General features: G+C 44.7%; 1 protein-coding gene across 1 annotated transcript; it reads left to right on the forward strand.

Moving 5' to 3' along the window:
* Positions 1-25318: 25318 nt before the first annotated feature.
* On the forward strand, positions 25319-54409 carry SEPSECS (Sep (O-phosphoserine) tRNA:Sec (selenocysteine) tRNA synthase). Its single transcript, XM_080917215.1, has 11 exons — positions 25319-25440; positions 25962-26116; positions 29373-29491; positions 30078-30236; positions 31254-31407; positions 34808-34910; positions 39038-39167; positions 39270-39361; positions 45788-45881; positions 47674-47764; positions 50425-54409. The coding sequence occupies exons 1-11, from the start codon at positions 25327-25329 to the stop codon at positions 50723-50725; spliced, it is 1512 nt and encodes a 503-aa protein (XP_080773341.1). The 5' UTR covers positions 25319-25326; the 3' UTR covers positions 50726-54409.
* The last annotated feature ends 17680 nt before the right edge of the window (positions 54410-72089 follow it).

Consider the following 72089-nt stretch of genomic DNA (forward strand, 5'->3'; position numbering starts at 1 on the left):
ACTTCCTGCTCTGACCGGCCTGGCTAGATCCTGGGGCGAGTGCTCCTGTGTTCTAGAGCTGCTAAAACTGACTCGCCTCATGGATTGTTATGGGCTGAATTCTTCACTCCCAGAATATGATTCTATTTGGAGATAGATATTTATGTTTATTTGTGTGTGTGTGTGTGTGCGTGTGTGTGTTAAGGCAGCTATAAACTGCCTAATGTCTCTTCTATAGCACCAGATGCTCTTTTTTTTTTAATTTTTGAGCATTTGTTTTTGTTTTTGTTTTTTAGCATTTTGAGCAAATATTTTCGTTTGTTTTTGAAATAGGATTTCTTTGTGTAAACCAGGGCAGTTTTAAACTCAGGGGTCACTTGTCTCTGCCTGCCCCACCCTGTCTGGCACTCCACCATACCTGATTAGCAGATACTCTTAACTGTGAGCTATCTCTCCTGCTCAGGAGACAGCCTTCGGCATCATCATCATCATCATCACCATCATCACCATCCTCATCATCATCATCTAGACAGGCTTTCTCTGTGTCAATCTACTCTGTGGACCAGCCTGGCCTATAACTCAGAGATGCTCTTTCTCTGGCTTCCAAGCGCTGGGATTTAAGCCGTGCTTCACCACACCCACTGAGAGACTTTGAAGAGGTGTTAATTCATTAGAACAATCTCTCATCCAATCTGACAGGTCCTTTTTTAAATATAACTTTGGATATACAAAAAGACCCAGTGTCTCCATACAGAACAAAAGCCACTGGAGACCACGAGGCTAGGACAGCCATCTCCTAGCCAAGAGAGAGGACGTCCAACAGGCCAGGACAACTGAAGGAAGTATATATCCCTTGGTAAAGCCACCCGGCCTGTGATATCTTGTTAGAGTTGATGTAGGACACAAGACACAAGTACAAAGGTATTCACTATCTTCGAAGTTTGTCTGTTGAAGTGTGGAAATATTTCAGCCAAGTAATCGTCACAAATGGTGTCTCTTCTCCAGTCCAAATACCTTTCTCCAACAAGTATCTTCAGGGCTGAGTGGTTTCAGAGCACTGGCTGCTGTTCCAGAGAATCTGGGCTCATTCCTGGCACCCACATGGCAGCACACAACTGTCTTTAACTCCGGTTCCAGGGGATCTAACATCCTCATACCAGATTATTTTATATTTATTATATTATATTATTAAAATTAAATATAAAAATAAATAAATTGTTATGAAAACAAGTATCTTCTGGGCGAAACTGTCTCTGTTTATGATTTCGTGTAATTATATGCCTCCTCCATTTCATTTCAGAACATAAATTTGTTCAATAGAAAAATAGGGGCTTAAGTCAAATGATTCAATGATTCAACCTTGAAGCTGCTATAGGCAGTACCATGATGCTGCCATTATATGCACCAGTTGTAGAATTTGTTCTGTATTTCCTGTACCTATATTGGGCAAGCCTGGGCTTATTTCTTCTGTTTTAATTTTTGGGTGATACCTTGAGATTTTAGGTAATCACCGTATCCCTGCGCACTACCACCAGGGTGCATCTTGTTTTCCCGTTTACACGTCATGTTTGATTAGCTCTTCTGGCAGTTTGTCTGCTGAGACACTGTTAGGAAAAGGTGTCGGTTCTGTTACTTGTCAGGAAAATGACAATTCCGACTCATATTATCACTACACAGTAATGGACAAGTCGTGAAGACTGGCACTTGTAAACGCTGACAAGGATACGGTACAACGGACATCGGCCACACGCTGCTGAGGTGACATCACTCACACACAAACGGCAGTGACTAGTAAACTGGATGACATCAGTTTGGTTTGTTGGTTTTGGCCTGGGGATTGAACACAGAGCCTCATTGGTAAGCTAAAGCACTGAGCTACATCCCCTGCCCTGACATTATCTTTACAAATTAGGTTTGTTGCTAGGCAGTCCCCAAATTCTACCTCCAGGTACCTACACACAGGAGATGAAAACAACCCCAAACAGGCATGCACGCATAGAACTTTCTCAGTAACAGCCCCACGTGGAAACGACTAAATGTCTCTGTTGAATAGGTGAACCAAGTGTAATAAATCCACACCGTGGAGAACCACCCATCCGAAGCAGAGAGCAGCTCAGTGGCTGAGCAGGTGCCGAGCTAATTCACAGCCAGGCTCCAAGGCCAGAACTGCAACAAACTTCTCAGATGGCAAGAAGCCATTCCAGCAATCAGTCAATCAACCATTCAAAGCTGTATTGACACAGATAAAACCAATATGCTTCAAAAGTATGACTTTAAGAGAAAATTCAATCACACACAAGAAAACTCTATACAGTGTAAGTGTTTATATGTAAAACTACTGTAGCTGGATGTGGTCATACATTGGAGACAGAGGCAGGAGAATTAGGGGTTCAAGGTTATCTTTAGTGACTTTGAGAGCTGCCGGGGCTACGTAGATCCTGTCTCAAAATTAAATTAAGCCCTCAAACAAAAAGCAACAAATGAAAAACCTATAGCAGATTACTGGTTGCCCACAGCCAAAATGGAGGGACTGAATTTCCTCTGGTCAGCTTTTTGTCACCGTAACAGGTACTGGGAATAAATTATCAAGAGCAAACGTATGAGGCTCACAGTATTGGAGGGTCCAGTCTATGGCCAGCTATTGCACATGGCTGGGAGCAAGAAAACAAAGATGAAGGGATGATATCACACAATTCCTTCTGAGAGCATTTCCCCAGTGACGTAAAAGCTCTTACCAGGTTTTATTTTTTTAAGGATTCTGAAGAAAATAAAAGGCCAAAGATAAGAAACAAACCCTCCACTCTTTGGTAATCTGACCGTGACTGGGCCTGACCCAGTGACTCGAGATGCTTTATATGATGAATTAAAAACCTAACTTCCACTCCTTCCTAGTGCCTCACCCCAAAGGGCCAGTCTCAGGACAGACAAATGGTGCCCACTACCTGACAGGAGATGCTGCCGACTTCTCTATTCAAGTATAAAGCCTGGGACTCAATGACAGGCAACTTCATTTAGCTGCTCTAAAAATGACTCCATTCCCCAAGCATTTGATACATGGACCGTTGAGGGACTGTCTAGATCCATATATATACACATAAACATATATACATACGCATTGTACATATATATTATACAATACAGACATACACATTCACATATATGTAATCATATACATATACATCATATACATGTACACATACATACACACACATATATACACATACATACACACACATATATACACACATACATACACATATACATCATATACATATACACACATATACATACACATCATATACACCTACATGTACATGAACGCATATACATATACACATATATGTGTGTGTGAGCAAAATTTCTTTAATTTTGATTTTTTGCTGAAGTATTAATTTAAAAGTGTGTGTTTGAAAATGTGTGGAGGTCAGAAAATTAGGTTCTCTTATTCCACTACTTGGGTTTTGGAGACTAAACTCAGGTGATCAGTCTTGGTGGCAAGTGACCTTACCTGTTTGAGCCACCTTGCTGGCCCTGAAATATATTTTTGTATCAACATCAGCACTGTCACAATGTTTTTGATACAGTTATTCTGCGTATGTATAAAAATATTTACAACTTTCGGCAAGTACAGTTTGGGGTAGCTAAAATTACGATTTTTGACAGGATGTACTTAGGTTTGTACCACATTTAATTGCAGACCTATCTTTTTAGTAAAAACACCTCATTTTTTCAAAATTTGTATTTGTATTGGAACCACAAACCCCCCTCATTTTCTTTGATCTTGAATTCGTTTATTTAACCTTCAAGAAGACAAATTTCAAAAAAAAAAATCCTTTGATTTTGTGGACTAGATGGGAAAAATGCAAACAGTAATTAAGGCGAGCTGACTTTCTTTCTGGGGCAAAGGACAGTGACACACATCTAACACCACTGACTTATGTGGATTTTGCTGTCCTTACGGTTTTTAGACAGGATCTTGCCATGTAGACTAGGTTGGCTTTGAACTCATGATCCTCCTGCTCCCAAGTGCTGGCATGTGCCATTATGCCCTGGAAAATGATGCAAAATCATCCTCCTGCCCATTTTCCTCATGTTCCAACTATTAGGCAAGACCACCAGTTATTATTAATACAAATCCTCAAGCTGCCCTCTGAGTACCAGAATGTACACACTTCCCTGGCTCTCGGAAGCAGCACGGTCTGTATTGTTAAGATGAAGCTTTATTAGAGTATAGGACCAATGTGCCCAAAGGGGTGGCCAGCAGGTGCTGAGATTTGGGTGGTTAGACAGGGTTTGCCACTCACAACCTTTCCTAACTTCACAGTTGGACTTGACATTTACCCAGAACTTTTGAAGTCCTTTGAATGTGCCATGACCCGTGCCTCTCTCTACCTGGATAGTGATGCTCCGTTGGTGAGCTCCTCAGTCACATCATCACTGTCCCCCTTTCTCTCCATTAGTGGTTCACACCTAGTGAAGTACAGTCCTTCAGGGGCATTTGGAAATGCATGGGTGGAGAGGTACAGTTTATACCAACTCGTACTAGTTTGGCAAGACTCAATGAGAGAGAGAGAGAGAGAGAGAGAGAGAGAGAGAGAGAGAGAGAGAGAGAGGGATGGAGGGAGGGAGAGAGAGAGAGAGAGAGAGAGAGAGAGAGAGAGAGAGAGAGAGAGAGAGAGAGATGGAGGGAGGGAGGGAGGGAGAGAGAGAGGGAGGGAGGGAGGGAGGGAGGGAGGGAGGGAAGGAAGGAAAGAAAGAAAGAAAGAAAGAAAGAAAGAAAGAAAGAAAGAAAGAAAGAAAAGAAAGAAAGAAAGAAACCATGCAGGACCCTTAGAATAAATCTTCCATCTCTGGGTGCCAAGAGTTCTCCCTCCAAAATGTTGACTGAATCCTGATTATCTTTTTTTGTTTTTTAATTATATACACTGTAGCTGTCTTCAGACACACCAGAAGAGGCATCAGATCTCATTACAGATGGTTGTGAGCCACCATGTGGTTGCTGGGAGTTGAACTTAGGACCTCTGGAAGAGCAGTCAGTGCTCTTAACCGCTGAGCCATCTCTCCAGCCCCCCTGATTATCTTTAGACCCATTTCAACTTACCTCCTCCACTAGACTTTGTGGGGTTGAAAAGCCATTAGACTTGGGGAGTCAGTCTGGAGCAAGAATGAGGTTCAGACATGTCCAATCCCAGAAAATCCCAGAAAAGCAAGAGTAGGGCTGCTTCCTCCTTGTTCTGGGCCTGCATGACCCAGTGCACTTATGCCTGATGACCTCATCTTTGCCACCATTGAGGTGGTCACATAGGCCAGTGACCAAATTACAGACTAAACTTCCTCTTTCCTGTGGATTGATGTTAGGGTGATATATGATTGGACATCGGAGAAGTAGGCAGCGAAAGGTAGGAAAACAGAAGAGGAAGAGACTGAGAAGAAAAATCAAGTTGGAGCTGGAGAAGGATGGGCTGGATCCAGGAGGACTTAATTGGCGTTATGTAGATAGGAATATTTTAAGGGATTCTATAGGTCTTTTATCTCATATAGAAGGGCAGTTTGTATCTTTGTCCATTGGATATAATCTTATTGTATAGAAGGTTTGTGGATTGAGAATTTAACATATAAACCTACTATGAAAAGCAATTGGGCTTTGGAGTTATGTTTGTGCTGGATAAAGAAACACGCCAAGGCAGTCACATCCACCTGGGACAGAAGCAGCAGGGCAGGCAGAGTGAACAGCCAGGGAAGGGAATCTCATGGGGACTTGTCTTAGGGTTTTATTGCTGTGAACAGACACCATGACCAAAGCAAGTCTTATAAGGACAACATTTGATTGGAGCTGGCTTACAGGTTTAGAAGTTCAGTCCATTGTCATCAAGGTAAGAGCATGGCAGCATCCAGGCAGTCATGGTGCAGGAGAAGCTGAGAGTTCTACAGCTTCATCCAAAGGAAGCCAGGAACAGACTAAGCAACCTCAGGCAGCTAGGAAGAGTGTCTCCAAGTCGACCCCCAGAGTGACACACTTCCTCCAATAAGGCCACACCTTCTAATAGTGGCACTCCCTGGGCTAAGCATATGTGAACCATCACAAGAGTGTATGTAGCTCATGGATTGAGTGACAAAGTCTATGCATTCGGCTCCACACTAGAGCTGCATCCTCAGAGTGAGACCGCAGGGGCCGATAAAGAGATAAGTCGTCATATTTAATACTTACTGCAACACTTTCCCTATAAGGACATGTCCAACAAAAACTCAGAATTTCTCTTCATGCAAATAAAGCATTCCAGGACGCCCCAGCCCTACGCACTCCCCTGGGTTTGTATAGTTCTTGTTCACCCCCAATAAGAGAAGTGTTTCACTGAAAACCATCCTCAGAGAAGGCTGTTTCTTCTATACTTACACAGACTGAGTTCCTATCTCACCACCTGCCCAGCTAAGCATCATTCCTTTGAGTCCAGCCTAGTGCGCAATGGTACCTGGACATCCCGGGTCGACAAGACTCAGGGTGCCCCAGCCTCAAGTCACCTCTCTGTAGAAGGCACCCCTGTTTTCCTGTCTTTCTTCTCTTCTTGGTAAGAAAGCCTGTCAAGAAACACTGGAGGCATGGGAAGTAAGTCTGCAGGTGAACTCTACCCAACATCCATCATTCCCAGAGCACACTGCTACATTTGCTGAGCCACCCAGTCCAAAAAAAAAAAAAAAAAAAAAAAAAAAAAGTGTAAAAAGGCTTCAGTTAATTGAGCTTTAGAGGTTATATTGAGAGAGAAATGAACAGTGGTTTTTCTGTAAGACTGAATATGTGTGTGTGTGTGTGTGTATGTATGTGTGTGTATATATGTAGGTATGCATATATGTATGCTACCAATGTCTGAGAGAGCAGACATATGTGCACTGGGTCATGCAGGCCTAGAACAAGGAAGCAGTCCTATTCCTGCTTTTCTGGGATTTTCTGGGATTGGACATGTCTGAACCTCATTCTTGCTCCAGACTGATTCCCCCAGTCTAATGTTTTTTTAATCCCACAAAGTCAAGAGGAGGAGGTAAGTTGAAATGGGTGTAAAGATAATCAGGATTCATTTTGGAGGGAGAACTCTTGGCACCCAGAGATGAAAGTTTTATCCTAAGGGTCTTGCGTGGCTTCTTTCTTCTCTCTCTCTCTCTCTCTCTCTCTCTCTCTCTCTCTCTCTCTCTCTCTCTCCCTTCCTTCCTTTCTTTCTTTTTTTTCTTTTCCTCATTGAGTCTTGCCCAATCAGTACCAGTTGAGTAGGGAAGGTGGTATTTGCAGTTTCACAACACAGCCAGGAGAGAGCAAAAAATCAAACCTCTGTTCTGACAGTCAGTGTGATTCACATACCAGGCCATTAATCCAGTAAGAAGCCACTAAACGAGCAGATGAACAAACTCCGGAATGCCCTGTGAGAGCTGTAGGTCAACCTGCCTAGCACCTTTATGTACTTGAAAGTGAAGGGTATTCCAGGAGTCTGTGGAAAGTACCCAGAACTCTGGTCTCCAACAGCAACCTGAGAAATTTGATTCAACTGTTAATAAATCGAGGGCTTATTTTATACAAGTGGCTAGGCTGGCACAGGGATAGATGGAAAGACTGGGGTTGATCACTTTGAAGTTCAAAACTGAAGAGAAGTCTCGAGTTCAGCTTTTCCTTGCTTTGTTCTCAGCTATCCCTGAAAAGCAACTCTTAATGAATCCTCCAGACCTCCTCTTCAGCACCAGGCTGAGGCTTCTTTTCTGATACCTGGACTAGTCCGTTCAGCCTCATTTACTGTGTATTTAGCACTGGGGATTGAATTAGGGTCAGGCATATATACTACAGCTGAGCTGCACTCCAGGTCTTCCTGTTCTGTTCTTATCTAGAAGTGAACACAAGCAGATTTTCTTTCCTAAAGGCAATATGATCCTGTCATGTTAACCTTTATTTAGGAGGACTTTCCCTCTGGTTTTAGGAAACTCCAGCTCCTTACTAAGGCCCTTCACCTTCATTATCCTGCTGACTGCCCCAGCCTACCAATAGTGGAACTCTCTAATCCAGATATCTTCTTCCTGGTTTCTAGATGAATCAGTGCCTTTCTCTGTTGCCATGGTAAAATATCCTGACAAAAAACAACTTAAGGGAGAGTGAGCCTCTTCTGGCTCACAGTTCAATGTCACAGTCCACCATAGTCAGGAGCTCCAGGCAGTTACTCACGTCAAGAAGCAGAGCGCAATGAATGCTTGTGCTCAGATTACTTTCTGATTTCTATGCAGCCTAGGGAATGGCACCACCTGGGGTGGCAGTGAGCAATTCCAGATCTCATTTAGTTGACAATGGAAACTAATGATCACACTGGGTCCTTTATGTTCCAAGCAGCAGTTCCCCCTATAACACACCCCCAACCCTCATCCTGCTAGATAAGAAAGACTTCAAGGCACACACCCCAGCCCCATCTTCTCTTACTGCATCCTGGGTGAAAGTGTCTCCTACTTGTACTTTCTATCACATGCCTGAGTCCCACTTGCCTCGGCAAACTGGACTACAAGAACTTGGATACCTCTTTGCCCACTCAGCACCTGGTGGAATCCCAGGCACCAGCTACATGCGCAGTGTTTGCTGACTGGACTTGAATGAGTGCTCCTGCAAGGTCATAATAAATAAGACAAGAATGGCCTATTCAGGGACAGCTATAATGTGCATTTATCTCTATGTAATCCCTGCACTGCTTCTAATACTGCACTTAGAAAAATTGTCATGGGCAATTGAACACCTCATTGTTCCTGACTGATGTTTGGGAGTGCTGCCTTCTCAGGAAGGAGACAAGGTTGATTATCTGTGAGGAAATCAAAATACAAGTCTTTGGGGGTAATGCTGCCTCTCAGTGACATGATCACTGATGTTCACGTAGCACATGTATAGAAGGTCTATGTCCTAGCAGAGTGAATATTTACCTAGTACTTGAGTTTAAAACTTCGTGATGTCATTAAACACTTTGCCTCATTTTGACACAATTTTGCTTAACAGGAAAAAATCAGTTCCTATGGGCTGCTAAAGAAAGAATGCCACACGTTTGGTAGTCAAAGTTCTACTCCTTGGGGCTGCAGAGATGGCTCAAGAATGCTTTGATAATCTTCCAGAGGACCTGAGTTCAATTCCCAACATCCCTGTGGAGCGTCTTACAATTGGCTGCAACTCCAATACCCTATTCTGACCTCTGAAGGGCCACTACCCACGTGTGGCAGATACACACATGTACACTCAAGCAAGCAAGCAAGCAAACTGTCTTTTCACAATCCTGGAGGCCAGAGACACAAAATCAAGGATCCAAGGAAGTTCCACGGCTTCTTCAAGCTTTGGTGACTTCAGACAGCCTCTGGATCATGACTGCATCACTCCAGTATCTGTTTTACAGGACTTTCTCCTCTTCTTGCTCCAAATAAGGTTATACTGACTAGAACTACAGCATAAACATATTTCGAGAGCCACAATCCACCCCCCTAGCAATGGTAGTCATTTGTTTGTTTGAGACTTGTTTCATAACCCAGGCTGATCCTGTGATCACTCCCTGTGTATCTAAGGATAACTCAAGCCCCCGTCTCTCCTTTCTCCAGCATTCAGGTGCTGGAATTACAGGTATATGCCACCGCACTTGGCAAACCATTCATTCTGAATATTCTCATTCTACCAAGGCCACCAGGATGATATCAGCCTGCCTCATTATTTTATCTTGATTGCGAAGGGCTACCTGGCTTACTTGAGAGTGGTGGTCTTCCGTTTGGAAGGGGACACAAGTTGGGAAGCTTAGAGCATCAATGGTGAATAAGGACGCCACCTACTGGTTGCTAATATTCTCACATGGCAGTGCTTAGAGGTGACTCTGAATGCAGAAAAAGAGCAGCACAAATAAGAAGCGGGAGCTGTGGCCCCTGTCAGCACATTCAACAACGCACATGGCTGTTCAGATGTGGCTCCCTTTCAGCCTCCGGTGGTAGGTCACTGACCTGTCAAGGCGGGGACTCGCAGATGCCTCCATTTCTTGAAACACTGCCATTTGTTACTTCTCCAGTTGACAGCCGCTGGAAGTACAGTGGTGACCCAGCAGGGTCGTGGTCCCTTTCAGCTATTAATTCCCTTGTGTTGGCTCTTTGCACAGGTAAGAGGCAGTCGTTCAAGCACAGGGTCTCGTGCAGCAGATGTGGCTTCACTGCCAGCCTTAAACCCTGTGAGATGTCTGGTTACGGCCAGCTGACCGGCGCTTGGTCTTATTTGAAGATCTCTGGCTTTGAGGTGGCCGTGGGGACTTCTGGGTCTCGTTCCGTCACTTCTTCTGTCCTCGTCCAGCTCAGGAAACTCTTACCTCAACAGTGATCAAGTCCCTGGATTTCCAAAGCAAAAAGAAGGGAGGGAAAAATTCTGAATTCCGATTCTAAAAATGGCCCAGACAGACCTCAGACTTCCTTGGAAGAAAGCTGTTCTTTCCCATGGTGTTGGGGAACCATTGTTTAAGCCTCAAGATCTTTTTCTAAGTATGTTAACTTTGTGTGTATGCGTGTTTTACCTGTATGCCCAAGAGTGTGCCACCTGCCTGCCTGTGGAGATCAGAAAATAAATGGTGTCGACCCTCTGAAACTAGAGTCTTGAATGGCTGTAAGCCTCCATGTGAATCCTGGAGTTGCACTTTCTGGTCCTTGGCAGGAACAGCAGGTGGTCTTAACTGCTGAGCCATCTCTTTAGCCCCAGGTTTTAGGATTGTTAAATGGGAACAGGATTATTTCTTTCCCTTTGGGCTAAGATCAAGCATCCTTCCTGCTCCTTCTCTGTCCAAGGGCAGTAGATTTGAAGCACTAGAAAGGTTTACCCCATACACACGTTATTATAATGTCTTCTGAATACACAGTGCCTATAAATGTGCACCATTCTGATGTGTGCAGTTTTTAAGAACCCAAATGCAACACAGTTTCACAGGGCCTGGGATTTTCTTTGATGGTTTTATCACCTGCCAGGGAGCCTTTTGCCTGCATCCACGCTGGTACTTCAACCCCACTCCCCGACATCATGAGAAGATGTTCCTAAGCTCTAAAGAACTTCGCATGTATTTTTCAAAAGTACATTTCCCAACATTCGAGAAGTCTCGTGAAGCTCGCCGTTTGCCTGGGGGCAGATGGTTTCAAGCCCTCCCCTGTGATAAGTGGGTAACTGGAGAAAGCTGATGTGGGAGTCCCCGACATCGCTATTCCACGGTGCTGCTTCGGAGGAGGAAGCTCGTTAGGGGAATATTTTCCTTCTAACATCTTATGCCTGCTGAAATAAGCCGAAACGCCCAATGCTCTTTGTATTTGAAGGTGACACCAGTACCAGCTCAGCTGTCAGATGCTGTCAGTCCCCAGCTTTGGAAGCAATGTCATCATGCTTTTAGTTTGCTCAGCATGTCTTTGAAGCATGGCTGGGCTGTCTCTTCCACAGTTCAGCCAAATTGCGCCAGTACGGCAGGAAGTCAGCGAACTACTTAAAAGCCAGTGGGACAGTCTTTTCCTTGTCGAAGATTTAAGCCTTCTGTGCTTTCCAAAGCAGTTCTCACAGAAATGGCATCGACATCCCCTGGGGGTCTCCGTGCAGAGTACACTCCTTTCTGTACCTCATCTGCAGACCAATAGACTCTGAAACTCTGGGAACAGACTCAGGTGAGCGGCACTTTAAAAAGGTCCCATGGTGACCCCTATACCCTGATGTGTTTGATGCCTGAGTTGAGGGGTTCCGCACTCAGCACCCCTGCTTGGCTGACTTGTCTGTCTCTCCTTACACGTGGGCCATCAATTTTCAGATACCAGTCGCCAGAGTGTCTCCACAGGGAAAGCACATCCGTCTGATGTAAGCCTTCCTTCCAACACCTTTTCCCCTTAAAGAAAATCTTGTACCGTCAAATAATGTCTTCCTAAATGACTAGGTAGGTCCTGAACAAAGGAAACAACCATATTCAAAATTTAAATGTATTCTGAAAGAAGACAAGTTTGACTACCGGAAGGTAAATTATGTGTAGTGTTCAGCAGCAAGAGAAAAAAAATAAGCCTTTAATTTGGGGAATAGATAGAACCCATTCTGGTGTATGTTTAAAAAAACACAAACAATGACCTGCTGGGATCATCCTTCAGAGATAAGTGGACCCCGGGTCCAGCCAGGACATGTTGCTCTGCTCTCTGGTTCCTTAGATACCATCTGCCCCCCCAGCTCAGAACTTTTCTTCCAACCACAGCCACAAGTTTGTTCAACCTCTCTGTGTGTGTGTGTGTGTGTGTGTGTGTGTGTGTGTGTGTGTGTAAGAGAGAGAGAGAGAGAAAGAGAGAGGCAGACAGACAGACAGACAGAGTTGGTTTGGGTTTTTTTTTGTTTTTTTGTTTTTTTTTTTTAGTTTGAGTTTGATTTGGTTTGTGTTTGTGTCTGTTTTGTGTTTTTGTAGACAGGGCCTCTTGGCTGCCTAGTAAATCCTACAAATTCACATGCCCCTGGCTCCCCAGTGCCGGAGCTATAAGCCTGTGCAGCCACAACTGGCTCTTTATATAAGTTCACAGGGACGGGGCTAGTTCTCACACTTGCGGGGCAAGCACTGGAGTGTCCTCCTGCTGTCCTTGGACGCTTCTTTCAATCTTCTGATTTTGTGTAATTACAGATTTGCAGGGAATTTACAAACAACAGAATCCACAGTGTGTAGAGAGATCTCATATATCCATCTTCCTCAGTAGAAATTGGTGTGACTATGGCATCGTGTAAAAGTCAGGAGACACTTATCAGTCATTAGAATAATCCACAGGGATTATTGATTTTTATCAGTTTTGTGTGCATGGTGTGTGTGTGTGCTCGGAGTGTTCTTTGCAGTTTTATCAAAGGTGTGGATGAAGGAGAACTACCAAAATGTCTCCTTCATACCTATGCCCTTCCATTTCCACCCCAGGCTTAGCCCTAGCAAAGTCTAATCTATTTTCCATCCCTGTAACTCCATACAATCATTTTAATAGCATTTTAATAGCCTCGAGGCAAACCGCAACCTAGCAATGCTGCCCGCCCGGACTATCCAAGCATCTCTCAAGATACCAATTACTGTTTTTGTTAACACTCTAGTTACAAAGTTGCATAAAATTTTAGTGTCAAATTATAATTCCTAAACATGTTCTATTTAATGTATAATTTTGCTGAGTGTGTGGTTTTTCAACCATATCAGTTCTGTGTCACGGGAGAAATATTTGTGTGGCAGCTGACACCAAAGGCTAGTTTTACTCAGAAGAACTGAAGGAAAATGTTTACCAGGCATTTTGTCTTGTTTTGTTTGCTTGCTTGCTTGTTTTAGATAGGGCTTACTTTCTGTAGCCTTGGCTGCCTTGGAACAGATCTGTAGACCAGGTTGGCCTTGAACCCACAGAGAAACTTGCTTCTGTCTCCTATGTGCTGGAACGAGAAGGCATGGGCCAGCACCACCCACCTAACTTTTTATTTTTAAGACAAGGTCTCAGTGCACACTTGCGGCATAGCTGAGGCTGGCCTTGAACTCCTCATTTTTCTGCTTCTATTTCCTACGATAGATTTACAGCCGCTCTACTCTGCCCAGTCATTCACGGTAGGCAAACATCTTTTAAAAACTGCTATTTTTGTTTGTGGACACCCAGTCACGTTTTCTGTTCTTGACGTAGTCCACTTTAGTTACAATGACAGTATATCAGAGGCCGGGGACCATATATGGAATGAGGTATGTTTCAGCCCGTGACTCCAGAGGCTGGGAAGTCAGAGGTTGAGAAGCCATGTGTGGCAGGGGCTGGTGTTGACACACGGAACTCCAGACATGACCAACAGCGTCACATGGGCAGTGGAATGCGGACAAGAGATACAGCCAAGTTGGTTTAAAACACACCCCCACATAGATAACCCATTAACCCATTAATCCATTAATCTTCAAATGGATTAATCCATTGATGAGGAGCAGAGCCCTCCCAACCTAATCCCCTCTTAATGGGTCTACCTCTTAATAGCTAACAATGGGGATTACATTTTAAATATGAATGACAGTGGAGGCATTTAGACCAAAGCAGTTATCATGGGTTTTCATCACAAACCCCAAGATTACTTTTAGAACCTTACAGATGAGGACCACCTGCAGTTTTCACTCCAGCAGAAGTTCCCATGTGAATCTGCCTTCTAGATGAGCGTTTCTAAACAGCTTTGCTCTTAAACTTCTAAGCAACAGCGATGACCGAACTTTCTAGGATTCATCCCTCCCATTGCTACCACCCATGCACCTTAAACTCCTTGGACTTTATTTAGTGGTTGATTTGGGTGGTGCTGATGTTGGAGATCGATCAAACCACAGGCTAGTGTGTGCTGAGCACTGGGTATGGCTGAGCTGCACAGAGCAGTCTCTAGTACTTTCTATTAAGCACACACAGCTTCCCCACCTTGTTCCAGCCCCTCACTCCCATCCTTTTTCTAGCCAGGCCTCCCACCCCAAAGGCAGTTGCTATGCCACAGGCAACTCTGTCTAATTCTAGATCCTGCAGAGGAAGCTGGCCTTTGGTCCTGCCTCTAACAAGCTGTAGCTAAGAAAGATAACATAAAGATAACATTGTGACCTATAGCTTCCTTATCCCACCTCCTCTCAGGGTCTTCTGCAGCCCAAGTTGGTCTTGAGTTTGTAGGAGTATAATTCTCAGCTTCCCAGGGTGCTGGGATTTCAGGTGGGGAAAGCCAATTTAAAAATAGCTTAGAGGGCTGGAGAGATGGCTCAGTGGTTAAGAGCACTGACTGCTCTTCCAGAGGTCCTGAATTCAATTCCTAGCAACCACATGGTGGCTCACAACCATCTGTAATGAGATCTGATGCCCTCTTCTGGTGTCTGAATGGAGCAATAATGTACTCAAATAAATAAATTAATAAATTAATTAAAAAAAAAAACATGGCTTAGAGCTGGTGAGATGGCTTGGTGAGTAAAGGTACTGTCTGAGGATACAGTCTGGTGACCTCAGATTGGTCCCCAGAGCCATCTTAAAGGCAGGAGGAGGGGACTGGCTGCACAAAGCTGTCCTCCGACCATGGGCTCCGAACACGTGCACCTCTTACTCTCATAGATGATAAAACGATTATTTTAATTGTTTAAAAATCTGCTCAGGGAAAGCAACTGTATTTGCTGGTTTCTATTAACAATTCTTAAGAAGGAGCTGGAGAGGTGGCTCAGCAGTTAAGAGCACCAACCGCTCTTCCAGAGGTCCTGAGTTCAAATCCCAGCAACCACATGGTGGCTCACAAATCACATGTAATGGGATCTGATGCCCTTTTCTGGTGTGTCTGAGAACAGCTACAGTGTACTCATATCCATAAAGTACATAAATCTTTAAAAATTTTCCTGAGAAACACACATCCTTTTAAGGAAAAAGTAACTGTTTTGTTTTGTTTGTTTTGGGTTTTTGTTTTGTTTTGTTTTTGAGGCGGGGTCTCTGTAGCTCCGGCTGTCCTGGAGCTCACTGTGAAGTCCAGCATGACCTTGAACTCAAGGAGATACCCCTGAGTGCTGGGATGCAAGGTGTGAACAGCCATGCCCAGCTTTTTTGTCTGCTTCTTGCTTTAAAAAAAAAAATTAAAATTACGAGCCAGTGATGAAGCACCCACCCAACACTCAGAGGGCCGGCGCCTTCCTGTAGGGTAAGGCCAGTCTGGTTTATGGCCCACACAAGCTTGAGAAGGTGGTACAAATAAAGAAATCCTGTCTCAAAATAAAATAAAATAAAATAATGGTAGGAACAAGGGAGAAGGGAGTACCTAAATATCACAATAAAGAAGTCTCGTGAGAAAAAGGAAGTAGATACTGGGTGAGGTATTGACAGTATTTTAGACATTATATGTTGCTTGTCAAGATGGCCAAGAAATTCATGAGATCCTCATAAGACTGGTGTGGGAAGACTGTAAGAGCCAGAGGGAGTGAATGTCTGAAGTGAAACTGTTTGCTGGACATGACGACATGGTTGCACACGTGAGCTGTATGCATAAGACATGCACAGGGTCAAGCCAGTCAAATCCCACCAGCATGGATGGCGAGGGGCTCATGAAACCCACCCCTGGCTGAGTAGCCATTGGCAGTCATTGGCCACTAGGAGACGGAAGGTCAGTTCCTTCAGGATAAAGGCCTGGGATGCTCCTCAGGCTCTGGTGGACGGTCTCACTAACACCCATTGCACATACAGGCAGTATTAGGTGATCTCAGTGGGTATTAAATTTCAAAGACAGAACACAAGAACCTGGGAGCAATTGGAAGGTAGGGAACGGAGGGTGGAATGGATCCAAATACATATGCATGTGTGAGTACTGAGTAAATAAAATAATCAGCGAGGATGCTGAGATCCGGAATGGGGCCCAGCTCCTACATAAATTCCCAGTGATGCAGATGCCTTGAGTGAAAGGCTGAAATATCATGAGTTGCTGTCATTTATTCTCAGCAATCACTTTTCCGGCTTACTTATTTTAAGGCAAATTTACATTGTAAATTCTTTTGATATCTGTGTCTCAAGTTTCCCAAGTGCACAGACACCTGCCCACACCTTTTAAACATTCCCTGTTAGTGCCAAGCTTTCTAGGTATGTATGACTGTGTCTGATGTGTGTGCATGTATGCACACCCATGGAGGGTGTATTGTGTGTTCAGGGCTGTAAAGGACAGAGGCCATATCTGGGTGTCTTCCCTAATGGTTCCTGCCTTGTATTTATTTTGAGAACTCGTGATTTAGCAATTAACTCCCCTAGGTTAACTCTGGCCATTCAGCCCCAGGGATCCCTGTCTCTACTTCCATGGCTCTGAGATTACAGAGGCTAGCCACCACATCCAGCGTTTTACAGTGCTGGAGAACTTAGGTTCTCACGTTGGCATGGTAAGCGTTTTACTGACTGAGGCATCACCCAATGCGCCTCAGCAAGGGTCCAGTGTTTTCAAAGGTACCTGAATTAAAGGGAGAAGGAAAGAAGGAGGGAGGGAGGGAAGGAAGGAGAAAAGGAAGGAGGGAAGGAAGGAAGAAAGGGAAGAAAGAGGAAAAGGAAGAGGAACTATTCCTGCTCCTGGGTATGATGGAGGAGAAAGTTTATTGCAGATACTTGGGAGAGCATAGTTAGAGGCAGGGACATTTGGAAGAGTCCAGATGAGGTCATGGCCAGACTGAGCTATACCATGTAGGGATGTGGGGAGAGGAAAGGAGAAGAGACAAAAGGGAGCCTAGTGCAGCAGGAAGCCCAAAGGTACAAAAAGAGCAGGTAGCCAAAATGGTTGGGAAGAGCATCCCAGAGCCCTGGACTGGAGAGTTCAGGGTAGTGGGCAGTGCAAGCCAGCCTGGGAGGCCCTGTTAGAGGACGTTGCAGGGAGATCCTGGTGGCCAGGTCCACTTTGATATGTTACATGGGCACCTCGGCCATTCGTCCCAGGTTTGAAACCTAATGCTACCTTAAATGACAGTGGCTTAAAAATGACCACCATTTATTTTGGTCACAGCTCTGGCCTGGGCTCCACTGAGTATAATTTTACTGCTCCTGACCAGGTTCACCGGTGTACCTGAGGCCAGCTCTAGGAAACTAGGTCACTATGACAGTCAGTGTTGGCTGTTGACTGAGACATTACAAAAGTTGGGGGCACATGTTTCCCATCATTCAACTGTCTAGAGCAAGTTTGTCCCTATGATGGCAGAAAGATTCCAGTTGGGTCGGGGTCTAGCCAAGCTTTGTTCAATTCCACGGTCATTCGGTTGGCCAGACACACTGGCGTTGCCAATGCTGGTGACAGAATGGGACAGGGAACAGAATTGCCTAAGGACAGAGATGCTGCCAGCAGGAAGCATTTGCTACTGCCTTTGAAATCTGATGACCCAAGTTCAAGTTGGCCTTGAAGCTGGCCCAGAAAGGTCTGCCAGGCTTGTTTGCACACGCTCATTCTTTCACTTCCCCCTCGCTGGAACTTTCTCCCTGGCCCTTCAACCCCTTTGGCCAGACCCCTCGTGTGTTTTGAAATGCTCCCTTTATACTGGACGAAGGGTTGTTTGTTTGTTTTTTTAAGTCATCTGCCACAGCTCCCTACACAGGCCCTTGAGCTACCGGAATTAATTTCCCCACTGGAGACCAGCTACCCTCAGGAGCTCTGCTTCTTTTGCATATCTATAAGGCCAAGCAAATACTAATTGCTATCGTTTTATTTTTATCCTTTCCACACAATATCTTTTTTTCACTTCTCCAATTTTCCACCAGAACCTCCTCACTTCAGTACATACCCAACTTTGGTCTCCTTCCTCTCCCCACCTCCCCTTCCTTCTCTCCCTTCCCCTTTCCTCCCCCTCCCCCTTCTTAAATCAAAGCAGGCCACATGCAGGTATGGTAGTGCATGCATTTAATCCCAGCACTTGGGAGGCAGAAATCAGTTCAGATCTCTGAGGGTGAGACCAGCATGATCTACCCAATGAATTCAGGACTATGGCTACAAAGAAACCCTGTATAAGAAAACAACAACAACAAAAACCCCAAAACAAACAAACAAACAAACAAAAAAACAAAGAAAAAAGAAGAAACAAAGCAAACCCCCAAAGCCCAAGAATGAAAATCAAAATAATCAGTAAGACAAGAAATGGCAAGACAAGGCAGAAAGTCTACAAGACAAAAAAACTACTACCACCACCATCATTACCAAAACTACCACGGAGTTCTCTTTACGTTGGCCCTATACCTGAGCCTCCCCTGAAGTGTAGTTGACATACTTAGTGAGGCTCCATAGAGGACAATGAATTTCCTCTTTGCCAGCAGAAATCAATTGCAAACAGCATTCGGGCTAGGGGTGGGGCTCCAAGTCCACGTCTGGCTTAGACCTCTGCAGGACTGGTGCGTGCTGCCACGGTCTCTGAGTTCACATGTCTACCCCTCCTGCTGTGTCTGGAAGATGTATTTCCTTGGAATCATCTGGCTCTACAATCCTGCCTCCTCCTCCACATAGATCCCTGAGCCTCAAGGGGACGAGTCTGATGAAGACACCCCATCATTTAGGACTGAGTGTCCTAAGGACTCTCACTGTCTGCACATTGTCCAGTTAGGGGACTCTGTATGAATTACCATATGATGTAAGAAGAAGCCTCTCTGATAAGTGTTGAGACGCTCATCTATGCTCTAGCACTATGTCATTAAGAGTCATTTTGTTGCCATGTTCCTTAGCAGGATAATAGCATTAGGTTTTCCCCCAGGGCCTGTGACCTGCCTGGTCTTAGGTCTTGCTCTGACGGTAAGGCCCTATTTCTAAAGACGACACTTACTTTGCCTACCAACATGGTCAAGTTGAACTGGTGCCTAACTAGAACCTTCAGAAGAGGCAGGCATGCGATCTCACTATGACCCAGCTACAAAACCCATGACCTTCAACAGCGACTTGCTTGCAAAAATATATTGGCACACCAGTGTCACATGTTACGGGACAAACAGTGATGGCTGAAGAAATTCCATTTTGTGCTAGGCATCCATCTTAGTACCCACGCGTCTTTTGTCTCTGACTTCAGTCCCTGGAAGTCATAACTTCCCAGTTACCCTGACTTAGTGACCCCACCCACCCAAAAACTACAGCTGTGACTATCTACTTGTAATAATGTGACTGGCTGCTCTTTCGGCTTCTGTAACTTGTTTTCACAGATACCATCGGTCGTTTTGGGTCACTTGGCAGAACAGATCCGTATTTGCTTGCTTCAGTGTAGACACCGAAGGTCTTGTCGTATTCCCCTTTAAGAATCTTTTCCTCACCCAGCTTCTCGCAGCAATCATGACTTTGACTCAGAGATTGTTCCTTTGGCTAGCAGCTTCAATAAATCTTTTAATTCTAATTGGACTGAGTCTGTGGTCTTTTCCCAGGGGTTGCAAATTTCGTTGCAGTAACTGTGATGGTTTGTATATGTTCTACCCAGGGAGTGGCACCATTAGACTGTGGCCTTTTGGAGTAGGTGTGTCCCTGTGGGTTATAAGACCCTCACCCTAGCAACCTAGAAGCCAGTGTTCTCCTAGCAGCCTTCCGATGACGATGTAGAACTCTCAGCTCCTCCTGCACCTGTCTGGATGCTGCCATGCTCCCGTTGGATGATAATAGACTGGACTTCTGAACCTGTAAGCCAGCCCCAATTAAATGTTCTTTTTAAAGGTGTTGCCTTAGTCATGGTGTCTGTTCACTGCAGTAAAACCCAAACCAAGACAGTAAGCAACCACTTTCTGCTTGGATTTAAGGCCTACTCCACAAGATGGAACCTGTACCCGATACTGCTAGAGTAGTCAAGAACCAATTCCCACTATTTATACAGGCCTGGTATTTTGTGCATTTTAAACTCCGTATAAAGAAGCTATTCCTACTGTTTAAAGGACAGAAATCCGAAGCACAGACGCATGAAGTCACTTCCCCAAGATCAGTAAGCACCCTTTGAACTCTCCACGTTTGAGCTTGACCACAACTGTTTCAGTTCTGCAGCTAGATGAATGAAAATAATTGCTTTTGTATAAGCCACACATAGGCAATTAAGAATTGATCAAGGAGAGAGCACTTGTCCATGTTTTTACTTCGAGTCAGGCCTCGTGGGCGTGGAAGACAATCAGAGGGCAGTGAGTTCCCACCTCAACCTCAGGTTTTGCACTTACGTTTATAGTTTAAGGTAAAACAAGGAGTTAGGAGATTGGGAGACAACATCTCAAAAAACCAGCTGTAAACGTTTTAAATACTAACATGTCAGCAGGCAGTTTGGTATGGATATGACGGGGTGCATCTTTAATCTCAGCATGCAGGAGGCAGAGGCTGCCCTGTGAGTTTCAGGACAGCCTGGTATATAAAGTGAATTCCAGGCCAGCCAAGAGTACAAAGTGAGTGTATGTCTGAAAGAGAACAGACATACTCATGCATGCGTGAACACACACCATCAACACCACCACCAACAAACAAAAACAGAAAGGGGGCACAGATTAAGATTTTAAACTGGCCCTGGAGCTAAGAGAAACTGATGGAGGTTATTCCCCATGGATGAAACGAGCCAGTTCAAGCCAAAATAAAGTATATAAAGGCAGGTTTATTTTGAAGCCACTCTAGGACAGGTTTACTGGTCCCAAGGAAGGGACCATGGGGGATAGGAGAAGAAGAGAAAGTATGCACAGCCAGGGAGAGAGAAATTGGGAGATAGGCTTGCAGGTGGGGTTGGGGAGGGAGGGAAGACAGGGGAACAAAATGGATTTGTATAAGGAGGAGCTTTTGGGGGAGGGGAAGCCCAGCCCTCAGCTGGAAAGTTCCAGGGCAAAGAGCAGGGTATGCCAACCAAGCCCTGTAACAGGTTGGGACTGAGGGATGCTGGGAGAACCTGGAGTTCATATCTGCATAGGCTCAGTTGAATTGAGTCTCTATAACCAGCATTTCAAAGGGCTCAGAAAGAAAACAGGGGGCTAGTAATTAATGTAAAGAGTAAAACAGAAGTGGTCCATTTCCAAAACTAAAAATTTCTTAATGGACTTAAGTTTACTGCATCACCTGTATCACAAAGAAGCTGGAGGCTCTCCTGCCCTCTGTGCAGGTCAGCTTTGGTGGAGGAGGTGTAGGTTAGTTTTTGGTTCCCACTACCCAACATGGTCAGCTCTGACCTCCTGTACCTCCATGGGTTAGACTCTTCTGACCTCTTGGGGCACCCATACATGCGTGTCATACATTATTCACAGAAGTAAAAATAAATCTTTAAAAAAGAAAGAAAGAAAGAAAGAAAGACTGCAGCTTGCTCCATGACTAAGCCCACTTGTCAGAGAGAGGGAGAGAGAATCCCAAGCCCCAGGGAGCTGGGGAGTTCGGGGTGAGGCTATACTATATGCTGCACAAGCTAATGAGAAAGAACAGATACGTGAAGATACGACATAAAAACTACTGTTCAGGCCAACAGCTTACCAGACGATTTTTTTTTGTCTGTTTGTGCTGATGCCCAGTTTCTATAGAAATGTATGCAGGGGAGTGGGCAAATGTAATAGAAAATGTTTTAGGTGTGCCAAGATTCGGAGACTGATGGCGGCTTCAGGAAGCTAAAGGCAGCTAATGGGACATCTTACGTGATTGGTTTGGGAATAGGCGATCCTGAGTCAGAGTAGGGGCAAAAGATGTACAGACATTTCTTGGAATCACAGCCCTAAAATACAAGAAGTATCAGCTTGAAGCAAATGGAATTAGGTGTCCTCTCCAAGTGGAGGGTAGATTCAATGGGAGACACAGGGAGACAGATGACGGGGACTATGTGTGAGACTCATGATGTAAGGTAGAAACCGAGGCCTTAGATTAGCTGGGATACACATTTGGATCTCAACTAGTCATTTTCCAGGTGGCAAAGATTTGGCCCATTACCCTACGAAGGTGATTGAACTCAAATTCAGAAACACCGTTGGTCTGATCAATACTGTAATAATCTTTTTCCCCCCGGGGAGGGATGGACACCAGTGAAGTGATTAGGCTGAATCGTTTACAATCATTTGTTCATATAATTGCAGGTGGGCATACCAGTGGTTGAGCTTCCCTCTCGTCTTGTTTAATGGGATCGGAATCGCTTAGGTGTTTAAGTGATGGGGACAGGGATAGATGTCCTTGTAGCAGTCAGTGTGGCAAGGGAAGTGAACGGCATTAGAAAATGTATGCCCTGGCCTACACCAACACAAGGAGGAAAAGAGGCCGAAAGCCAGGCTCTAAAATGAGGATGGGAGCAGATTTTATAGTGAAAACACGTAAATGGGGGACCTTTGTTTAATGCCCAGAAAGGAAGCCGCCTACTTTGAGGTCATTGGCTTGTTCTGAAGGTCCTGTGTAGTCTGTGGCTTTAGAAGATGGGCTGCTTCTGAATGATTTCTTTAAACCCCCCAGTTGGAACTATTTTCTTGGATTAACATTTCATGCTGACAGAACTCTGATCTGTGTTCTTTTCAGTTCAAAAAAAAAAAATCATTAGTACACAAAGTAGTGGGTTCCATACATACTTTGTTTTGAGTCCTCCATCCTCTTCCTCCCTTCTTCCACCTTCTTCCTTCTCCCTTCCTCCATCTCCTTCTTCTCCTCCATCCCCTTCCTCGATCTCTTTCCTCCCTTTCCTTCCTCCATCTCCTTCCCCCCATCAGTGTTTCTTTCCCTTCCCCAACAGCCCAGTTTGCATTGTATGTGAACAAGTACTCTGGTACCCTCCTTTCCACCGCTGGGACAGGGTAAGACAGTGCAGAGGTCCTTCCATCTCCTATTCCAGCTGAAATCATTTTAGGGTTGGCTAGACTTTGATGTCCTTGATGGAAGTAAGTGGCTTGGGACTTTGATGTCCTTGATGGAAGTAAGTGGCTTGGTCACTGTTAGGATTTTTTTTTTTTTTTTTTTTGACCAGGTTAAAATAAAATCAGAATTTTCAGAGACTGTACAGGCTGCATCTTTTGGCAAGGGAATACCATAGACCACCCTGAAGGTGAACAGACACTATCTAAAAGGCATTTTAAAGATCAATCTAAAAATGGTGAAATGGCCATTGAGGCTGTGCTCGGCCCACTCACTCTTTAGGTTTTTCCTAGACTGTGTTGCAGGCTGGTTACGGGGACCCCCACTTAACAGCAGTGATCTTTGTAAAGCTTCGCAGCCCATGTTGACTTGGGAGAGTAACCTGCGTGTCCATGTTGAAATAAGCCCACGGAGACACGTGACATCCTTTTGACGATATCTGATAGCCCCAAGCAAATGTCCCAGGAGGCTCAGGGATTAGGGAACAAAAGGTCCAACCATTTTCCCTGTTCATTCTTTTCAAAGGCGGGGACTAAGCACAGGTATTGTACAATGGTGTCTTTGACTAGCTGAAGGGCTGTGATCTTTGTATACTCAAGGATTATTAATGGGTAAGGATGCTGGTTGGCAGTGAGCTCTCAGAACATTTTTGTCACTTTCCACATTCCCCCTCTCTTCACACGAGCCTTTATTTTTATATGGCTACTAAGCTACAAGACAGGACACATTGCAGACTCCCATAGCTTCTCGTCTATTTTTGTTGTGGTGAAAGAGTTAAATTTTAAGTTGGTCCCACTGACCCTGCCTTGAGGACAAGTATGCTTCAAGGCTAAGAACAAAATAACTTGTTTAAAGAAATGGCCCAAACCCAGACCATCTAGACTCGATAAGGTCTGGCTCCACAGTCCTGAGAAAAACAAATAAAAGGTCAGTGTGCCCAGAAATAGAGTGGCCTAGAGTTAAATTGTGTCCAAAAGCAGACAGAGTGTGCGAATTTGAATGAACCAATGAAATTGCTATGTGCCCGTTGCTAGCTGACTATGTAATTTTCCCTATAAATATGTCCCCCAATTGAGTTTGGGGTCAACTCCTCTATCTCCTGCATGAGATATGTGTCGTTCCCCAGAGCTCTGGTCTACTCCCCCAATAAACCTCTTGCCTGATTGCAGCAAGATACTCTCTGTGAGTCTTGGGTTCGAATTCTCCCGGTACTAGAGTGAGGGGCTTCCCCAATTTGGGGGTCTTTCAGTGGCACCCCAAAACGATGAGGAACCCTTCTCCCTTCAAACATTTCAAAGTCATATAGAATTTGTAGCCCATGTTTGCTTGCTTGCTGACCTGCAAGTACATATGGTCTGCTATTGGTGAATTCCTACGTTTGGTAGACTACTAGTACATTCTAAAGAAACACAATCACGGACAAGTATTAGGGCAAAGTTCTTAAAGGAATTCTGTAGATCTAAATGAAGTACAAAAAAACTCTAGATCTCAGGTAAGACACGAATGGGGCTCCTCCTCCCATAGTACGCTGATAGATTGAGTTTTTGCAGATTATTGTATAATTTGATGAAAAGAGTAACTATCAGATAAATTTGCCACGGGAGTAAGGCTTTGTCCTTTCCTAAGGTGCTCAGGCAGTAGGAAATGCTGAAATCTATCAAGAGATGGATGTAAGATTCTGTAATCTGACACAGTCGGGAAGATTCAAACAAGCCTGGAGCAGACCATAGTCATTTCTTGAGAAGCCTACACAATGGCTCTTCTGCCTTTCCTGCCCTCTCTTGAAGTACTAGTGCTTTTGATCATAAGAGGGTTTACTTAGCCCAGCCAACGCCCTTTTCCTGTCGCCGGAAACCCACTAATCTTGCCAACTCTCTCAAGATTAGAGAGAGGTTTCCAATTTCTTCCTAGGCGTTTGTGGGGCTGGGGTGGGGCTGAAAGGTAATCAAGGCGGCTCTGCGCATGCGCGGAAGCCGAAGGCGGAGGCCTAGGGTGTTTTGGGTCCACGGCCGCCCCGTACCGTCCGGGCGGCGCGCTGCATCCTGGGCCTCGGCGTGTGCTCAGTGGGCGCTGTCATGAACCCCGAGAGCTTCGCGGCCGGCGAGCGGCGGGTGTCTCCGGCTTACGTGAGGCAGGGCTGCGAGGCTCGGCGCGCACACGAGCACCTCATCCGGCTGCTCCTAGAGCAGGTATTGCGCCGCCTCGGCACTCGGGCTCTGCGGCTTCAGGGAGCGGAGGGGCCGCGCGCTCCTCGCGTGTGCCGAACTGTCAAAGTCCAAGTGTTTGCTCTGCCCGGCCGCTCAGGGCGCGCGTGCTGTCGGTAAACCTCCTGCGGCAGCTTCCCGCCAGGCCACTCAGGCCTCGCTCCTTGACAGTAGTCCTGAACTTTAGTGCCCCCAGAGCTTGCCAGCCCCTAGTTGGAAAGCTCATCCCCTTTTCAGTTTCCCAGACTTAACTGGGCTTTAAGAGTTCCTGGCAAACTTCAGTGGCGCGTATTACTCGTCTTCGCAATCTCTAGTTTGTAGTCAACTAGAATAGGAACGTTTGGCCAGTTGGCAGTTGCTTCATAGTTGCTGAGTTTATTTCTGATGTGAGGAATCGGGGGTCGTTAAGACACATTAAGAAAGAAATCAAGTACACTGGTGTGGAGTTTTAGGGACCGATAATTTTCCTGAATATAAATGTCATTACTATTTTTTTTTTTTTAAAGGGCAAGTGTCCAGAGGATGGCTGGGATGAAAGTACTCTGGAGCTCTTTCTGCATGAGCTTGCAGTCATGGACAGCAACAATTTCTTGGGGAATTGCGGTGTGGGAGAAAGGGAAGGGAGAGTGGCCTCTGCTTTGGTTGCTCGTCGTCATTACAGGTATGGTTCTTAAACTAGTTGTGAAAACATTTATTTATTGCTTATTTATTTATTCATTCTCTGGGAGTGGGAGGAGCTTAAAATAATGGCGATGGTAGTCGTACTAAATTATAAAGTTTCCACTCATGTAGTTACTTCTGTCATCATGGCTATGGAAATCAAACAAGTGAGAGGTGGAGACACTTGTGACTGGCGCTTTTCATGACAATAGAACTGGAGATGTGCTGGTCGACAGCACAAGTACTGTGTTCTGACAATGTTTAAACTAGTACATCTGCTCTGAGAACTTAATGTAAAAAAACATAGTTCAGGCTGGGAGATGGCTCAGCGGTTAAGAGCACCGACTGCTCTTCTAGAGGTCCTGAGTTTAAGTCCCAGCAACCACATGGTGGCTCACAACCATCTGTGATGGGATCCTATGCCCTCTTCTGGTGTGTCTGGGGACAGCTACAGTGTCCTCATGTACATTAAATAAATAAATCTTAAAGAAAACACAGTTCACTTCAAAAGGAATAAGAGTTATTCTAGAGATATGTATAAGTAACAAATATGTTCTGGAATGGTAGCAGCTTTATGAAATTTTTATATAAAATGTCACAGAACAAGATCATAGGCCAAGACACTTTTTGAATTCACTAGTAGAAACGTAGTCATGTTTCAGGAAAGCAGGGAAATCCTGTCGCAGGCCTTGGGTGTTGTGTGATGACATTCTTAGCTTTTGGGTAGGTAGATGAAGCTAGGGGGCTTCGGTTTGTTCCGGAAGGATTTGCCTAATAGTCACAGAGGTGATAGGTCACACAGAGATGTTTTCATTCTGAACCTGCAACTTGCTGACTTGCCACAATCACAGTTCAGCCAGCCTTGTAGAATGATAAACATAGGTGTGGCCTTTTTTAAAATGTATTATTTTTCCTTTTTTTCAGTTTTTAAGACATTCTCACTTTGTAACTGTGACTGGCCTAGAACTCACTATGTAGCTCATGCTGGCTTCAGACAAAGAGATTTACTTGCCTCTGCCTCCTGAGTCATAGGATTAAAGAAAGGCATTTGACACCATGAGCAGCCATATTTGCTTATTAACATACAGGTTTTATTGGAGAGTAATGAACTTGAAAACTTGGTTTATCACTATCTGAATCTCAGCAGGTAGAGGAACAGGTATATTAGATGATTACATTATTTGTATTATTTTTGAAATTTTAATCCATTCTGAAAAGTAATTTTTTTAAGAGACCCACCTGCCTCTGCCTCCTGAGTGCTAGGACTGAAGGTGTGTGCCACCATCGCCTGGCAAAGAATGATTTAGTCATCTGTTGGCAGTGCTTTTGGATATGACTGCTTATTTCTGTCTTCCACCCTTTCTGTGAGAAATACGAACTCTTAACATCTTTTTGTTTTTTTAAATCAAAGTGAAGTTTTTGAGACATACTAAAATTATATTTTAATAAAAACATTTTGCAGTCAGAACTAATGCTAATGAGTAGGGATGCAGATTTCCTGTCTCAAGGAGCCCTGGTAATGGTCCATGCATAATTTATGTAGAAGTCTTGTATATGAGGCGTGCCTGTAGGGAAGTACAGTACTAGTGCTAGGGGATACTCTCATTTACAGGGTTTCTGATCTAATTGAATGTAAGAGATGGGGCATGCACCATTTTTCTTTTTAATTAGGAGTATTCAGAGGTGTCTTTAAGTGTATAGGACCATCTGATTTAAGACAAGTGGATTTGTACACTCATTTTCAAGAAACATAGTTTAAGAATTGAGAAGTTTTTGCTTGGGTGGTGGTATTGCCTGTAATCCTTGCACTTGGCAGAAACAGGGCGGGGGTCCAAAGTATAGGGTCAACCAGGGTTACTTAGTGAGATCCTGTCTCAAAAGACCACCATCACTGCCAACAAGTACATAGGACAGTTTCTGTCAGACTGGATTCTGTTCCACTGCTTTGAAAGGCAGAAAAGAGGGAATAGAATGTCGCAGTAAATATTAAAAAATAAAAACGGTTTATCTCTTTACTGGCCCCGAGGTCTCACTCCTCAGGCCCGACCCTGATACGGAGCCCCGAGCACCTCTGGAGCCCGGTCTGAGCCAACATGGCCCAACTTGTCCGAGCAGCTCCCTTCCCTGGCAGTTTACTACCGCCTGTTCTCCGCCTCTGTCCTGGGGTGTTTCTCTACCCCAAAATCCCACACAAACACAACTCTACAGCCCGGTAGCTTTTCATACAGGTTTATATATTCAGCTCTCAATGCACAAACTCTCTACACAATAAGATCGCATCAAATAGACAAAGATACAAACTGTCCTTCTATATGAGATATTAGACCTGTAAAATCCTTAATGTTCATAGCTTTTTAACACCAATCAATCCCACCTGGGTCTAGCTGGTCCTTGGGAAGCTCCATGTTGCCATGACCTTACCCCTCCATCCTCTGACCTCAGACCTCTCTGCCCTCTCCACCTCCCTCGCCCCGCCCTTTACTAATTAAAATGGGAAGGTTCCGTTGGAGTCACTTGACAAGCCTGCCCTTCTTGGGGAAGTAGAATTAACATTAAAATACAAACAGTTTCTGGACAATCTACAAATAGAATGTTACCTGTACTGTGGTTTTTAAACATAACACTCCAAAGACTAATGACTTAAAATGATGATTATTCTTCCCGGTTCTGTGCATTAACTGAGTTCAGCACCTGGGTGTCTTGTGTTTCTGATGTACTTGTCAAATGTCAGGTAAGAGTGTAGTCCCATTGAAGGTGAGAGTGGGAGTCTATTAAAGATGACTTGTTTACATGGCTAAGGCTCAAATCCCATCTTCTGTATGGCAGCTCCTCTCAGTGTGGCAGCTGGATTTTGGAAGGCAGTAAACAGTAGCAGACTCTTCAAGAAGCCAAGACCTTTAGTGCTTCTTATGATATGTTAGAACTCAGGCTCCAGACAGTCACTTTCTGTGTTCTTCCCAGTCAAAGGCAAGTCAGTAAGGACACCTCCACCCTAATCCACATATAGATTTGGAGGAGAATTAAACTGTATCTCTTGATGTGGACCAACATGAGAGAAGAGTTTAATAATGATGGTCTTTGGAGAACAGCGACTACAGCATATTGAAACTGTTTCAGCTAATTTCCACATTCATCGTTTATGAAGTATACCTACAACAGAAAACTGCCTTTGCTCATTTTGGGGTATTTATTTGTAATTGATTGATTAGTTGATCACTAAATGTATTTGTATGGGTTTTGACCTATTTTTTGCTTAGGTTCATCCATGGAATTGGGCGATCCGGTGATATTTCTGCTGTGCAACCAAAAGCTGCAGGTTCCAGCCTGTTGAACAAAATTACTAATTCTTTGGTGCTGCATGTCATAAAGCTGGCTGGTATGTGTCGTGTCTGTCATAACGTGACTGAGGTGTACACAGCACACTAGTGTCTTACACTTTTGTGTCTTCAGAAACACTGAATGGCTTTTAAAAGGACACACGTGTAAACCTGTTTCGGAATAAGACAGAAAATGAGAGCTGTAGCCCCAGGAGCGACTCATTTTTGTTTGGTTTTGGAGTGTCTGAGTGAATCCCTGACTGTTCTGGAACCTGCTCTGTAGACCAGGCTGGCCTTGAATCTAGAGACCTGCCTGCCTCTGCCTCCTGAGGCCCATCACGGGGCAAATTTCAGTGTTTCTGTCTTTTTTCCTCCAGAGACAGGGCCTCACTATGCAGCTCTGGCACTCCTGGGACTCACTGTATACCAGGCTGGACTCAAAATCAGAGCTGCACTTGCGTCTCTGCCTCCCATGTGCTGGGATTACAGATTATTCCACTACCCCCTGGCTTCAAAACTGAGTTTCATGAGAGCAAATGAGAAAGAAACATCAGGGTTACAGTTATGTTGTTTGATAAAACAAATACATTATTTCTTCCAGAAGGTTTTAATGGGATAATAAATTGTTTCATTTTTTATTTGTAGGTGTTCATTCAGTGGCTAGTTGCTTTGTAGTTCCTATGGCAACTGGAATGAGTCTAACCTTGTGTTTCTTAACACTACGACACAAAAGACCGAAGGCCAAGTATATCATATGGCCACGGATAGACCAGAAGTCCTGCTTTAAGTCCATGGTCACTGCAGGTAAAAGAAGACATGCAGCATATGTGGTATTTTAGACATCCAGTGGGAAATTCAGATTTTTACATAGAGCTAGGTAAATGAGAATATAATGTACTCCATATTCGTGCTTTAAAGAGATTATAGGAAAGTGTTCATAACATTTAGTATGTATTTTGTTTCATGCAATTTTTAAACTTACTTAAAGGTTACTTACCTTTACCATTAAGGCTTGTATAATTATTTCTGAGGCGGTCTTTAATTATGTGCTATTTAAGTACAATATTTCAATTAAAATTATGAAGGACTCTTGGGCCATGACATGGGTCAGTGATCTCCAGGTTACTGAAATTCATTGTACGGTGTTTTGTTTGTTTGTTTTGGTTTGTGTGTATATATGATAAAACAAAGTTTATGGATGTGATTTATTTTAGTGCTTGAATTTTATTATTATTTATATCTATCTCTGCAATAAACTCAAATGAAATTGAAATGTTTCTAGACAATAACCAGGGTTCTTTTAAAAAAATATATATATATACATATATATTTTTTCATACATATATATGTACACTGTTGTTGTCTTCAGACACAGTAGAAGAGGGCATTGGATGCCATTACAGATGGTTGTGAGCCGCCATGTAGTTGCTGGGAATTGAATGCAGGACCTCTGGAAGAGCAGCCAGTGCTCTTGACTGCTGAGCCATCTCTCCAGCCCGAGCAAATTTCTTTTTGCTTATCAGCATTTGAGCAATTAAGTTCTGTAGACCTCTGGTTAATATGTGCTTTCCTTACAGCATAAAATCCCTTCCCAATCATTTCAAAGCATTAAGATCCAGTCCTAGATGTCTACTTATTCTTCACACCTTTGGACTTGTTTCTAATGCCAGCTCCGGGCCACCATCTTTATTACTAGAGGAAAAGCTTGTTAGTTTACTAAGTAGTTAGAGTTCTGTGTGCCATTGCATTGGCTCTTAGAGTTCTAGAATCATCTCTCACTTAGTTGACACTAATGCTTAGCTCTCTGGTTGACTTGATTAGGTTTTGAACCAGTGGTAATAGAAAATGTACTGGAAGGTGATGAGCTGCGCACAGACCTGAAAGCCGTGGAGGATAAAATCCAGGAGCTCGGGCCTGAGCATATCCTGTGCCTTCACTCTACCACAGCCTGTTTTGCTCCAAGGGTGCCCGATAGGTAACTCACTTGGAATATTGGTCTTTGACTAGCTGGCTGTCCGCTGAGTCTCACGCATGCTGAGATTACGGTTGATAGTGAATCTGCTGGCTGGGTCCCAGTCCATCCTAGGGAGTCATTGAAGTCAGTTGGAGAAGTTTGATGCTGAAGGAAAATCAACTGATGCAGAGGTGGACTTCTGTCTATCCAAACCTTAGTCTGTCTTGTTTGTCTGCTTTCCTGCTCTTGCAGGTTCAAACCTCTGTTTTGTTTTACTCATTGCTTAAGTTCTTGCTAGTGAAATGCTGGGCTTATCATTTTCCCCATCTCTGATTTGGCCTTGCCATTCATTTGCTAAATAGTAACTAAAGTCATTAGCAGACTATAAATAAAATGGTTTAGGATTATTTACGTTTCTGTGCCGGGGAGATTAAACTAGGTGTTTACAGTGCTTGTCCATGTTTTGAGGATTATACATTAGAAAAATGAAAGCTGTGGGGGTGGCAAATGTTCACTTTTCTAAAAGATAACCATAAATATTTTAGTTTGAAAATGTCATAGGGCTTAGGTTTATTAACAGGATTTCCTGGTTTTTGCCAGAAGCTCAAGTTTGGCCTCGTCTCAAATTTCTCAGAGTGAATAAGAGCCATGTTGACTCTGGGCTCTGCTGCTAAGCTCGGGTGTCGTTCACCCACGTTGTTGGCAGTGACGGCCTCATGTTAGCAATCATTGTCTCACAGGCAAATTTCAAGATTACGTTGAAGCCATTCTCTTGAAAAATTACCTGTGGTCATTCATGAGCCCATGAATTCTGTTTTAAAATTATGTTGCATATGCTGTAGTAGTTTATTAGTGACCAGTCATTTAAAATTTCTATCAAAATGTGAAAGAAATGGTATTCTTTCATAGCTTTAATATCTAGAGAATTTTAATGGAATAGAAGTAAAACCTCACTTCCCAAGACAGCTGTGAGTGTTTGTATGAGATGACTTATTTCTCTCTGAGAGCTTTGCTTTATCTTGAGCCATGGTTTCAGTGTGTGTGTGCAGGGCTCCATCGGTTTACACATAGACCTGCTAGAGAAAGTCAGGAGGGTTTAACAGTCAGCAAATTCTCATTTGTCACTTTGTATTTGTATGATGTAATGAATGTGTTTGATGAGTGAGGTTTAGGACAATGGAGGTGTAAAGTTAGTAGTATATTTGAATTTCTGATATTATAGTCTTTTAGTGATATATCATTTGTTTTTATTGGCCAATTATTGTGGAATGTTGAATAGGAAATCTATGTAAAAGAAATGTTAAAAGAATGTCACTTCTGATTGCTATTAAAATTAGCTTCTGATTTAGAATATAGTGGGTTCACATGGAAAATCTATTTTCTGCTTTTTTTGCCTTTCATTTAGTATATTTTTATGTCCTATTAAAACATCTGATTAATTTAGATAATTTAAAGTTACTTACAAGTTTTATTTGTTTGTTTAAATAAGTTTAATATTATGCTACCTTTTTTTCAAGGAGGTTCTTAGAGAATTCTTTCTCTAGAGAACACATATATGAAGAATATATATGTGTGTGTCTGTGTGTGTGTTCCAAGTCAATTATGTTAGTAGCAGAAGACATTTTGGTATTGATTGTCATTCAGGTTGTGTGTGCTTGTTTGCATACTTGAGTGTGTGCTTCTGAGTGTGCTTGTGTGCTCCAACAACTGATTCTGGCTGTCTTTTCCTATGACTGTCTACTTTGCTGTTTTGAGACGGCTTCTCCCTGGAGCACCCTGTTTCAGTTAGCTTGGCTTGGCTCTTGAGCTGCCAGTTGCTGGGATTTCAGGCACATGCTGCCACACCTGACTCTCTGTGCTCTGAGGAATTAAACTTGGGTGTCCATGCTTGCAAGGCAAGCCCTTTACTGACTGAGTCATCCCTCTCTCCAGCCCTAAAACTCGGTTCCACTCATGTCTTAGCCAGTGTCCTATTGCCGTGAGGAGACAGCATGACCATGGCAACTCTTACAAAGGAAAGCATTTGATGGGGCTGGCCTGCAGTTTCAGAGGTGTAGTCCGTCATCAGCAGGGCAGGGAGCACAGTGTCACATAGCTAGACACGGTGCTGGGACAGTAAGTTGAGAGTTCTAAGTCAAGGGCTGCAGGCAGCGGGGTAGACACTGGGCCTGGTTTGGGCTTTTGGAGCTAAAAGCCTACCTCCATGACACATCTCCAACAAGGCCACACGTCCTGTTCCTTCTTAAGTAGTAACACTCCCGACAACTAAGGATTGAAGTATTTGAGCAGATGTGGACCATTATTACCTAAACTACCACCACAATTTATAATACTTGAAAGAAGCAAATTGAGATTTTCTGATATATGAACATGATCTTATTACCATTTATAGTTTTAAAACATATTTGCCCACATCTAGAAAAAAAGATGCATCATGTATATCTTAGTATTAAGACCATACCACTTATTACTTACTTGAGACAGGGTCTTGTGTGTCTCTTGACTTGTCTGAGATTTATTGTGTAGAATAGGCTGGCCTCAAACTCACAGAGATCCATTTGCCCTGTATTTAAATACCTCCTTTTAGAAAGATAATTTAAAATGCTTTATGTCCAAATTGCTCTATTTTGTGAAACAAAGCATTAAAAATCAGTTTAATTGCATCATAGGATTTAGTTATAGTTTTTCAGTGTGCTGACATTTTTACAGGAAGTTTTAGTCACAAGGACCTCTGCTGCATTGTGGTGAGCATATTTAACATACATTAGACTCACATTGTCTTTCTGTAGGGGAGTTTCAAATGAAGAGGAAAGGAATGTGGTTTTTAAAGGCTGTATCCAGGTTGTTAGGCAGTTGTAATTTTCCTCCTGTGAGCTTAAGGTTTTCAGACATGCTCATTGTTTTCCCAGCACTAGCTTCGATATGGTGAGCTGTCAGAACAGTAGGAACAGGGTCACAGCGCTCTGTGGGGTTATAGCATCTTCGTCTTATTTGTAAGCAGTTTGGGAATTAGTTAAACATTGCCCTCATAAGCTTTTTTTGTTGTTTAGACAGGGTCTTACTATGTAGCCTGGCTGGCCTGGAATTTACTGTGTAGACCTGGCTTGAACCTTACTATGTAGACCCAGTTTACCTCAGACTCAGAGATTCTCCTGCCTCTGCCTCCCAAGTCATAAGCTTTTATAAATACATTTTTTTCTCATGTATTGGTACCATTAAAAGGTATTCTAGGTTTCCTAAATTTTTGCTTTGTGTTTCCAGGCTGGTGAATTACATGTAAAGATGCTACAAGGGAGTTCAGTTTGTCATCCCCTCTCCCTTTTCCTGCTGTACCTTAAGACTGGCTATTAATAAAAACTTTCCATAATTATTTATAAAGCACAGTAAGAGTATGTCTTTCTGTAAATGTTTATGTTTATAGATTAGAAGAACTGGCTGTGATTTGTGCTAATTATGACATTCCGCATGTAGTCAACAACGCTTATGGATTACAGTCTTCAAAGTGCATGCATCTCATTCAGCAGGTGAATTATTATATTAATATTATATGCTGTGGGATTATGACTTTTTCTATAACCCAAAACAGTAAACGTTATTTAGTTCTCTGTCCTTCAGAGAACATTAAGAACTTGTATTCAGTATTCTATCAGTAAGAGTCATTATTCCTAGTCATTATTAGTATGATGGTAATTGAATAGTAGCTTTTAAAGACTTATTTGTTTATGCATATATTTTGTGTGTGCATGTATCTCTGTATGTAAGTGTGTGGTGTGTGCACACCATTGTGTCTGTGTGAGCATGATAGTTTGTGTAGTTGGGATTCAGAAGAGGGCGTTGAGTGCCCTTCTGTTTTTCTCCTGAGGCAGGGTCTCTCCTGAACCTATGGTTGGATTTTCTCAGCTAGGCTGGAAGCCAGCTAGCCCTGGTGATTCTCTGTCTTCATCCTCCTTGGAGCTAGGGTTTTACGTATATGTGAAGCATGTGGGTTCTGGGATCCAAACTCTGGTCTTCATGGGAGCACAGCCAGTGTTCTTAGTGGATGAGGTATTGTTTCCAGCCCCTGTGAAATAGTTTGATGGTCCTGAATCAACACACAAATATTTCAGTGGCATTCTTCTGAGATTTTTTTTAAAATCCAGAATGTTTATTTTTCTAATTTTAACTATATTGATGATTATATAGAAGAAATAAGAACACAAGAAGAGTAAGATGAAATCACGTGAATACATAAAAACACATTTTCAAATTAAAAAAAAGAACATTTTCCAGAATCTTAAAAATCCTTTAATAGCTGCTGCCCTTTGACCTCTCCATATCCCCTTACTTCTCGTGTCTTTTCATCATTTCTTAACTTTTCAAGGCTGCCTCACAGATCCATGCATTGGATCAGGTATGAAAGCAGAGGAAAGGGGCACAGGGATGTGTGACGGAGCTTCTGAAAACACTTCTGTGCCCCTCCTTCCTCATGCTCTTCTCTTTAATTTTTAAGTATTAAAATGCATATGTATATGTGTGTGTGTGTGTTCATGCATACACGTGTGCCATAGCATGTATATGCAGATCAGAGGGCAACTTGTAGGAGTCAATTCTTTGCTTCTAGCTCGTGGGTTCTGCAGACTGAGCTCAAGCTGTCAGGGTGGGTGGCAAATGCTATAACCACGGCCTCTCCCCCTTGTGTCTTTGATGCTTTCCAAATTCAAGTGCATTAGCATCTTAAAGGTTTATGAAAGGAAGGAGCAGGTGACCATAGCTGTCTTATCAGAACCTTTGTTGTTTCTAATGAGCAGTTTCTGTTCCTGTGGACCTACTAAAGTCATATAGTATAGTCACTGAGTACATCTTTCCAAATACTTTAGGCCTCATTAGGTATCTGTTTATGCATTCTACTGGCTATATTGTTTTCACACACGTCATTCTAAAGGTTTGTTTTGATTTATTTAATGTGTATGAGAGAGAGCTACTGGGAGACAAAGAGGCATTCCATCCTTTGGATCTGAAGTAGAAGGTGCTTTGTGAGCTGACATAGGGTGCTGGGATCAGAATTCTGGTCTTCATACTAGAGCTGCAATTGTTCTAATTGCTGAGGACTCTGCAGTCCCAAATGAGTCATTATTCCCTAATTGAAAAGTGCTCAGTGTTCTGGGGCTCACAACATACTCTGGAATGTAGAAAATGGGCTGTTATCCTTAGAGAGCAAGATGTGAGGGAGCTATGGAGCTGACGGGAAAGACGTGCTTGGGCCTCTCTTCCTGTGACCACTTCATCATCACCCACGTGCAAGTTTTCAGATGCAGGTTCTTGTCGGCACTATATTGCCTTCTAAAATTGATTGTCTTTAAGTAGACAATAAACATTTCTGCAAATTGGCCTATTTGAGGAGGTCATGACACTGTCACTTAAACCACATAAGTGTATGGGTTTTGTTGAGTACTGACTGCTCTGTCGTGACATTATAAAGTTAACCTTCACTCATAGCTGAGGCAGTGCAAGGACCCACTGTGTGTCTCAGGCATTAGTTAGGCTCTTAGTGTTTATTGATATATTTATTTATTATTATATATTTATTGTCCTAATAAATTAAGGTGTAGTATCTATTGTTCCTGTCATATATGAGGGAACAAGCTCGGTCGTTTAAGTGGTTGGCCTGAGGTCTCACAGCTGCACACAGTCAATGCCAGGGCCCAGATCTCCTCTTAAACGTTATCAAACAGTATCACAGTAACCATGTGGCCAGTGAAGAAAACCATCATATCTGAAATGTTGAATTTTCAAAAGATGCCCCCAAATGACTTAGTTCTGTGCAGATAGGATATTCTGTATAAGAAGTCTTAAGAAGTACACTTCATTCACGTATTTACTGAAGTGCCTAACTTGAGTTTTTAGGGCAGATTAACAGAGAAGCACACGGTAGAGCTATAAAAATATGTGTAGGATTGACTGTTTCAATGGACTGTGAAGTTCCAGACTGTGGGAAGCAATAACTCCACTTGTTAAGAACTGGAGCAAAGAGTGTCACTGCTACTTGAGTTCATGTCTGATTGTCATGTCCTTCAGTAGATCTTCTGGGTCCCCTTAGTGTGTGAGCCAACAAAATGCATGCTGAGGACACAGCAATGCTGTGCCCTGCTAGTTTTTTCTTTTTCTTCCTTAGCGGCAGCTAAGGAAGTTTTGTTAGTGTAGGGAGTGTGGCCTGCTTGTTTTCATGGTGAGAAAGTGCTACAGCAAGCAGCCTGGCGTGCTGACTCCTCCTCACAGCCTTCCCACTGCAGTGTAGGCTCAGTTCCTCCCAGAAAGCCTAGACACTTACTTCCTGCCGCTTTTTACCTGGGACAGCTTGCTGTGCTTTCCCATTGTTGATTCTGTTGCTGTTTGTGATGCTTCCTCTTCCTGCGGTAAGGTAAGGTGGCTTTCCCTCTGTTCATAGTTTGTTAAGAAGTAAGAGTCACGGCAAGGATAAGGCTGAAACAGTCAGGTGATGGTCTAAGAGTGGTCTGCTCCCCTCCCCAGCCACTGCTGCCTCTACCTGTTGCCCACATCTGGTCTGTCAGATTAGGCCTATCTACGATTTCCATTCTCCCTGAGATACAGAGGTAGGCAGGAAATGTGAGAACGAAGGTCAAATGTGGTTATAATATTAATAGGAATGTAGATTGTGAACACAGATTGAGAATCTGTGGCTGCAGATAAAGAAACACTGTGAGTTGAAATTTAGATAGTATCTCTGTTTTTAAGAGGAGAAAATTGCACCACATTAGACAGAAGGTCACAGCTGTGTCGGATGGGAAGCAGAACTTGGTTCCACATTTCCAGTAGGTGCATGTTCCGCTCTGTGCCAGGATATTAGACTTCCATTTTAAGTTCATTTGCTGTGGAACAAAACTGTCTAAGGTCACGATGTTAAGGACCACAGTTCGGAGAAGTATCGCTTTTGGAGCTGCCAGGAATATACAAATGAAATTGCCATTCATCAGTGATAAACTTAAAACTTGGCTTCTCTTTTGTGGTCAGTCATTATAGAAGTAGAGCTTGTTTAAAGTCTGAGCTTGGAGCCCATTGCTTGCCTTGCCCTAGGGTCAGTCTTCAGCACCAACAAACAAATAAACCTAAAAAAGAAAAAAATGAGATTATCCTAAGTATCGGAGAGAGGCACTTAATTTTTCACCACTTGGCACTTGGGGCAGCTGTAGTTTATTAGATTGTGATGCCAGTATTTAAACATCTTGATCACTGCAGCCCTTACTGTCTAATAAAGGGCAGGTGCATCGCATAGGGTCAAACGCTGTTACAGAGGAATTCCTCCTGTAATGAAGTCCCACCTGCTTCACAGAGTTGGTGATTAATATGTGAAAGTGGTCGTGTTCCACTTAAGTGAGCTCTGCTCAGAGCTGTGGTTTAGTCCTGTAAACCCTGGACCTGCCCTGCTGCAAAGCCAATTACAGTCTGCACTGTTTTACTCACTTTACTTTATAATTAAGGTAAAATTAGTAGCAGCTTTTGCAAATGTGGGATGAAATTAAATTTGTATGTATCCTTTTGTAGAAGATGATTTTGTTGTTGTTGTTCTTGTTGTTCTTGTGGCCTTTACTTGTTAATAGCAGTTTGTCTGTCCTCATAGTGACTAACATGTGACCCACATGTTATTTGATTCTAGGGGGCTCGGGTTGGTAGAATTGACGTTTTCGTTCAGAGCTTGGACAAAAATTTTATGGTTCCAGTAGGTGGTGCTATAATTGCTGGCTTTAATGATCCCTTCATTCAGGAAATCAGCAAGATGTATCCAGGTAAGTGGATAACTTGGCTTTTGGGGAAGGTAACTAACAGACTGTGATGAACCCTGTCTCCCAGAGCCTCCCGTCAGCCCCACCTGCCCTGTGTCTTTTCAGGAAGAGCCTCAGCTTCGCCGTCCTTAGACGTCCTCATCACCTTGCTGTCACTCGGCTGCAGTGGCTACAAGAAGCTGCTGAAGGACAGAAAGGTGAGGTCCGCCTGTGTGCTGAGTGCTGCTCTTCTAGGGTGGGAGCCACCGTTGGTGCTTGTCCTCTAGCAGAAGACATCCTGTCTGTCCAGATGCATTACTGTTACAGTTAGTATTTGTTTAGAAACATCGCATTGCGAATTCACCTAAACGTAAAGGAATCCCCCTTCTATGTTTATTATCTTTAAACAGTTTTCTTTTACATGGACTTGGGGGCTCATGTGCGTGTGCCATGGCATGTGTGTGTCCGTGCACGTCAGAGGACAATCTGGGAGCAGAGTGCAGGTCATCAGGCTTAAGAGGCAGGGCCTTTCTCCTGCTTTGCAGTCTCACCAGCTCTGCTTTGCTTCTTCTGAAGAGGGTCTCGCTGTGTTGCTCTGGCTGGTCTGGAGATTGCTTATGTAGATAAGGCAAACTTGGGGTAGTCCTCCTGCCTCTGCTTCCTTGGTGCTGCCACTCCAAGCATCTATCACCACTTTTGGCATAGAGGCTCTTGAAAAAAAAAAATGGAAGAGTTTTCTTTGCAGTGATATGGAAGGCTGAAGGCTAGTTTCGGTGGGATGGTGTGGCAACACCTAAAAGATAAACATAATCACCCAATGCAGCTCTTCTGCTTCTAGCTGTTTACTCAAGAGAATGGCGCTTGAGTTTGTATGAGAGCCTATAGTTGGGTGCCCACACCTGGAAGGAAGTGTTCCTCATCTGGTGAACAGCAGAGCCCACTGGTGTACCTTTCCTTAGCAGTGGGCAGGACCCGACTCCAGCTGCATGACAGTAAATGGCGAGCGGCTGCCTCACAAGACTCATGCGGTCCCATCCGTATGCCCACCTTGGAAAAGCTAGAAGAGACAGGGACAGGAAACAGATGAGCACTAGAGGCTAGGACCAGAGAGGCACCTTTTGGGGGTGGTGAGATGCCTTACAGTTATGTCCTTAGTGGAAGTGGTTTTGTGGCTGAGTATGTTTTTCAAAATTCAGAGAATGTGAACATTTGGAACTCGTATACTTGAGGTTTTATATGTATAAATTGTACTTGGCTGAACCAGATAACAGGCTTTACACGTAGGAATGAAACTATAGTTTTCTACTGCCATGAAAGTGTCACTGTTATACACTGATTCTCAGGTGATGGGTTCGCACTTGTGGTTGTTAGAAGACAACTTTCAGGAGTTGGTTCTCGCCTTCCACTGTCAGTTCCAGGGATTGAGCTCAGGTGGCCAGGCCTGTGCGGTCTACTAAGCCTCGTCACTGGTCCTCTGCTAGGTTCATTACGTATGTTCTTCAGTGTAGTTTTCACCATGTGGTAGGAATTGCCCCCGTTTTACATATGAAATTGTGATCTGGGAAGATGTACTAAACCGAGGACTGGCTGCCATTTGCAAGTCCCAGAATGCTGGTGAAGACTGAGTGTGGGGCTGCCCAGGCCCCTGTGTCCTGCCTCAGCACTGTCTTCTCTGCACTCATTCTCTGCAGCTATTCACACAGCACTGAGGGAATGCATGGTCAGTCCTGTCATGCTAGGCATTTGAGCATAAGGATGCTGACTGACCCTGTGACCCCTGTGCTATCTAGTGGAGGCATTTAAAACACCAGAGCTCACATGTGCACTCGCTGATTTTATTTAACATTTTTGTGTAGAATTTACATAGAACAAAGGCTGTCTAATGGAGCAATTTTCAGAATAGTAAAATACTCTTCTGAGAACTCTAGCATTGCTTGAAAATAAGATTGTTCTTTGATGTTTTCACCCAGTAGGTCTTCCTGAGAAAAATGTGAATCTCCTCCATAACCACAATTGCTGTACACGTAGCATAAACATTGTTTTTATTGGATTTGATGCAGAAATGTAGTGGGCTTTGTCTAAATGGACTTCTCTCTGCTGTGAACATTTCATCATGGTCGGTTATTGGTTCAGCTGTGGAGAAGCTGAGGCAAAGCTGTTTTGCGCCAGCCAGAGCTATTTATAAACCATCACTGAGAGAGCCTTTTTTCTTAGTGCTGTTATGTGTACTAAAAAAAGGAGTGTTAAAGGAAAACTTAGGATTTCTTTTTATTCTGTGCTCTTATTACCCACAATGGTATTTTTAGAGGTTATTTCTTCCAGCTATATCTCTTCAGAAAAGGCTTTACCTTTGTCATAGTAGAGGCAGACAAGAACTCAGCTTGAAGCCATTCCCTTTCTCCAGCTTTCCTTTTTGGAGGGTGAAAGGATCAGAGAGTGGAACTTTGCGTGTGAATTGAGCCTCTTTGCCCTTAGCCCCTTCCTGGTCAGTGCGTCTGCTCCATAGTGGGGAGGAATGACCAGGACTTAGACGTGGGTGCCTTTAAGAAAAGAGGTTAAAATACAAGAGCTGTTTCTCTGAGTTTCTTTATGCAAAAAGAAAGATCAGCCTTAGAAGTTTGTCCTCAGTTCTGCTGAGCTCTCCGTAGAGAAGGCTTAGCCGCCCAGGGTGGCAGATGGTCGTTTACTGCTGCAAGTGTCTGCTGAATTAGACAAGCACAGAACAGGAGTGGAGTAGAGTGCTGTTGTGAGCTGGCGCTTAGAGGACAAACTGTTCTAGGAGAAGAGCTAAGTTTCAGAAGCAGTGGCTCATTTGTGCCCTAAAAAGTGGGATTCTTGATCTTGCATGTGTCTGATTTGGCACCTGGATGTGGGGTTTCAGCACCTTGAAGGCAGTGTTTTTCCACTTAGGCAAGACTTACTGAGTGTGTGTAGATCCTTGGTGCCAGCCACAGTGGGGACCACAATATTTAGTACCCTTTTCCTTAGCTATAGACATCTTGTGTGTGGGTGTGTATCCGTACCATTGCCCATCTGCCCATGCTTTGGTTCCTTACACACTTTTTAAGACATATATGGGTCACCATTTCTGCTCACCCCATCACATGAAGCAACATGTTACACAGACATAGTTCAAGACCTGCTCTTGGAAGTTGAATGAACTATGCACATCTGGACTCTGGTGAGGGTAGTTTGGATGCTGGGTCTCATGGCTACAGCTCATTCTGCAGTCCAAAGGACACACAAAATATAATGCTTAATATAAGTCAGCTCCTTTCATTAACATCATGAACTATGGCATAAGGTTTTCTGTTTTTGTTCTAGAAATATAGCTGACATTAGCATTCAGGTATACAGTTCAGTTTATCTGTAGTGAAAGTCTTCTAAAATGAAGTTAAATACAGCTCAAAGGGCATAGAAAATCAATATTATTTCATTTCTTGAAGTAAGATCTTTCTATACACGTTTGCTTGGGCTGCTTATAAATTTCTTCCGTTACAGAAGTATTTTATAGTAAATGTCAGTTATAGATTTAACTGTAGCAGAAAATAGTACAAGTTCTGCAGCACCTTCATGCATCAGGTAAAAACTGCTTAGCTCAGTGTTAGTGTGGGATAGCCATACAGTATCCTGAGAGATAGGTTTAAAGTGTGGTGATATTAATAGGACATTCAGTACTCTAATACATGGGCTATAGTACAGCTCAGTATATTACAGTTTCAGCTGTTAGTTTACCTATTACCTCTATAAAGATACTGAAATCCTTTGTTTTGGGTGTGAACTAAATGTGAAAATAATTTTTTAAATTGTGTTACTTTAATACTAAGGATACATGAGATTTCATTACTTTATAAAGATTTTCATACTGATATTAGTTACTGTTAAAACTGAATTCTGGCTAAGGATGGAGATAAGAACCTGTGATCCCAGCATTCAGAAGGGAGGACCATCTAGGCTCTATTGTGAGACCAAGTCTCAACACATCTGAACCTCTCAACTTTGCTGGCACTAGCCAGTGATTGATAGAATTGATTAAAAGTAATTTATTAATGGATTAGAATTGAACATGTGCAAATTCAGTTTTCTAATGACCATACATACATACATTTGCAGGCACTCTACAGCTGTTAGTGAGGAAACATTTTTCTGTTTTAGAGAAAACCTAGCTCAGGTACAAAGTAAATAATCTTTAGGTTCTGTTCTGCTGGTGTGATTGTTAAACTGTTTCAGCACTGAAGTAATAGGTTAAAGAACTTTGTTTCTTTCATACATGCTTAACAATAAATGAACAAACCCTGTTTCCAGGGGGACATAGGGATCCATATAAAGGACCTTTCTTGACAACCAGGGTTATTCCTGCTAACAAGAGTTTGGAAGTGTTAGGATTTTAGTAAATAGTATGAATAATGAAACATTAGCATCTCATATCTAGGTGGAAATAAGGGGTCTTTAAAAAAAAAATGTGCAGAGCATTTAAAATTTGCAATGTGTACTTCATAGGAGATGAAAATATACACATGAAATTCATGGATTCTTCTTTTAGGAGCTGATACAGTAATAAGAGATTTTCAGTTGTTCTAATTGCCATAAAGTTCTTGGTATTTTTACATCTGTATGGTTCTTACATGATCTATTTTTTGAAGGAGTATTTAGACTAGTGGTTTGGAGATCTAGGAAAATATATAAGATGTACAAAGATATCTTTTCACATATTTTCCCACCCCATTTCTGAAAATGACCACAGTTATTTTAAATATTTCTCAAAAAATTTATTCTAATTGTATTTATTTAGAGTTTAATGAAGTTAAGAATTGTATAGGAAAAGGATGTAAAAGAAATAAGTAGAAACTTAAGGAGAATACTAATTCTTCAATGCAGGGTGGGATTGTTTTGTTTGTATATGACAGTTGTTGCTGTCATTATCAAACATAGCTTGTACTAGGGATGTATTTTGAGATTCAGGTAAGTATCAAATGTTAATAAATGTGTTTGGGGAAAAAATAGCTCCTTAGAAATGTTAGTTGCTCGGTGAGTTACTGCTCTACATAGCTCTGAAAATGTAGGCACTGCTGAAAGCAAATCTAAGGAATAGAAAGACTTGAAAACAGGATTAGAAAGATGTTCTTCCAGGGGACGTGGCTCACAGTCATCTGTAACTTTAGTTTCAGAAAAACCAACACCCTGTTCTGGCTTCCATGTGCACCAAGCACACACACACACACACACACACACACACACACACACACACACACACACACACACGTAGGCAAAACACCCATATAATTTATATTTCTGATAGCTAATAATTGTTATTTATTTATTTATGAATGAATGAATGATAAGAGGAAGCCTTACCCCATCTAATGGATATCAGCTGTGATTTTTTAAAAACTTTTTGGTTATTAAAAGAACTACTTTAGTAATCGAATAGTTTATGTTTTTGACATGCTAAGAATTGTTCTTATAAAATACTCCCAATTTAAGGATGATTATTAGTGTAACACTTTAGGTGAGAATATAAAATACTGGCGTTGGCACAGGTGAGGCCTTGTAGCTTAAGGAGCCTGGGAGTTCATAGTACTGGACAGCAGCCCCCCATGTGTGGGTTACCAGGTGTAGCTGTCCATCTGGGCAGTGAGAGGGCTGCTTAGGGAGGAGGCAGAAGCAGCTTTTGTGGCCTTTGAACTTGGAAAGTGTCCTTTTCCCTGTTAGCCGTGGTGTCTCTGTAGAACTTGGGCTTGGCTGTGGATGGAGGTCAGTGAAAGTGACTTACTGTACTGCAGATGGACGTGGTAGGCTCCTAGTCTACACCATCTCCAAAGCAGACAGAGGAAAAAGCTTCAGCTGCTGACTCAGTTACACTGTCACGTCTACACATGTGACTTTTAGACTCAGAAATAAGAAATACTCATTACGTTTCTATGCTGTTGGCAAAGTAGTACAACGTAGTCTTAGAAACGTAGTCTGAATTGAGAGGATTGGTATTTTAGCTGTTACTCTTAAGCAGAGTGGATTTGAGGCTGGCGGATGGCTGAGAGGTAGAGCACTTCTCTGGCACACACCAGGCCCTGGTTTGACCTGGGGGTACACACATGCACACACATCCATGGCAGGCACTTCTTAAACTACCACTTACTGTGTGACTTGCATACTAAATGGATACATCTCAGCTTTGAAGAGATTGTTTAGTAGTTACTAAGGGAAGTCACCTGAGGAGGTGTGGAGGGATCACTCTGCCCTGTGTAGAACAGTGCTGCGTGCTGAAGAGTTGGAAGAGAAGTCGTCTGCTGTGCTGGTCTGTGTCTAGAAATGGATGGCTAGTTACGTAGTGCTTGCTCTTGCCGGTGTGTCAGTACATACTTAAAGTCCCAGCTATGTGGGAAGCAGAGACTGGAGGATCAAAGTGCGTCTCTAGCCTGAACAGCTTAACAATGTGCCCTTCCAACCAGCATAATTCTGAAGGGTTAGCTCTGAAAGTTCTGCAGAGATGAGATGCCTAGAAGTGGGCTGTGGCTGCCTCCCCAGTCCTGTGGTAAGGGAGAGTCTCGGATGAGATGGTGAATAGCATATACTTCATGCCAACCACATTTTGTTTTACCTTTGAGTTGAATTTGACTTTTAAATGTGATATTTTGTTATTTCAGGAAATGTTTGTCTATTTATCCACCCAACTAAAGAAGTTGGCAGAGGCCCACAATGAAAGACTACTGCAGACACCTCACAACCCCATATCGTTAGGTAATTTTCTTCCCTTAATAGGAAAATACTTGAGATATTCTTGGAAAGAAGTTGTCCTTTTTAGAAACAGTAAATTGTTTTGATTATGCTGATATTTTTAAATCCATCCCAGTATTAATTGGTAACTTGGTTTACTTAGTCTTTAGAAATGCTTTAATGTTTCTCTAAGGTCACCTGAGGGAATCAGATTGGTGGTAAATTTAATGAATATATACATATGTATATTCGTTTAAAAATATATATTTTGGGCTTGCTTCTTATGACAGTTTGCTTGGTTAACAAAGCGCCAACACCGCATCTTTGGTGCCTTTGCGTGATTTTCTCAGCTTCTGCGTGTTAGGAAGAACTGTTTTGTGACTTGATCTGCTGATATAAGGACTAGTGTTTCTGTCACATAGCTGAACTACTGAAATGAATACAGTGGTCTAGAGAGATGCCTGTTGGTCAAGAGCGCTTGCTCTTCCTCCAGAGGATGTAAATTCGGTTCCTAGTTCTGGCAAGGCCGGCTCATAGCTGCTGAGACACCCGAACACATGCACATGTCTACACACACATAAATACAAAGACACCTGAACACACATGCACATGTCTACACACACATAAATACAAAGACACCTGAACACACATGCACATGTCTACACACACACATAAATACAAAGACACCTGAACACACATGCACATGTCTACACACACATAAATACAAAGACACCTGAACACACATGCACGTGTCTACACACACATAAATACAAAGACACCTGAACACACATGCACGTGTCTACACACACATAAATACAAAGACACCTGAACACACATGCACGTGTCTACACACACACATAAATACAAAGCATTTTTGGAAAGTGAATAATGGAGCCAGGTTATGGCAGCACATCCCTTTCATTCCAGAGGCAATGTGAACATGGTCTACAGAGGGAGTTTCAGGACAGCCAGGGATACACAGAGGAACCTGCCTCAAAAAACAAAAAACTGAATACTTGACTATTAACATTCTTAAGTAACTTAAAAGCTTTATAATTAGTTTATGAATATGTGAAGTAGAACATGTTTTATATTTCTCATGCAGTTGAGGAAATCGAATCATTTATAACTAAAGCCTTTTTGGAATGGGCATCTATGGAGAAACGTGGGTCCCAATACCTAAAACATAGCCCCTAATTCTTCGCCCACACAGCAGGTCATGCGGGTAGTTAGAGCATCAGTTCTTCTGTGTTTTACTGGCCCCTCCTTCTCCCTCCCTCTGGTACGGAGATAATAAACCATCATGCAGAACTGCCTAAGGTTGGCTGAGATGTGTGTACCAGGTGCAGCAAGACCAGCGAGTCTTCAGAGAGCAATGGCTGAGGCAGTGGTGGGTACAGGGTGCAGCTTACCACGCAGTGTCAGAGGGTCAGTGTTACATCTGTGTGTGCACAAGTTGACCTTGGTCTTCCATGGACCGAGATGAAAGACTCCACATTCTTGTTACTGAAGTTCTTCCAAGTTGGTTGAATTCAGTTAGCAGCTCCATTGATCACTTAATTGTTCTATGTATTTATCTGGAAAATTAATTTTCTAAAAGGGAGATATGGGAATTTTGTCCGTGATTGTGAACATGTTTCAAATTCAAAATTAAATTTATCTGATAGGGAAACAATATTTGCTGTAATCTGTCAAGTACAGTAAAGTGCTGTTGGGCCATGGGGCAGCGCATGAAAGCAGTTTCCTTATCATGATTTGTTTGGAGTGGTTTTGTAATCCAAGAGCTTGCTGATTTTTTTTTTTTTTCCTCTCCTAGCTATGACACTTAAGACACTGGATGGGCACCATGACAAAGCTGTCACTCAGCTTGGCTCAATGCTTTTTACCAGACAGGTTTCTGGAGCCAGGTGAGTGGATTTAAGAGGTGGGTTGTCTGCGTTCAATGTCACCTGTACGACACTGTCTGTCCCTCCAGCAGGGATGTCTAGCTTGTAGACCCTGTTTGTTCTTGTGTAATCCTGTAACTTCCAGGCTCCACTTCCTAAACTTTGAGAACTTAAGAGTCCAAAGGGAAGGTGCTGCTTAGGTGATGCTGCCAAGTGAAAGCCTGGTACCTCGTGGGTTTTAGTGCTTGCTTTTTGCTGATTGTGGCTTTTTGGCTTTTCCTTCTCCAGCCCTTCCTGCCCTTTGCTGTCCTGTATAGTGAGTTAGTGAAATAAATTATTTTCGTCTGACTCCTTTACCCCACCCCACCCCACATAATGAGTTTCAAGTTTTACTACAGTAAAAGTGCTTGTGTTGGCTTTTCTTTAAAAAAAAGAAATGTTTAATCAAGAACTCTCGTCAGTAGTCTCTCCCTGTATGCTGACCTGTGCCTGAGAATTCACTGTGGCCAAAGAACAATACGATAAACCCGGGGAGGCTGTTAATGCCCCACCTCTGGACTCTGTGGTCAGAGTGTAGGAAGGCAGAAGTCTTATTTCAGTGCCTCTCTGGATAGATTTTTGCTGTTGTTGCTGCTGCCACACTGGTTCTAGGCTTGAACCTCGGTCCCGAGGTAAGGTGGTGGTAAGGACATGACCACAGGTAACCCCCAACTCTTGATTTTCAGGCAGGGTCTGAACTTTTAACTTACTGTATGGCCCACTCAGGCCTAGAACTTTTAAGTCTCCTGTCTCAGCTTCCCACATAGGCCTAGGTTCTGTGTAGATTTTTGTCTTAATTCTTTCTTAGATGATCTTCAGTACTATAATAGTTTCCTACCAATTTCACGTGGAAATGTTGCTAAGGAACTACTGTTTTGTAATTGTTCTACTTAGATTTATGTGCTGTCATTAAAATACTCTGACAAAAAAAACAAATTGGGAAGGAAAGAGCACTTCTTTATCTTATACTCCAGGTCGTGGTACATCCTCAAGGGAAGTCAGGGTAGCAAGTCAAGCAGGAGCTGAAGTGTACACACCTTTGAGGAAAAATACTTACAGGCTAGTTGGTTCATTTATGTTCAGCTAAACTGTCCAGGACCACCTTCCTAGAGTAACAGTGAGCTGGGCCCACCGATATCAATTAGCAATCATGATGATGTTCCAAAGCCCAGAGGCCAATCCATTCTGAGGTTCCATCTTCTAGTTGACTTTAGGTTGTATTGACAAAAAATAAAACAGAACAAAAACCAAAACTAACCAGAGCACTGAAGTGATTACATCGCTCTTGGCAACTGGCACTGAGAAGCACACTTTCCACTCACATTTGCATGGCATCAAAATCAGGTATTTACTCTAAATGATCTTCATCATATACATCTCCATGAGAGCATTTTATTCTGATCACACTGTCTTAGTCAGGGTTCTGTTGCCAAGAGACATCATAAACACAGCAGCTCTTACAAAGGAGAGCATTTGGGCTTGCAAGCTAACTGACCCAGGAGCTGGTTATAGAATTTGGATCCTCTGTGTACTCTGAAATAAGAGTATGAGTTCTTTTTTTTTCTTTAAGATTTATTTATTATATATGAGTACACTGTAGCTGTCTTCAGACACACCGGAAGAGTTTATTAGATCTCATTACAGATGGTTGTGAGCCACCATGTGGTTGCTGGGATTTGAACTTAGGACCTCTGGAAGGGCAGTCAGTGCTCTAAACCAATGAGCCATCTCTCCAGCCCAAGAGTATGAGTTCTTAACCACTGAGCCATTCATCTGGCCCTTAGCTAGTGACTTGCTACGCAGCCTGGATGGCCTTGGGATCCTCCTCCCTTTCTTCTAGTGCCAGCCACACCTGGCTAATGACAGCTTATTCAAAGAAAACAGTTATAACTTAGGTCAGTTCAGCTTTTAACTTGAGAAACTGTCAGTACGCCACATAGTTTTGATGCTTTTTGGTTTGTTTGTTTGTTTGTTGTTAAACCCACCTTTCCCTCCCACATCCATCCCCCAGACAGGGTTTCTCTGTGTAGTAACTCCAGCTATCCTGGAACTTGCTTTGTAGAGCAGGTTGGCCTGGAACTCAAAAAGTTCTTCCTAGTGCCGTGATTAAAGGTGTGTCCCTCCATACCCAACCTTTAATTGGTTCCTTAAAAAGTGAAAGACTAAAAGCTGCTGTGTCTAAGGAGGCTGTGGACATCAGCCTTAAGTAATGCATAAGCTGTTGGTGGCTGTTGCTGTCTGCTGGCCACATCCCCCTGAAGCAGTTACCTAGTTCCTAGGTCCTGCTGTGGGCCCTTTCATTGCACACTGCTGGCTGCAGGATTGAAATTTCCATTTGTTGATGGTGAGGTGACACTAAAACAGAGCATTTTGGCTTACACAGTTGCAGTCAGACCCTAGGTTTGGTGCAAGACTAGATTTCTTACTTCTCTGGAGAAGATGAGCCTTGCGCTCTCCGTTAGAGAAGCTGAGCAAATGCTCAGCACTAGGCGGGGCTTTGCAACTGTGTTTTACAGTTTCATTGTAAGCTGACAGTGTTTGCACTGGCTGTAGCTTACTGAGACAGTTGCCCCGTTTCTGGGTGGGTGGTATCCTTCAACATCACCAGACACGCCAGGTTGATAAATCTTTTTCCCTTTCAGGGCTGTGCCTCTTGGGAATGTGCAAACTGTGAGCGGCCATACTTTCCGAGGCTTCATGTCCCACACGGATAATTACCCCTGCGCTTACCTCAACGCAGCTGCAGCCATCGGGATGAAGATGCAGGATGTGGACCTGTTCATCACAAGACTTGACAAGTGCTTGAACATAGTGAGAAAAGGCCAGAGCAAAGCAAGCCCGCTGTCTGGAGCCGAGGCCCACAAAGCTGAAGATGCGGACGTCGAGGAAGTGGCTCTGAAACTAGATGACGTGCTTGGTCACGACCGAGGCCCTGCTTTATGACAGCACTCTTTTTGCCTGTTCGTACAAGCAGCTTAAACAATATATGTAAAGTTTTTGAATCGAGAATTTTATGGAGAATATTTCATCAAGGAAGAGGCTGGTCTGAGGGAAGCTATTGGTGACCGTTTTTATCCTTAGATTGCCTCAGTCTTTATGATTCTTAGCAGGTTATAATATGCACTTGCAGTGAACACAATTCAGACGATTCTTACTCATATAAAATATAAAGCTACATGTAATTCTCACTCAACTACAGAGTGCTTCTTAGCCATTCTAAAGCATTCAAAGATTGTTTTTCAATCACACAGAATTGAGAAAGATCTGTTTCTAATGCTGCTAAATGCCAGATGTTTATTTAGCTTATCTCAGTGCCTATAGGAGGGGCGTTTCCCAAGGAAACAGAGCCAAGTCATAAGCTTAAGGGCAGTTCTCTCCTGGCCCGGCTTCATTGTATACGAGCAGCATATAAAGACTCACAGTGGCCGCTGCTGGCATTAGATGGTAGAACCCAGCAGTTCTGCTCGGCACCTTACCTACTACCCAACACGTTCCACAAAAGGATTTTCCAGTCTAGGATGTCAGTAGTGATGTGTTTTAAGGAAGTGAGCTCCTCAGTGAGAGGCTCGTGTGCTGTTTGTGGTGGCAATCAGTGGCCCCGTGAGAACAGTGCCTAGCGATGTGATGGGTGTCATGGTTTATTCCGGTGGGTGCCATGCTGTTCACATGCCTATAAAGTCACATCTCAGTGATACATGCCTGTAAAAGTTTAAAAATGTTAGCTTTGTGAATGTTACTAAGGCTACTTCAAGAGGCTGTTAGTGACAGTAAGAGTCATTAGTTGCAAACAAGTTGTTACAAATGGTTTTCTGTAGTGCCTGCTCATTTTTCCATTTGGCCAACTGAGAACATTATTCCACATACTGTCTGGGATTTAAGCAGCCTTTATGAACTGACTGGTTCATTCAGGTATTGTGCACAGCCGTCATTAGGACTAGCTAGTATGCTTGGTTTTGAACGTGTTCTTTCTAAGGAGGTCAGAAATGATACAGTGCTGCAAACCAGTGTGTTCACTTTCTATATATATATGAATGACTAAAATTCTAGGTCCAGTACCTCTAACCAGGATTTTTGTTAGTTATAGAAAACAAAACAAACAAACCCAAACAAGCAACAACAACAAACAAGACTGGGGACTTAGTGAAGCCTTTGGAAACAACCATTCCAAAGCTGTGTTTCTCAGACCTGCTCTGTGGAGCGTCGCTCTACCGAGAGCATATTCCTGGGAAAAAGAATCCATGGAGGAATAACTTGGGGAAATGCCTTTGTACATTTTCCCATGGTGTAGTAAATGCTACAAGAGGATTTCCTTAGTAACGCTGGCCTGCTCTTCCAAAGGAGCCAGTTCTCTGAAGTGAAGCACTCAGCTTCTCCTTGTACATATTCTCCCCACACAGTGGGTCAGGTGTGTTAACCTCTGGATTCTACTCTTGTATTGGTTTGGCACTGAGCTGTGCATGAAAAGGGAGTCTTCCTTGTATATGATCTTAGAGGGTTTGTAAAGTCGAGCTTAGCTAGACACTGCTTGGAGCGCGTAAGCTGGGTCATGTGAGCCACTGATGCACATGCGAGTCAAGGCTGGGTGGAGATAAAGAACCCACTTGCAGATACCTGGGTGGTTCCTAGATGTACTCTGCCTTTGGAGACCAGACACTAAAATGGCTCCCAGGTAGCTCTGGTGACTCATTGCGTGGGAGTAAACCCTGCGTTGAAAGCTCTGTGCTGTTTCCTGCGTGGATTCGGGACTGCACTGGAGCAAGATGAAGCCTCGGAGGCCCAGTCTCTCTGCCGATGGAAATGCTGGCAGTGCAACTTCCTACGCACCAGGCCAGAATGATTTTCTAGAACAAGTGATCTATATTGTGTGATCATCATTTTGCTTAAGAAGGCCAGAGTCCAGAGACAGGAGATGCTTCCTCATCTGCTGTGTATCAGCAGTTCCTGGGCTTCAGCTGCTGAATAGATAATAATTCTAATTGAAGATAAATTACACGAGCCTACATGTGAATGATTGATACAGTATAACATTTTATTGCTGGTGCATAAAACCCACTGCAGTTTTGGTCATTAACCCTTTCCTTTTTAAGCACTTTTAAATTCCAGCTCTGTTCCTCCTGGCTCCATGCTTGACCCTCAGGTCACAGAGCTCAGTTTTTTCCTCCCCCAACCCTGAATAACTCACCCAGTTCTCTGTCCTGTTCACATCCACTTGTTAAAAGGACTGTTCCTGACTCTGCAGGAGCACTGACCTTGCTTCCTGATCAGCCTGTGCTGCCCTCAGCCTGTGGCTATGGAGGACACAGTGCCAGCATTGCCTAAGACCTACTACTGTCCTTGTGACCCAGCCCCTCTTATAACAAGGCCATAAAGTAGACCTTTGGAGGTTGTGTTTTAAAGTCACTGGGCTGGAGTAGTCTGCCTGGAGAAGAAAACTGAATCCCAGGATGTTTGGTCACTAATGTCTCTTACGTTGCAGGGAGAAGTGTTTTCAAGTGTGTTCTCACCGTCAGGGAAGGATGTGACAGAGCCGTGTAAGCCAGTGTTAGCTAAGAATCTTCCTGCTGACCTGTGGTAATAGTTGAATTCAGTTACACAAGATGGGTTATATAATATAGTTCTGTTCCACCAACAGGCCTTTGATATGCACATGGTAAATTTAAGTATGATTTAAATTAATATTTTCCTAATATCTTGACCCAGCACATAATGATTCACTGATTCTGTTTCTTTAACCACAGGAAAGTAAGAACTGTCACAGAACATGCTTGTGCTTTGGCTTCCATCAGTGTTAGTCGACCTTAGACAAATGTCCTCCTGTTTAAACAGGTTGAGTTTGTCCCCTCATCCTGACAAGTTCAGTTGTGAGTCTTTCCACTGAAGTAGGCAACCAACAATTGAAAACAACAGCAATGAAAAACAATGATGAAGGTCATTCATACTGTTCTCCGAGAAAAATTTGAAATACATTTGGTGCAGATGAAAATTGGATTTTCTTTGCCTCCCAGTCTAGGATGCACTCATTTTTGCCAAGCTGGAGAATGGTTTTGCTTTACACTGATGAGATCAGCCTTATATATTGAGTTGGAAGAAACCCAGCTTTATATGCACAGAAGTTGGTTAATTTCAGATATTTCATAAGCTCTGAGTAACTTGGTAACCAATTGACCACGCTGGTAGCAGAAGCGCGTGTATGCGTGTGCATGCGTGTTTGCGTCGGGGAATCATATGCATGCACATGCATGTGTGCCTCGGATCTTCCAACAGGTGCTAGGTCCTTCCTTGTCCTCTTTGGCCAGCCTTAGTCTGCAGGTCTGATTTGATGCCCCCTTTCTGCCTTACATTTTGCTTTGATTCTGGCCCCGTGGTCTGTGTGACAGAAGATGAGGCTTTTACAGCTAATGAATATATTACTTTGTAACTTATTGGCTAGTATTCTGCAGTTCAACCTGAGGCCTCGGGCAAAGTCAGATTGTCTTTATATCATTTTTTTTTTAAATCAAATAATGCCAATAGGAGCTTTTGGGGAAAAGGTGAAGGAAGGCTAAGTTTAAGTGTGTAACTGGGGTGGGGGTTTAGGCTGTCATCCTGTGATGTGGACATCAACCTCCTGACTTGTATATTACCAAAAGGGAAAAACAATTCCAGAAATATTTTTGGTATAAACTGTTTAAAAATAAAAAATTGTATAATTTATTACATGAAATAAAATTTTAATAAATCATTGTCAGTAGCTTATATTGATCCACTGAATCATGACTACAGGTGAAATCTGAAAGCACTAATAACCTACACTGAAGTCCTGCACACTTTATTTTCCTCTTCACTGCTCGCCCGGAAGTCAGAGAAAAGTCAGACTTGGGATGGGAATCACGTGCCATGGCCGTTTATTTGAAATATAAGAGCTATGTGTCAGCTTCATACTCTGTTGGCCTGTGCTCTTTAAACGTAGGCAGTTGCCACTAAGAGGGAGTTTGAGTCTCCCTCTTACCTTTCTGCACTCATGATGTGACATCTCCAGACCTTGTCTCATCAGATGTGGGATGGAGACCACCCTAAGCAGTGAGGACCGAGCGGATAAATGCTTTAAGGCCCCAAACAGCACGAGCCTGTAAGGAAGTAGTGGCAGATCGGGTTCAGCTGCGCTACGGTTAAATGAAAATGTGTTGTGAGGCGGGTTATTGGTGAATTTTACACTTTATAGTGGAAATTCCAAAAACAAATTTGATTTTAGATGACCTTTCTGTTTGTTTGTATTTTGATTTTCAGAGTCTTTCTATTTTGGCTTTTAATGAGTTTCCTTTGGTTTTACAGTTACGTTTGAGAGTTAAAGAGCATACTAAAGTGTACCGACTTTTTTTGCATCTGAACTACAGACTGTATATTCTTAGATGTCTAGAGAAAGTCCGTGCCACCGTGACTTCTGCAGGGGTTTTAGCCTGCCGTGGTTTCGGGATGGATGGCATGACTTGTGCAGTGTTTTAGCCTGTTGCTGTAGAACTGTTCCGGGGAAGGCGCTGGTCATGCTCCTGAACCCAACTCTAGAACACGTCTTTTGGACGTGTCGTCCTTTAACGCAATTCTTAGATCTTTCTCCTCAAAACGTCTTGAGCCCCGACCTCCCCCTCAGTTATTCATACCCCTTCCCACTGTGAGGAAAAGTCTGGCAGCCTTAACTGTCTCACCCTCTGTATTTATATCAAGAAGTCATGCACAGTGTGCTTGTGCGTTCCTGCAATCTTCACAACCAGGAGACTGAGATGGGGATTGTGATTTTAGGATCGCCCTGAGCTACAAAGTCAGGATCCTGCCAGTCCGTCGGATAAGTGAATAATAGTCACGTTGTGCCTACTTTTCAAATCTTCCCCAGAATCAAGCCTGTGCTCGTCCCTGTAATAGGCTTGAACTGCGTGTTTTTGCGTATGTTGTTATAAGACCTACATCTTGCTCCTCTAAAGAGGCCCTACCACATTTAACCTTCCTGTCTCCTTTCCCTCCATCCTCCTGACTCTTCCCTTTGTCATTACTGTCCAGCCAAACTGGCCAGCTTGCTGCTGCTCAGTCCCCCAGAACACACTTCCTCAGAGCTCTGCCTCTGGTTCTTCCCTGCTTGGGAATGCTAACCTATGCCCTCGGCTAATTCACTCTCCTTACAGTTTTATTAAATCTCCTTGTGAGAGAAGTCTGCTCCTGTGACCTCTTAAGAGCTAGAGCTGTCTTCTCTCCCTTGTCTTCAAGGGACCCTGTTGGTGTCCTGTGAGCCACCTGGAGCTCTGTGTAGGACAGATTATGATTCCATGTGTCAGAGCTTATGCTGTGTGTAGTATGTGCCTCAGTGATTGACAGCCATCCTAGTGGTCTTAGCCTATTGGCCATGCCTCATGCTGAGAGGCAGAGGTCTAACGTAGCATGAAATGTACAGGTTGGTGAAGGCGTGTTTTCCCCTGTGCCCCTGGGTAGGCCATCAGTCCCGCCAGAACAGCGTTACTTTCCTTCATCCCAGGCACCTAAGCAGCAGCTGCCACAGGACGCTCAGCTATTTATTGTATGAAAGATTGAAGAGGGATTAAATATTTATGCAGCTGTGAATCCCATCATGTCTGATTGAAACTCCAATAGTTCCATCTCTAATACATTCCGGAGTCTTTTCCTTGAGGCGCAGATGCGGAGGTCCAGCTCTGGTCTCCTCGTGTGAGGGAACCTCACAGGCCCTCTCCCTGCGAGCTGCAAGGAGCAGCCTCAGCTGACAGCCCCCTTGCTCTTTCTTACCTTCAAGGGCAGCTGTAGCCGGTCAACCAAAGTCAAAGTCTCTGGCCAGTGTCTGTGCTTGAAGACCTCCGGCCACCGTGTGTACCTCCTAACAGGCTGCAGACTTTGCTAGGAGACTTAGGCCTGGCTGGCAAGCACACCATAGTAGGCTGGTGACTTCTCTGCCCTGGCCTGCTTTTCCTGTTTGTTTGACAGGCATTGCTCTCAAGTAAACCTTCTCTAACATGGCTGCCTCACCTGCTCATAGGATCTGACCTATGGTACCTGTGGCTCCCCTCTCCTCCTTACCTTTCTTCTCTTGCCTCTTTTCTTTGTTCTAAACCAGCCTGGGTTATATCCTCTTACAGTATTCAGATAATGCTTATCTCTACAGTTCTTTAGCTGGATGAGTCTCACTTGGTAGCCATTGCAGATTATGACATTTTTTAATCTCACCAGTGTGTGTGTGTGGCAGGGGTACACTCCTTTGTGTGCATGTGCAGAAGTCAGAGATGGACTGGATAGCTTTCTCTATCATACTCCACCTTATGTTTGAGACAGGGCCTGTCCCTGAATCTGGAGTTCGCAGTTTTGACTAGACTGGTTGACCAGCTAGCCCTTGGCATCCTCTCCTGCCCCCCTCTCTCAGTGCCACCATGCCCAGCTTTTATGTGGATTCTGGGGATCTGAAGTCAGACCCCCAAGCTTTTGCAGCAAACACATTACTCAATGAGCTATTTCCCAGCCCCTAGTCTGGCATCATTTTCTAAGTTATGACTTCAGAATCCCAATTGTTATTTTTCAAACTTGACTTGAGTATTTATTTATTAAACAAGACTTGAGGTTTAGCACATTTTTTTTTTTTTTAATAAGTGACCCGTAGACCCTGAATGAGAGATAAATCATCCAGTGGAGAATCTCCACAAAGACTGTCATGGTCAAATAGTAACTACAAAGTTAGACCACCTTCATGGTGACAGAGTGCCCTGCTTAGGTTTTAGTGTCAACTTGATACAACCTAGAATCACCTGGGAAGAGGGAACTTTGATTGTGGAATTGTCTCCATCAGATTGGCATGTGGCCATATCTGTGAGGGACTGTCTTGATGTCGGAGGCCACTGTGGGAGCACTGTCCGTGGGAGCACTGTCCGTGGGAGCACTGTCCGTAGGTGGGTGTGCCTGGGCTGTATTAGAAAGTGAGCAGAGTGTGCTAGTAACCACCATTTCTCTGTGATTTCTGCTTGAATTCGTGCCCTGTCTGCCCGTGACAGAGCGTGGTGGAAGCACTCGAAAATAAAGTCTTCCCGTAGATTGCTTTAGGTCAGAGGGTTTCATCACCACAGCAGAAAAGCAAACCAAATCACTAAGCGACCTGACCTTCCGAAAGCCAACTTTTGACTCATCTGAAAGGATAACAAGACCTCCCGGGACTGAGATAAGCATCCAGTGAAGTTTTATGCCTGTGAAGTGTCTGGGGGAGGTTGGGTATGTAGCCCCTGGTCTGATAGTAGCTGTCACTGAATGGTTGTTAACACAACACACCAAAACGGAAAAGATCTTTAACGAAACAGCATCGGAGATGGGCTTTATGCGTTGCAGCTGTGTTGACTTGGTATTTATCACGTCTGATCTATCGAAATAAAAACTGAGACTGCAGCTATGGGAGAGGAGCCTCGGTCTCGGAGCTGCCCTTCCTCCTGCTTCTCGCCTCCTACCGCCGGATTTTCTTCTTTGTCTTAAGGCTTTTTTCTGTGTATGTGCTGTTAAAAACACAGACGCCTCCGGAAACAGATAACTGCTTATTCTTATCAGTTAAGGACTTCTTAGTTGGGGAGAGTTTATCAGATGTTCCTCAAGAATAGGCTTAAAAAAAAAAAAAAGCCAAACTTTAGCATAGAAACTTTGAAAAAATTTTCCAGAAAGCTGTTTAGTGCCTGATGCTCAAAATGCCCAGTAGTACTTCCTGCTCGTGCAATTGGCACCTACCAAGTTCCACTTTGTTTCACTGACCCCACTAGCCACACCTCTGGTTTCAAAGTGCATCTGAGATATGTGGTAGGGCTCAGACCCAACCAGACATGGCCCCAAGGCGAGGGAATACTGTAGTCAACCCCAGGATGAACATAAGGTCTGGTATGCACTTAACAAATGCTCCGTTACTGGGATAGCACCCAGCCCTCTTGTTAGTTTGAGACGGGGTCTTGCTAAGTTGCCCAGGCTGGACTTGATTTCATTCTGTACCCCATTCTGTTCAGGACCTTGCTCTTGCACCCATGCTCTTGGATAATAGTAGACTTTCAGTGCCAATTCACCCAATAGAATCCCTGTAGGATTGGATTCTTAAGGTTGTGTGGTAGCACTTGTCCTAGCTGCAGAGATCACCTTTATTCTGAAATGGGTGGAAGGTGAATGGAGCTATGTGGGCTTCATGAGCCTTGGAACCTGCACATCTCAACAGTTGCTCAGAGGGAAAGAAAGGCAGAAGGTATGCCTGGGAAATGAGAGGAGGGAGTGATCTGGCCCTGGGAAAGAAGCCTTCCTGATGTCTCCTGGTCAAACTAGAGAGACAGGAGTGTAGATGTGGGGCTTAAAACTTCTGATCAGACCATAGCTGATGTTTTCTCCACTCCCTTCATTAAACTTGGGCATAGGCAATTAATGGGACAGAGGCCCGAGGACTGGAGTTCTGTCTCCAGGGTCCACACAAGCTGAGTGTGGTAACACATGCCTGTAACCCAGCACTGGGAAGCCAGAGACAGGAGGCTGCCCAGAGCTGGCCAGCCACTATAGTCTACTTGCTGAGTCCTTGGTGCAATGGGAGACTCCCATGTAAAAGAAGTGGATCCTGAGGTTGTCTTCTGACTTCTGCATGCACAGAGGGAGGGAAGGAAGGAGAGAGAGAGAGTAGAAGAAAACTAAATCAGAAGCTTCCTTTGGAAGAGTTTGCCTGGAAATCTGAGTTCAGGATCCTTGGATAGCTGTAAGCCTCTAGATTTCCCAGGTAAGAAACCAGATGTGGAGAACTGCTTACTGTTGCCTATGTGGGAGTTGGGAACAGAGGCTGATCCTGGAGGTTGGAGCTACTCTTGGATCATGTCTGGGGCTTGAGAGGGTTCAGAAACCCTGCACATCTTTCTGGCCATAGCCTTTTCTTCCCTGTGAAATGCACCCTTTCCATATGTCTGCACTTGCCCAACCCACTTAATGACCCCTTGCCTGGAGACTCACCTCTTCCTGGGGGACTGCATGCAATGGGGGCAGGGCAGGGCAGTTGAACAGTGACTTCAGCTGTTGTTGAAGCCCAGTGAAAATGAGCCTGTTTTTATTTACTAACTCAAAGCAAATGGACCTTTTAACACTGGGAAGCCAGCATTTTCAGTGTGCGTTTATGATCATTGTCTATTTTCTGTTTATTTCCATTTATTTGCAGCCACTGTGCTTTGGGGCCAAGTTGGTTTCCGCCAGTCCCTACAGGGGAGGAAAAGGAAAATAAAGTAGAACTCACAACCAACCACACTGCCTAGAGAGCTGTCCCCATGGAACCCAGTGCTTCCTAGGCATGAAATTGACTGACTCGGAGAGGCAGCAGGTGTGGGGACACATGCCACTTGCTGTCTTTTTCTTTCCCCACTGTGTTTATAATCAGTAAATGGCTCTGGATGTTTAAATGGTTCCCTAATACGGATGGAGAACAGACGCCGTTACAACCTGAACTTGTATCACAGTGCAGATGGTAGGGATACACATCCAATTGGGCACACCGTTTTTTGTTTGTCTCACTTGTAAAAGGTCAGCTGAGTGTCAGACGGTCACGGTGCCAGCTGGGGGGGGTGCTTGGGGGTGGGGGAGGAGTAGGGCCCCCCTGCTGCTGCCTACATACGTATTAAGAGGGCAAGATGGCACTGCAGCCTCCCCTGTGAGGAGCGGAGTTCACTGTGGCATCTGGGATTGCCCTTCAAGACCTGGCTACATGACATGTGACTTGTAGGTTATAGAGACCCCTCCCCTGCAAACTGATCCTACCCCAAACACTCCCAGGAACCTGGGGTGTGCTTCTTCTTTCCCGTCTGGAACATCCTGAAGCATGGCAGGGCCCTCCTCACCAGGCGCCGCCTTCCATTCCCAACTGCTGCCTTCTTGGGGTCCATTGCTTCACTCTGTTTTGTGGGCTCTTAGCAATTATGTTCTTCACACTGTCGCTAGAAGCGATGGCATCAAAGCCTACTCCAGGAGTAACCTTTACCTGGTTTGAAACAGCAGGATGACATTTTGTGGATTTGAGCAGAAAGAGCAGGGTGACTTGGCTCGAAGACCTTTCTTCGTCTCTTAAGGTCACCTCAGGAGTGGTCTCCATTGAGAAGCCCACACTCAGACTCGGGTGTGTTTTATACTCCCCACCCCCAGTCCCAGCCCCAGCCTCAGCGCCTCTCTCTATTAACCTGATACTTGAATCTATATTAAATATATTTTAATAAAGCCAGCTTTGCTTTAAGGAAAAAAAATCATCTGAGGGAAGAAGCCCATGCCCGAAAGAAGGCCAAGGCTGGGAACACACTTCAAGTCACTTCTGGGTTTGGAGACAGGGACGTCGATCCCAAGTGTCAATGTTGAAGAAGCAGTGCATTGTGGGGGGAAAATGGAGGTGAGTGCTGGCGCTCAGATACTGTGGTTTAAAGGAGATGGTTTCCATTGTCTAAAGCGCTTGAGTAACTGGTCCACAGTCTGGTTGGTTCCTAGTTGTTCGGATAGGTTTAGGAATGACCTTACTGGGGAAAGTAAGTCTCTGGGCATGGGTTTTGGAAGCATAAAGACTCGGGATCTCCTGACATCTTGTGACCTATGGTGGGCTGGGAGTATCATCTTAATTTTGCAGAGGTGTTGAGTGACTGAGGTGACTTGTTCAGACTTGTGCCAAGGTTTAAGGCTGTGCTATCCTGTTTTCTGTGGCCCACTTCTGAAGATGGGGAGATCTACGAGTAGGCACAGCACTAGCATCATTTGGTACGTCTATCCGTGATGGAAAGCATTTGCCAGAGAGGCAGCATGCAGCTTGTTTTAGAGCAGCTGGCTTTGTGCTCACTAACCCAGGCCTAGAGATCAAGGGTACACACTCCTGGGTAACAGCTCCTCTTGAAGGCACCCACTTCTACTTTGTATCCTAGCACTGCTGGAGGCTAACATATTTTAATTATGATTCCCAAAGGGCACAAAGCCCTTTTATACCATGACAGTAGTAAAACCCTGGGCTCAGGCTGCCTCTGGCCTTGGGGCTTCCCTTAGAAATATTAGAGTGCAGGGTTAGGACCTGGTGCTTTGGGGTAGTATTGTTTGAAGATGTGCCAGGTGGCAGATTTGAGACCACCCTGCTCTAACCTGAGAGAGCCACAATCTAGAGATGAAGGAGCACAAGGCATCCCAGAAAAACTTTAGATATGGATGCTGCAGGAAGTCTCGTTGTATAACAGTTTCCTCTAAGGAAAACTTTAAGTTAAAACTTTCTATCGCGGGGGAAACTTCTTAAGACAGGTTGTAAAGGGGAAGTGAAATGAGAGACTGTTTTAGGTCAGGGTGTTTACAAGGAGGTCAAACAACATGACATTCTAGGAGGAGAAAGTGAAGCACTCCATCCTGCAGGAAAGTTCTGGTGAAATAGGAAGCAAACAACACAAAATAGCTCCAGGAAGTCCCTGAAACTGACCAGATTCACTAGTTTCCCCTAAAGTAGATAAGAAATAAAGACTGCTGCAAGCCATTCCCTGTGGTGGTTTAAATGATAAGGGCCTTCATCTGCTCCTATGTTTGAATGCTTGGTCTCTTGTTGGTGGACTGTTTAGGAAGGATTCGGAGCAGTGGACTGTTTGGAGGAGGATGTCACTGGGGGTGGGCTTGGAAGTTTCAAAAGCCCTCTCCTGGCCTAGACTCTCTCTTCCTACAATTTGCAGATCAGATGTGAGCTCTTAGCTCCTGCTTCCTACCATGTCCCACACCATGATGGTCATGAACTCACCCTCTGAAACTATAAGCACACCTTCAGTTGAATGCTATTCCTAAAATTAAGCTGCCTTGGTCATGGTGTCTCTTTACAGCAATAGAACAGTATCTAAGGCACTCTCCAATGATCAAAAATGCAAAGGCTAGCCAAGCAACCTGGAGAAGCTAGGGCCCAGTTGAGCTGGACTAGAAAGGGCTCTGCCCAACTGAACCATGGGAGGAGAGGCCTTTAGTCCAGTGAAGGCTCTTTTTCTCAGTGTAGGGGAGTGCCAAGGTGCTGAGGTAGAGAGGAAGCACCTTCATGGAGGCAATGGGAGGGAGAGTGGGATTGGAAGGAAAGGGGATAACATCTGAAATGTAAATACAGAAAATATCTCATTTTTAAAAATTAAAAAAAGAAAAACTCTCTGCTCCATGTTCCCACCAAATTCAGTCCCAGGCCAGGGTTAAGTTCAGAGTCTGTGGTTGCTGCAGAAAAGGCCCAGACTGTATGCAGAAGAGGCTGTCTGTGCAGGGACCCAGGAGATTTCTAGGTCTGCCCACTCAGCACATGGGGACCTGGCTGGCCTCCTGTTCTTGTCCACCTTTCAGAGGTAGGAGCTGTGGTGTAGCAGCTGCTTCTGGAGCTCTGAGGTTCCCAGGTGTCTCAGGAGAGTCTCCATCCTCACGCCTCAGGCTCTGTGAACCTGGAGGCTAGAACAGGACCCAGGGAACCCGAGCAGCCTCGTGAGCAACTCCCCTACAAAGTTCCTCTGGTCAGCAGGAAGAATTCTGCATCTGCCCAGAGGACCGCTGACATCTTCCCTGTCCATAGCTGCAAAGTGACAGTTTGCATTTGTGGGGGGGTGGATGGCAATAAGCCTTCAAGGAGCAGACATGGGAAATCATCCAGCAAGTATGACTGCCCTGTCCAACTGTCTCCTTACGTGGACAGCACACTCATCTGCCATCCGTCCCTGTGGGACTCGGGCTGTTCCCTCTGGCCCTGGCTTTGGGGTGAGAGCTGCTTTTCTTGCATGGTGCTTTTTCTTCCTATCCTTGGGCAGCTTTTGAACTCTCAAGCACGTTGCTCTTTTCCTGCTAAAACCAAGTTGGGACTGGTCACAGCCAACTGCACTCTGACCTCTGTGCTATAGGGTCCGGGGCAGGCTAGCAGGTGGGGGCTGCTGGAGAACTTGTCTTTCCGACTAAGATTCACTGATCCTGGCCAGAGGCTGGCTTCTCAGTACTCCCCTTGTGGGACCATGACTGTGAGTTGAGAATGCTAGGTGGGAGAGGTTTGAAATTGACAAGCATATGGGGTACCTCCTGCTGCAGAGTCTCCTTGCCCCTTTGCCTCACTCTACCAGGCCCTTTGCACAGAAGAACTTTGGTCAGGGGCCAGGGCAGCTTTTCAGGAAGGGGGGGGCAGTTGACAAATGTCCCCTGCTGAGCGTTCTGTCTTTCCTTTACTACTTGACAGTGTAGTCCTGTAAGGCCTCAGGCTGGGTGGAGGGAAGGGATGTTATAAAGTTCTGGGAATAAGTACACAAGATCCTGCAGGCCGGCCCCTCCAGCCTCTCTGACTTTCAAGGTTACCGGCCATCTTTGGGGCTCCTGGACCTGTAGCTGCTTCTTCCCACATCTGTCTTCAGCTTTCTGTGATTTGCCTACATGTGCTTCTGGGTCTAATGGTCCCTTTTATATAAGGATGCTAGTCATGTTGGATGGGGCCCACCACCCATGTGTGGCCTCAACTTAGCTAAGTGTGCCTGCAGTTTGTCACAGTGAGGTCACATTCTGAGGTACTAAGCAAAGATCGGGGGCTCTGTGTCCATGGCAGAGCCATCAACCCCCACAGAGATCCTTTGGTTCTGAGAAGGGTCTCTGGCCTTTGGAGGGACCAGGGGTGTGTTAGGGGGCAGGGTACGTAAGGCTGACAGGAGACTGTTTGGGTTTCTGGGTTAAGAAGATTCAGGAAAGACTCTTTACCAGGATGAGCCATGGAGGCTAAGAGATGGGGGCTTGTATGTCAGCAGCATCTGTGAAGGTTTCAAAGACAACTAAATCATCTGACACAACCGAGAACAGACAGCCATTCCCTTCCACCCCATCTCCCATCACCGCGCCTAAGCCCAGGAAAACATAGAGCGGACAGTTCTGTGTGGATACCATAGTCTGGATGTCATGCAAATAACCTCTGCCCTTATTAGCCACCTCCTTGGAGGGGTTACCTGCCGCTCCTGGGCTTTGGGGCATTCCTTTGCACAGGAGAGTTCATCTCTAAAGCTGGTTCCCTGAGCCCTGGCTTACATGTGTGTTTCAGAGAATGTGTTTGTCGCTGAGCAGACGGTGAGCAGGCAAGGGAGCCTGGAATAGCCCCAGACCGCATTAACCATGCTCTGCTTTCTCCAGGGCTCAAGCTCACTGACCCCTGAGACTACTTTAGACTAGTGCCATTCCCAAGGCTTAGCTAGCTCATCTCCAGGATGCTGAAAATCTTGCTGATTCAGCAAGCACCACTGCCTACGTTCTGGAGAAAGGCTGAGAGGCTGGGGTGGTAGGAAAGAGCCAAGGGTGCTGAGATTTTTTTTTCTGGTTCTTTTTGGAGATAAAAACAAACAAAAACAAAAACAAAAACAAAAAAAAAAACAAAAAAGCAGCAACAACAAAAAACCCCAACCAACCAAAAACAAAAACAAACAAACAAACAAACAAAAAAAAAAAAAAAAAAAAAACAGGGAGAATTGTGGAAAATGAAGCCTGGTGTGATAACAACCTCTTATCAAATTGTTACACCATTGAGTCACACTTGTAGAAGGGAGGAGTCACCCTGGAAATGAATGGGTCACTCGCTGTGATCAAGTCAAGCCACACCAGATCCACCACATCCCCTTTGATTTAGCACACTCTGAATTTGGGAAATGCTCGTGGCGTGGTGAACCTTGACCTTGTGAGAGTTTGTCAGAGGCTCTTACAGTAGACAGGAAGGAGAAATGGGGTCACACACAGTGGGCTGGTTTCTCTTTAGAAGCAGCAAGAATGTCGGGTTGTTTATAGATGTAGGTGTTCTGAGCTGTCTCAGCAGACGTTTCCTGGCTTGGTTGGACTCACAGATTCAAATGCTAACAACAAATGGAGTGTAGCTTTGTGTTTGCTTCTTTGTTTGCCTTCAAATCTTCTCCCTAATGGTGAAATATTTCATCAAAATTCAGTTTGGTAATCACTTCATGCTTTGCATAATATTGAAGGTTTTATGGAGTCTTGCTGATGAAGAAAGCTAGTGGGGTGACAGCCAATCCTTCTGCTCTTGTTTCTTTTCATGTGTGTGTGTGTGTGTACAAATATGCATATGTATTTACTTGAGCATATATATATATATATATATATATATATATTCAAATGTGCATGTATACATATGCACTTACTTGAGCACATATCCACGCATGCATATATTTTGATATATGTGCCTTTGCATAATGTCAGCTGCGTGCATGCCGGGCACTGTGCTAGCCATGAGAAGCTTAGAGTCCCGAGATGGGAAGGAGCTTTTGTTTTTGAGCAGAATCAGACAGGCCTTTCCCTATCACGCAGAAGGTACAAATGCCCTGAAACTGCAGCCCTCTGGACACGGCCTCCTCCTCCTCCTCCTCTGGAGGACTTCAAGCTTTCTTCCTTTGTGCTGTAGTTTCACTTTTGAAATAAAAGCATATCTCCAGGGAGATGCCACAAAGGCAAAATTACAATACAGGCAGGTATTGTTTTGTTTTTCCAAAGAATGATCAGGAAGGAAATCTGAAGGAGGACTACAATTTGCTCAACCCCGGCCAGGGGCAGGGTATGGAAGGGGCTCCCCCCTCCCCCACCCAGTCACTAGACACCAGACAGGTCCAGTGCACCTTAGCCCAGTGATGCCCCTGTCATTTGCTGTGCACTCGGCAGATGGGGCCAGCTGGGTGCTCCGTCCCCTCCCACTGCAGGGGACTGTGTGAGTCTGTGGACAGAACAATGCAGAAGCTGACAGCTCAGAGTTTCCCTGGGCAGCCGGATGCTGAGCCTGTCTGTGTTAACTCACCTGTTCCAGGACAAAGGTGAGCCCTCTGCTTCCGGTACAGCCCGTGTCTGCCTCCGCATCCTCATGCCAGCCTTTGGGCCGTCGGGCAGCTGACACCAGTGGTACCATTCCCGGAACACAGGCTGCCTGGAGGCTTGGAGCTGGGGAGGTCATTGTCACATGGTTTTTAGGCAAGTGGCCAGAAGAATTTTACAAAGGAATTTGTTTTGTTTTCGGCTTTTTTGAGGCAGGGTCTTGATATGTAGCTTAGGCTAGCCTTGAACTCACAAACCTCCTGCCTCTGTCTTCTGGATGCTGGGATTACAGGTGTACATCACCAGGCCCACAGCTTACGAGAAGTTAGAGCTTCATCCCACATGACCTTTGCCCCTGTTCTTGACCTTGGCTGCACATTAGGAGTGTCTTTGGGGGTGCTGGAGCGATACCCATGTGGGGCCACCTCTCATCAAGTGATCTGAGCCTCCAGGTTTGGTCTTGAAAACCTTTCCCGGTAGAGTCCTCAGGTCCTCAGATACCGAGGCTGCAAGCCCTGGATGGTGGCACTTGTATGGCAGACTATGTGCATGCGTGTGTGTGGTGGGGGTGGGGCATACATGGAGACAGAGAACGATGTCAGTACTCGGGTTTTCTCTCTTTACGTTTTATTCCCTCGAGACTGGGTTTCCCGCCAACAGCTAACCATTACATCTAGGCTGACAGACCAGTGAGACCCCAAGAATCTGTCCTCTGACCCCCCAGTGATGGGGCTGCAGACAGGTGCATCCATCCTAGCCATTTTGTTACATGAGACACGGGGATTTGAACTCAGGTCCTTGTGCTTGCCCACCAAGCACTGTGACCCACCAAGCCATCTCCCTGGCCCACTGCCCCTAAGGATGAGAGCTGCTACAGTGACACAATCATCATCATCACATCTTGGGACTGATACCCTTGCCACAGCCTTGAAGGGTCCCACTTAGGGGTCTCATTTCTCAAACTAGCCCTGAGAGACGTAACACGAGAGCTGAACTGTGGCTCCCACAGCCAATGTCTCCGGGGATGGGATGGGCCCTGGCAGCTACACCAGGAACTTCCTTCACTCTCCAAAGCCAGGGACCCTAGCTTGGGGCCACATCCACCTGAAGGAGTCATAGTGAAGTGCAGTGGGGGTCAGGGCTTGTTCGAAACCAGCCAAGCAGTTTGTGTGCACAATGCTTTGTCACCGCCCCTGGCTGTTAGCCCTATTGTGCTGATGACTGACTGACAGCAAGGACATCTGTCCCCTCCAGCTCCTTAAGGAACCTTGCCAAGGGTGAACATTCTTTGTCTGAGGGATGTGGAGAACTGGTCCAGTGGCGTGGATCTGTTCTTCCCACAGTTAGCCACTTTCTCCATGACTTGCTAGGAAGCCTGTTTGTGGCTAAGTTGTCTACAACTGGGATATGTTCTCAGCCACCCTGAGGAGGACCCCTGGGTCCTTTCCGGTATCTCAGAGGTGTACATGCTACCCCACACTTTCCCCAAACAATCCATACTGTCAGACCATGCCATCAGCACGGTCCTGGGCTTGCCCTCTGAGAGCCGTGGCTAGATCTCCACTTCCAGCGGAGGCTGGACCTGTGCAGAGCAGGGGGTCTCCTTTCAGTTGCTGTTTGGAATTCAGGTGAGGAACAGAGGCAGGCAGAGAGCACAGCCCACGGATGTCCTCCCCAGCCATTTTCTCTAAGAGTGTGCCCACTAAGACCACACTCTTTCCCTCCTTCATCCCGAAACCCATTCTACCTCTGAGAACCTTCCCAGATCCACCAAACCCCAAGGGCCAACCACCCTTGTTTTAGAATGACTTCCAATCAGAGTATGAGGTCTTTCTTCATTGCCTGGTTAGCCTTGGGGACCCCCATACTGCTGGGAAGATGGGCAGAGTTAGTATGCAAAGCATGTAGAATGTGTCAGGGAAGAGGAAAGTCCATTTTACAACTTTTCCATATAACATGTCCCACACATGGGGTATATACATACATAACATAAAACATAGTTACACCATCCATTGTCATGCAGGTGGGATACATACACACACACAGAACACAGTACAGTCACTATCAGCTCCACGTGTGTTCATTAAGTACCAGATGCACACCATGGTGCTGGCCACTGGCAAATCAAGATGTATGGGAAACGAGTGTAGAACAAAATACAGTGCCAGCTCTTCCCATCAGATCCACATAAAGGAGTAGCACACACACTCACACCAACATAAACAGAGCACTTCTGAAGCAGGGAGTGGGCATGGCGCTCAAGGAAGGGTCTGAGGAAGACATGAGAGGGCTCAGTGATAGCCCATGTGTCTGACCTAGAGGGCAGTGGAACTATCTCTCTTCCTCCTTACCCTCGTGTGTGTGTGCGTGTGTGTATGTGTGAGTGTGCATGTCTGAGTATGTGTGTGTGCATGTCTGAGTGTGTGTATGTATGTGTATGCATGTGTGAGTATGTGTGAGTCTCTGTGTGTGTGCATATGTGAGTGTGCGTGTGTATGTATGCGAGTGTGTGTGAGTGTGCATGTCTGAGTATGTGTGTGTGTGTGCATGTCTGAGTGTGTGAATGTGTATGCATGTGTGAATATGTGAGTGTGTGTGTATGCATTTGTGAGTATGTGTGTATGTGTGTGTGTGTGTGTGTGTATGTGTTATTGTCCTGGGCAGTGAATCCCAGGACAAGGAGTAGAGGCTGTTACCCTACAGAGCATTAGTGAGCACTTGCTATATGCCTGGCCCTGAGCCAGGCCTTGGGCAGTATTAGGGACCAAGGAGGGTCACTGTGGCTTAGGGAGAAGAAGGGGAAGTGTGGCGTTGGTGAAGTGAGGCAGAAGGATCCCAGGTTCAAGGCCTGTATGAAGAAGAGCTACAGAGTAGCTCAGAGGCAAAGGCACCTGCCTAGCATGAACAAGGCCCTGGCTTTGATCCCACCACCGCAGAACAGCAGCGGCAACAAAAAGTACATCGATCTAATGAATTAGAGGTGGAGTGCCTCCTCTAAGCACCGGGGTTGGGTTGGGAGGCGCATACTGAGGCCTCTGTCAGTTCCCTCGGGCTGCAGGTGGAGAGGGTGTCTTGAGAAATGTCTAGGCAGGCCTTGGTGCACTGGGACTCAGGAACCTTCGCTGCCGTGCTCTTGGCTCAGGGGAGGCTGCAGGCCCAGAAGACTTCTCTCCACACACCTGGGCTGCGAGGGCGATGGGCAGGTTGGAATGTCAGCGTTGAGTGGTGTTTTCCAGCCTGGAAGCTTGGAATTTTCCAGGCTTTTTGATCTGGCTGGAAAAAAAAAAAACAGTGCAGGTGCTACAGAGAGGAAAGATTTTTAAGATATCTCTGTATCACTGTTTAACACCAATAAACAGCCAGGAACCAGCAGATAGGAGAGGCAGGTGCTTGGTCAGACTGCATTTCTGAAGACCTGCTCTTTCTTCCCAGACCCTGTGTTCCGAGGCCCAGAGCTTGGGGGAGGGGTATCCTCTGAGCTGGTGCAGAGCAGAGCATTCAGCCATTAGTGTGGGAACCAGAGATGACTGGAGAAGCTGAAGGGGCCGAGGATTGCTGAGGATCAGCAGAGAGGAGGCTGGAGATGCTCTCAGGGGGACGGAGAACATGCTGAAGAGGCTGGAGAAAATGGCTGTGAGGCTGCCTCAGCACCCACAGGCAGAGCTGGGATCTTTGCTGACTTAGTCTCATGCGCCTTGGGTGGCCCAAAGAACCCGGAAAATCACGCATGAGGGGACCAGGAGGAAGCTAAGCCTAAGCTGTTCTATTGGGGCAGGCAGGGAAGGCATTCAAGGCCCAGACATAGGACTGTGGCTATGCCAGGACCCTTGCCTCTGACTCCCCCCATTCCCCTCCCCCATCCCCCTCTGAGTTCTTCAAATAGTAAGAGGAGCCCTGGAGAAGGCAGGGCGGAGATTGACATCCACCTGACCTGGAAAGCCCATCTTCCTTTGCAATGTATTTTATTTACAAGGTTCCCTTGCAGCTAGGGGGTTCTCACTCTTCTATTTTGGCCCGATGAGATTTAGGGGAAGAGACAGACACACACGCTCAGAGTGTGGGTTCTGAAAGCCAATAAAGAAAAGACCGTGTTAATTAACTTACTGTCACCGCAACAAAATGAGTCAACTCATAAAGAGGAAATGTTTATTCTGGCGTATGGAGCTGGAGGCTCCGGGTCACTGGTCCTGTTCCTTTGGGGCTGCTGTGAAGCAGCGAGTGACGGTGGCAGCAGGTACAAGGACACACTGCTCACTTCACAGCCAGGAGGAGGAAGCGGCTAAGGTCCCACAGACCCCCTCAAGAGCATGGTCCCAGTGATTTAAGGACAGTGCCTCCCATCTCCCAAGAGCATCACCCCGAGGACCAAGTTCAAGGCTCACAGGCCTTGGCGGACTCTCAGAGTCTAAGCCATAACACCTCTCAGGGCTAAGGGAAGGGTGTGATGTAGAGGTAAGAGATTTGTCTAGCCTATGTGAGGCCTGGTGTGTCAGTTTAGTCTCCAGTACCAAGAAAAATAGACAGAGAACATCCTCAATAGAAAGAAAGAAGACGCCCCCTGTCCCCAGCATCTCAACTTTCTGTCTGTCTGCTTGTTTTGTTTCTTGCCTTTGAGTGAAACCAGTGTCTGGTGCGGAGCAGCCATCTTGCCACTGGGCAACGGCAAGCACAGGTATTAAAAAGGCTCATATTCAGCCAACATACACAGTACTAAGGCTCAGTGTGTCCTCAGATCTTGCTCTGGGTGCTGGCTCCTCAGGCAGCCATTGTCCCCAGCCGCTGTGACCACCCTGAGCACCATCTTTCTCACCCCACTTCAAACCCCAGTGTTCTCTCCGTGTGGCTGCTGGACTTCTGTGCACAGCACACATCCACACTGGCATCTCACATGGGTTTCTTTGTTTCAAAGACTGTGTGCCTGGGGACTTCACAGAAAGTGTCACAGGACCTCCGTCCTTCATCTTTCCTGGCTGAAATGATGCCCTTGGATCACCATCTTTGGTCCTCATCTGGGAAATTTATTAGAAAGTAGATTTGTGGGAAGAAACCGGAGGGCTTGGTGGATGGGAGCTGTCTCGGGTGTGATGATATGAGGCAATTTGAGAATGAGGGGTCTAGACGGGGGGGGGGGGGGTGAAAGCAGGCGAGAGTTAAACCTGGAATAGTACAACGGGCCCTGGAAATCAGGAGGCTGACTTCCTTCCTGTTGAGTGACAGTCAGCCGTTGCTGGCAAAGCCATGCAGGTTGGGTGTCAGTGCACAAAAATCCGTGCCCAGCTTCCTGAGCAGGACCAGGACGTGACGTCTGAGATATGTTAGCCAATGCTGGATGCAGATGTTCTGGGGCAGCATTACATAGCCACTCTCTGACCAAGCGCCCATGTCTACAGGTCCAGATTCAACCAAGGGTGCTGATATTTCAAAGATTTGGCTAAGGGTGTCTCCATTCGTCACCCAGACCCCGCCTAGGGCTTCAGATCTTTTCTCCAGGGGTCTTTTTTGG

Source organism: Micromys minutus, assembly GCF_963924665.1.
Source record: "Micromys minutus genome assembly, chromosome: 1".
Lineage (NCBI taxonomy): Eukaryota > Metazoa > Chordata > Mammalia > Rodentia > Muridae > Micromys > Micromys minutus.

What these genes read in the sequence shown, in the direction of transcription:
- SEPSECS (XM_080917215.1), top strand. Translation starts at nt 25,327, where the DNA reads ATGAACCCCGAGAGCTTCGCGGCCGGCGAGCGGCGGGTGTCTCCGGCT. An exon ending in GCATGCATCTCATTCAGCAG is followed by an intron (nt 34,911 to 39,037) that starts GTGAATTATTAT and finishes ATTTGATTCTAG; the next exon opens with GGGGCTCGGGTTGGTAGAAT. An exon ending in AGACAGGTTTCTGGAGCCAG is followed by an intron (nt 47,765 to 50,424) that starts GTGAGTGGATTT and finishes TTTCCCTTTCAG; the next exon opens with GGCTGTGCCTCTTGGGAATG.